At 33.2% G+C, this 72,089-nt stretch overlaps 1 protein-coding gene across 2 annotated transcripts; it reads right to left on the bottom strand.

Moving 5' to 3' along the window:
- Positions 1–12,377: 12,377 nt before the first annotated feature.
- On the bottom strand, positions 12,378–69,475 carry LOC115879637 (innexin inx7). 2 transcript variants are annotated; one of them, XM_030896534.1, is made up of 7 exons: positions 69,380–69,475; positions 27,826–28,081; positions 26,892–27,075; positions 26,724–26,829; positions 23,401–23,629; positions 13,248–13,411; positions 12,378–13,083 (listed from the first exon to the last, which is right to left on the bottom strand). In XM_030896534.1, exons 1-7 carry the CDS (start codon positions 69,388–69,390, stop codon positions 12,786–12,788), a joined length of 1,248 nt encoding a protein of 415 aa, XP_030752394.1. In that variant the 5' UTR covers positions 69,391–69,475; the 3' UTR covers positions 12,378–12,785. The 2 variants fall into 2 exon arrangements, with proteins under 2 accessions (XP_030752394.1, XP_030752401.1); XM_030896541.1 differs by lacking the exon at positions 69,380–69,475 and adding an exon at positions 35,693–35,953 and having other exon boundaries at positions 12,614–13,083.
- Between the last annotated feature and the right edge of the window lie 2,614 nt (positions 69,476–72,089).

Genomic DNA, 72,089 nt, shown 5'->3' with positions numbered 1-72,089 from the left:
GATTCGATATTTGAAATGGCCATCAGAAAACATCAGATAAATATTGTGAATATCCAAACAGTATAACATCAAAAGTGATCAAACTCTTTTACCAACTTCGAATTAATGGTTACTGAGTTGATTTGGTTAGGTTGTCCCTCTTTGGAAAAAGAAGACGTTTTATAGCAAACAATAATACATAATAATGGCAATTCAAATATGAAAATTTCCATAATATGGCAACTACTTATAAAACGTAACGATATTAGTGTCTTCAATGGCCAATTTCACGCTTGCTACACCCAACTTCGTCTCTAGCTCTAGTATACATATATTAAGTATATATTATATTAAGATTGATAATGGTGAGTGATACATCTGACCGAAACGTTGTATAGAATTTCAGAAATTCAATTAAACTCAATTCAAGGAGATATTTTATTTCAGCTCTTTGAACTGTGTGAATCTTAGCATCTATGTATGTATATTAATATATTAACAAATAATAGAAGATGATACTTCGATGTCGATATTTATTATATTTTTCAAAAAATTTTCTGTATATTTAAATTAAATGTTTAGTAGAGTTTGGTCTCTTAATAAACTGCAAAGATCTTCTATCGACAGGCAGACAGTATCTGTTTTTTTTTTCCTTTGTTCGTCTTGGAATTCGAGGTTGTGACATCTTTACTAAACGCCGTTCGTGGTTCGTGGAATGTCATTTGCGTAATAGCTCAATACCTTTTTGTACGTTTCGAAAATAAATCTTTAACATGTGCATACGAGAGTGATGAATTGCAAATGTTTTGTTTAATTTGTTATTCCTAGAATGTTGAGAGATCAAAGTTGAACAACAAATATCATTTTTCCAAAAGAAGTTTTCTAAAAATATAAACAGATGGGTTAATATACCGGGTGTTTTTCAAAAGTAGCTCACTAGTTTTATTTTTTCCGATAAAAAAGAACGGAATTAAATCGTGATTCATTGACGTATTCAATTTGTTTCGGGCACTTCCTGTTTCGTCGGAAATGACAACAACTTTTGATTTTTAAATGGTACCCTTGGTATTTTTTTCATTTTTTACATATCATACATCCACTTTTGATATTTTCAATTTAAAAAAATAACATTTTAATTACAATCTAGAGAGACACGTGGCTGTGTTAAAACCATTGGTCTTCTCAATCAAAGAGGTTTGAAAAAATAGATTTGATAGTTACATTTACGGAGTGGCACTCTATATTCAGTATGTTCCCGGATTGTCTGTACAAGAGGAAAACATTTTTTATTACTGACATTTCTCATAAGAAATTTTGCTTGTTCTAAAATGGTTAATCCCGTTTATACTTTTCTACATTTCCATACCGTTTTAGAGAAAATTGGAGAAAAATGAAAATATGGTTGAATTTTTTCCTCTAAAAATTAAAAGGCAGTTCTATATGGTAATATAATTTCGATTTAATTCTTTGATAGATGGTTATTATTAATTTTGATAAACGTCATATTTTTTGCTGTTTACATTGTTGTTTATATTGTTAACACATTTTCCGATAACTATTATTACTCTTTCCCTAGCATTGAACTAAATAAATTTTGTACTTCTTTAACATTTTAAAACAGCAAAAAGTATGACGTTAATTAAAATTGTGTCAATAACAATCTGTCAAAGAATGAAAACGAAATTATAGGAACGTGTTTTCATATTTAAGACTTTCTTTTTTTCTAGGAAAAAATTCAACTATATTTTCATGTTTTTATTCTAATTTTCTCTAAAACGGTATGGAAATTTTAAAAATTATAAACGGGATAACCATTTTAGAACAAGCAAAAATTTTTATGAAGAATACATTTTTATGACGGTACCATCTAAAAAACAAAAGTTGTAATAATTCTCAGTGAAACAGGAAGTGAACAAAAGTAATTGAATAGGTACGTCCATCAATCCCGATTTAAGTCATAAAATCTAGTTTTTTTTATTTAAAAAAATTACAGAGTTGAGCCGCTTTTGAAAAGAACCCGGTATATTATATCATATTGAAAATATCACATTATCATCTTCCTTTTATTTCCATTTCCCTCAACCATTTCCTCCTCTCCTTTTCTATTATTCCTCTAGTAGCTATAATTTTTCTGCAGCTTCTAAAAGTTCTGGTAGGGGTACCAGGTACCAGTTTCTAAATTAAGTACTTAGTTTTCGTTTTCATCACTTTCTGACAACATTTTGCCTTTTTTGTTACAGAAATTCGAAGGAACGGACCGGACGGTAGATTCAAAATTGGCCAATATTATTTATGATTTACCTACTGGTTTTAGGGGTTAAAAAATCAAAACAAAAATTTTGTTGCTTTTTTTGTGCTTTTTTGAACTAATTTTGAAAAATTGACTTGCTTTTTAAGTAAGAAATTGTGCTTAAATATGTAAAAAGTTGATCTCTTAACATTTACCTATTTTTTATAAAGATTAAATATCAAAAGTCGTGTAACTATTACGAAAAAAATCATTTAAAATCTATAAATGTGATGTAATCTGCCTTAAATACAATCATTGGACAGCTGATGTTTTAATCCGCCACGGCCGTTGATTATACCGCGGAGAAAAATAGGTGTTTAAAGAAGCCGTCTTCCTGGACTACTGTATGCCCCAGGCTCGCAGCGGCCCCTCTCGCACTCGTTAATATTTATTTGGCCTTGTTTAAGCCTCTTAGCTCTTAATTACTAGGTTAAAATTGGTCCCAGCTCCAAGCTCAGAGTAATAAAAAACAACTTATATTGATTTTTCCTATAGTTTTTTGTTCGTGCTTGTATCTCAACCAAAAAATCTCTTAAACTAACCAGATTAAATCACACACTTACAACAGCAATACAAAAGATATACAAAAATTCTTGTTCCTCAATAAAAACTGGAAATAAAATATTAAAACAATTTAAAGTATCAAAAGGTTTAAGACAAGGGTCTTGCCTGTCAACTTTATTCAAAATATACGTCAACCCAATTTTAAAACAGTGGAAATGCAGGTGTGGAGGCATGGGCATACCAATAATTGAAAATTCTTGCTTATACACTTTGCAATTCGCTGATGACCAGGTTATTTGTGCAGGAGACAAAGATGACTTGGAATATATGACACGTAAACCTAAAGAGAAATACCAAGTTTGGGGACCGGAGATGAATATCACAAAAACTAAATATCTCTGCGTTGCACAGTGGGGTATTTGACACCAATAGTTGATCGAAATTTTTTTGTTCCTAGACCTTATATAAATTATTGCTATTTTCAATTAAAGAGGAAATAATATGAACAAAATAAAGGATAATCCGTCGATTCTAAAAAAAGAAAGAAAAATCACTGTTCCAGTGTTTCCACGGTCAATGCCACTAATGCCAGTAGTAATATCGCAACTAATACTACTAATGCTACAACTGATCCGCGACCAATGCCCATACCACTAAAGCCGCTACTAATGCCAAATTGTGCTATACTGCTAATGGCACTAATGTGATCGCTTTGTAAACAACAATGCCATCGAGGTTTACACCTCGCATTAGTATATCACTGATTTGCAAATTAGAGGAAACCAAGAAAGTTTTTCTCATTTTATCAGCAAAGCCGCAAAAAGTCGCAGTATTTTATTTTACTGTATGAAAGTCCAATTTTACTAAGTAAAACGTATATAGACAATATGCTGAATTCTTCGAAATGCGCAACTAAATCTGTAAGTATAAAAATGTCACAAATTTTCTGAACGCCTAACTTTTAGTTGCAGAAAAAATCGTTAGTATAGAGAATATCAAAATAAATAATATGTTTTTGTAGAATACATACCTGCAGCTTGCTGAGCCATTTTCAATCAAAACAATAATATAAACGTAAAAGGAGCACAAGAACAACAACAATTTATAATCTTAAACATAAAATTTAGCCATTTACCTCTTATCTGTGAGAAGTAACAACTTTGACGAATGAATGCAACTAAATAGACCCATAGCAACGCCATTCATGGCAGACATGATTTAACTTTTCATTTATCTTTTTTGGGAAATCTTAAACACATTTGCTTTTTCGAATTTCGATCACCTTTTTCATGCTAATACACTACCGTGCGTTGGATCGGATCAAACAGCAATAAAACTGGATAATAAATATACACAAACATGTAACGAATCATACCTAGGCGTTATTTTCGATAAATCCGGGAAACGAAATAAACTCAAGAATAGTCAAGACCAGAAATGCAATAAAATATCTGAATAATATACTCTGAAATAACGAGATAGGTAAAGACAGAAAAACGTGATAATCATGAGCAATCTGTTATTTGGGGCGGAAACATGGAGGTTTACGGAGATCAACAAAAGAAAATAACTGGCGGTAGAAATGGACGCGATAAGGAGATCAGCAGGAACATCAAGGCTGGATAGAGTACAAAAGGAGAAGATCAGTTAGGTTAGGTTAGTCACCAGCCGTGTTTGACGCTGTTTTTTCGATTGTGTGGGATTTAATGTTATGGTTTTATATTATTGCCCCGTCATTTGCAATTTTAATTCAAAATTATGTTTTTTATATTTGGTCGTTGTTGTTTGATGTGAATTTTGTTACTTACGTTTTTTTCTTCGCTTGCATTCATATAAGTTTGTGTTGAGTGACAGATTACTTAATAAAATTTGATATTATTTTCATTAAAAAACCCATTTTTTTATTGATTTTGCTTTGCTAAACCAACCAAACCATGCCTTCCTTGCTGATTGACAAACTGCACCATATCATTCAATAAAAATCAGTTCGAAATTCCCAGTTCCGAAAAACAGCTCGGTTCCCCGCTTTCGGTTCCCGAAACCCTATGTACTTGGAATTCACAATCCTCAGGTAATAATAGGCGATTGAACCATAGTGCTAGCCTGGCTAGCCACATTACTTTCCTTGTATACCGAACGGTTCTAACATGGTAACCTGTGTCTTGGTACTCCCAAGGTTTTTTTTTTAAGTTAAACCTTTGAATAAGAAGACTAAGGAGCATAATGCTATCCATGTATTCATGCATGGTGGGCGGAAAAGCCACCATAAAAGCTCTCTAGGGTGGGGATCCTTGACAGTTCTGTTTGACGATTCATTTGACACATTTGAATTTGATTTGAAATTTTGTGGATTTGTCAGTCTTTACGGAGCTTATTTTATGTTATTTATTATTTATTCTACTACTGATAGTTGTATAAAGGTAGTAAATCTAGATGGAAATTGTGGCAGAACTTAAATTAACAGTGACACTATCGCGATTTATCGAAAAAGACTCTAAAATAGTTGATTGTGTAGCGGGCGGTAGATCTCGGCAAAAATTGAGTGAAATAATGGAACAACTTTTCGCTAGTAAGTTGACTATATAATATACATACGTGTAGTAAACCGATCATTTATGAAATTCACTTAAATTAACTAAATTATATATTTTTCTTGCATTTTAGCTTTTATTTATTACTTGTCAAAGATTAGATGTCAAAGAATTTAGATACGTTAATTTGACTTACCTGCTTCAGTAGCGTATCGGATGTTTGTGTTAATAAATACTTATTATAACTTATCTATTTTTATTAGAATTATATATTTTTATAACAATTTTAATAACTACCAACATTTATTCACAATGTAAAATAAAACAACAAATTATTGAGTCTACCCCACGTCTACCCTACATCATAGTTTTACATTTTTTAAATAAAATTAGAACGACACTGATAAACCGGAATTTAAGTCGGCCATATTTGAGGCCCATCGCGGTGTACCTAAGATTTTTGATATGCTCCTTCCTTAGTCTTCTTATTCAAAGAGTTAAACGCTATATACGGGAGCTATTATTATTATTATTATAAAATGATAAAGATGACGGCGTTCACATTTGTGCTCTTGCACGAAACCATCAATAGGTTTCCAATTTATATTTTTATCACTCTGAGTGACGTAAAGAAAGCAGCGTAATTAATTCTGTCATTGAATAATTGTTAATTCACAAAGTTTCAAAAATGCGCTTTATTATGTTGAACTGAATAATCAAACGATTTAATTTTGTATTGATAAGACCTTGTTTGTTACTGATAAAGACATTTCTTTGTTTTTTGGAACAAAGGAAAACAATGGAAAATAGAAAAAACAATAACTGTATGTACATGTCCTGAAAATGGTACGTTTCGTGCGACGGAATTAAATAAAAACAAAGCAAACACACACCGTAACATTACCGCATGAAATTTAATTTTATTATTGCTTGTAGCTTTATTTTGTACAGCAAATAAAAACAAAGCAAACACACGTGCCCCGAAATTTCTTTGTAAAGTAATTACAAACATTAACTCATGAAATTTAATTTTATTATTGCTGGTAGCTTTATTTTGTACAGTTACATATTTATATTATTAGTCTGAGATTTAAATTATCTTATATAAATGATAGATACATTGTCAAAGGTCAATTCTTGTCCTTTCTCAATACTTCTGTCTTCTACTTCTTTCTCAATACTTATTATTATATTTATCTCAATACTCTCATACTTATCACATAAATATCCAAATGGGGTTTTTGGGTGTTAAAGTACGTGATAAAATGACAATGTCAGGAAATAAATAACTAAATGTAGCAACTTGACATTTTCTACAGCAGAGTTACCACCTGAATCCCCAGCGGTAAATTTAAATTCCAGTTAGTTAGCCCGACGCCGAATATGGTTGGCAACAATGAATTTAAATATCGCGCCCTCGATTACGTAACTAAAAGTTTAATTGGTATCGAATATATCAGCGTTTCTTAACCTTCAGCTCGCGGACCCTAAAAAATCTCCCTAATTATATATATAGGACTCCCTAATTAAATAAAAACACAGAAATTTTAGGACAAATTATATTAGTACAAAAAAATAAATTTTTATAAAAATTAAAAATACTTTATTAACTAATGTGAAGGTTGGTGCTGCTTTCTTCCAACTAAATTAGTAATATTCGGGTTAATGTTTCTACTTAGTTATAACCTCAAATCGGATTCCAATTGTAATCTTTTTCTGTATTTATTTTTGATGTGTACAAGAGTAGAGAATGCCTTTTCACAGAGGTATGTGGATGAGATGATGAGAAAAGCAGTAAATGTTTCAGTGCTTCTTCTTTCTTTTTTTCCGGACTTCCAGGTGTCCGCGGACCACAGGTTAGGAAACGCTGGAATACATCAATAATGCCTATTAAGCTTATAAAGAATGCCCAGTAGACCAACTACAGCTTTGATAGTCTTCCTGTCTTTGCTTATCTAATGTATAAATGTGTAATTATCTATATGATTTGCCGTAAATTTTTGCGAATGTTCTACTATGAACTTTCTCGCCTGCCCTGGTGAATTTCTACACCATTGTAGAGATTTGTTGTCCAATCACTGTTTTGTGGTCATTCTTGTAACTGCTTTTGCAGCGCCACACATGTTATGGTCCTACGAATGACATTTATGAGCCTTGTTTGGCATTTTCGTCTGGCGAAATCTAAATGTAACATATAAAGTCATACTGGATGCAATTATTCTTACTTCTAATCACAATTTGTAGATTGTATATGAGGGGAAAGTTAATCACGGCGGCCTTAATCAATCTAATGTGTCCCATTTTCTTAAGTTATAACCCATCATACAGTCTCAGGGCTTTGACAAAAGCCAGTATCTGAGACGGCTCCACATAGGCCAGCTCTCCATCTGCTGTAACAAAGTTTATGTTTCGAACGGTTGTCGTCTCGGCGTACTCAGCGATGGGGTGTTTCCCCATTTTTCCCGCAGAATCTGCATTCACCGTTGATTCTCAGCTTCAATCTACTAAGGTGTTCGGTGTTCGTTGAAGAGACAGTGTCCTATTAGAAAGCCCGTGACAATCCGAAGATTGCTCTTACTCAAGTCATGGAAAATCTTTGATTTTTCTCGGACGTCAGTTTTGAGAATTTTTTTTTCGAGTGGCTGAGACCATTGGAGGATTCCCATTCCAGGTTACAGATGGAGTCATCCAGGTTCTTGAGTTCTACTTTAAGTTTCCACTTGGGAAGCAGAACGGTTCTGATTCAGTTGGAGTGTTCATTTCTTTTCTGGTTAGATAGTTTGCTTTTTTATTGCCTTCTATCCATTGGTAAGGTGACACCCAAAGTAGGACAACTTCATTGGCTTTGCCTAAATAATTAATCACCAATAGTCTATATCTATGATTCTCAATTTCGTATGTAAATTTTAAAATCTATGTATTTATACTCTGTATTACATAGTGTACGCGTATTTATAGCCAATCCACTCGAAACCCAAACAGAACCCGACCGTTTTTCCGCTAAATATCGTTCTCAGATCCATGCATCCTTCTCATCGCTGCCGCTGCAGACATGACGATGTTCGGCGACCAGTAAGTACCATACCACGTAATAGGCCTGCTCTCACGTACCCGGTGGTACCTATGTTTGCTCGGTCACGACAATCGGCCGCGCCGTGGGAAGGCGGAGAGGGTCTTCTTCGCGGCCCCCCTCGGCCCCACCCGACCAGCCGCATTCCAGCGCCTTCCTCACCTTGGTGCGTCGCTGCGCGCCGCCTGTTGCTAGGAGCTTCCGTGCAACGGAGAAGAGACGAAGAAATGGATGGTTGCATGCAGGAGAGGAAGAAGAGATGGAATGAAGGAGAAGAAAGGCGAGGAATGGGGACCAATGTCGTGAATCCCAAATTAAAACATTTAGTGACTGTTCAAGCTATCTGAATATTTTTTTTAATTCCGGTGGTGCATCGTCGTTGGAAACAGGACGTCGCTTCCCACACAAAGTGTCGTAACTGACATTTTGAAAATTTTGCAGTAGAGTGAAAGAAAAACCGTCTTTTATTGTGATCTAAAAATTAACTTTTGTTGGATATGCCATTTAAAGTGCGTCTGCTGGATCTGTGTCTATGAAAGGAATGCGGACAAAAAACATTTAAATAAACAGCAATATATTTTATACGTCGACTTGACAAGTACGTCACCGCAAATCGCTCCGCCCACTCATTTTATTGGCTACTTGCAAATTTGTCGAATTTTTATCGATGGGACGCGTCTTCTGATTTTTTACGAAAAACATCGAGAGAATATCGTTTCCCCGCTCACGGATACCCCTTAGCTACAGAACGGACAGACGTACTGTATGTTGTCTGCTTCAGCATAAGAATATTAGCTGTTACAGTTACGACACTATGAGGACTGTTTTTCACACAAAAGGACGTTTTTTTCACTCTACTGCGACATTTTCAGAATGTCAGTTACGGCACTTTGTCTGGAAAGCGTCGAAGAAATCCCATGCAAATTTTGAACTGTCCAAATATTGACTTCCATGGTAATTTTACAGCAAAGTCGCATATAGGTTTTTTAAAGGTCTGCATATGTTGAATAATTAATCATGCGAAATTTAAAGAACCTTGGACAAGCCGATTTTAACTAATTTAAGAAAATGCATCTATTTTTAAATTAAAACTGAACAGGTAAAAATGCAAAACTAGGCACAGAGACAGATTGTATATGTTAAGAGTACAGACATTGATTTCGTACAAATAAAAAGTAAATGGTACGGACAACATAGAATAAATCAATAAATCGTAAAAATATATACAGATGAATTAGTAATTGGTTGCTTTAAACCAAAATGTAGCTTTTTAGATATTAGATATATATCCCGATCTTTCCAGAAAATCAAAAAGTTTTGGTTGCTCACTAGTAGAAAAAATAACTGACATGTCTGACGAAAGATTGCAGGCCTCTGTTAGGCCCATTGTCAAATGTTATTTGTTATGCTGTTTAGAGTTTTACACAACTACATTCTACGTTATAGTACTTATAATTAGTGTCTCCGAAAAGAACTTGGTAATTTAAAACTTGTTCGAATTAGGCAAAAGTCTAAAGGTGCGTATTCACTTGCAACAAAACACTCCGAACGAACCAAACGCGCCGCGCGCGCTGTAACAAGTTTGTGTAGTCAGTACGCTGCGCTGCGCCGAACCGAACCGAACGCACCAAACATTTTCCGAAGCTTGTCGGTAAACGGGATTTGCTCAAAAGAATTTATTCGTTGCCTGGTGTTCAGTGGATACGGCAGTTTTGAACGTTCGTTGTGTTTGTTTTGTTTTTAAACTGTACCTAGCTATGGAGTGGAACAGAGAAAAGTGTTTAAAGTTAGTTGATGAGTTTGAAAGGCAGTCTATTTTATTAAATTAATAATTAATTAAATTTTTCATATGCATATAATCTAGGTCACTAAGTAAGGCCATATTTTGACGGCGCGAAAAGAGGCGTATTGCCCATATTTTTCGCACTTTCCTTTTTTTCTCTTTTTTGTTACCCGCTAATGCCTCTATAATTAAAAAAAGCACCAGCGGCTATGGTAATATCAGATGCATCCCTGTCGACAAACACACTAACACTGATTACTGGTGGGAATGCAGCGAACACCGCAAACGGCGGAACGCTCCGCGCAAAATGTTTTGTTGCAGGTCGTTCAGAGCGCGCCCGGAAAACGTTTTGTTGCAGATTGTTTGGAGTGCGCGGCGCGTCTGGTTCGTTCGGAGTGTTTTGTTGCAAGCGAATACCCACCTTAACATATCACACACAAAATCGTTATGGTTGAATCGTTATCACGTTTGCGACTTCGTTCAACATGGGAGCCAATATTTGAACAATACAAAATTTGCATGCGATTTCCTACGTTTTCAACGACGATGGTATAGGACAGTCGAAGAAATTTCTCAGACCATACGACTGAGAAAAATCAAAGATTTTTCCTGATTTAAGGAAGAATAATCTTCGGATTGTCACGGGGTTTTGAACAGGACACTATCTCCCCAATGAACACCTCAGTAAGTTGAAGCTAAAAAACAACTGCGAATGCAGATTCTGTGGCGAAAATGGGAAAAACCCAGAACACCTCATCACTGAGTGTGCCAAGACGACAAACATTCGTGCCATAACCTTTGGTACAACTGATATCAGAAATCGATAATGGAGAAATAACCTCTCTAAAACCGTCTCAGATACTTACGGCTTTAGTCAAAGTTCTGAGAGTGCATGATGAGTTATAACTCAAGAAAGGGGGACGCAGTCGATCTGTAAGGTCGCGATGATTAACTTCTATCCTCTTATACAATCTACAATAACCAAAGGTTATTTAACTACAATAAGAGAAAATATAAAAAAATAAAAAATAAGAAAACATAAAAAATAAAAGAAAAAATATTTTTAAGGGGGTTTAAACAAAAGTTAAAACTTCATTTTACGTTTTACTGAAAGGTATTAAATCGGGCCTAAATTAGTTCTTCTGTATTTGTTGGTATCTCAGTACCAGACGTTCATTATCTGTTTCTTCTTCGGCTGGTGGTTTATTGCGTAAGTTACTACAACCGCAGATTCCGCAGAACGGGTAGGATAGGATAAAGGGAGATTTACGAGCAAGTTTGCTAGTCGGCAACCCACTCGCACAAGACTTTTTCACAGTTGGGTTCCTTATTAAGCAGTAAAGATACGAAAGGAGTGAATTACGGTGGAACCCATGCAAGGGGTTCCAAAGAAACTCAATACAAAAAATATTTTTTACGTAAAATTTTAAAAAAATTGTATGGATGTTTCATATACTGAGTAAGGAAGTTTTTACAAGGTGTTCCAATAATCATAACTTAATTGAACAAAACTTACCCTTTTTTTTTGTTTTGAGTCCCCCCATTCTTCCGATTAGATAATAAAAAAATTGGCGCCGGGAGGCACGTATAGCCGCCCATACTAAAATATGTTAATAAAAAGTTGGCAGGCAGTTCTTTTAAACAATATTTCATATTTTTTTATCTCAAAAACTGCGACTTTGACTGATTTTGATGTTATTACAAATTTTGTTTCAAATATTATTCCTAATCTTAAATTGAACTGTAATTTTAGAGTTACGATTTTTTCAAATTTTTAACCCCCTCCTATACCCCCTTACCAACCCCCCACCCCCACCAAAAACTAATGGCCAGATTCTCGGGTGCCACAGTATTTTTGTGCCAAATTTGGTTAAAATCGGTTCAGTGGTTTTTGATTTATCGTGTTAAAGACAGACGGACAGACAGACACCATGAAAATATTTTGTATTTAGGTCATTTATGACCCAAATTACTCATTTTGAGTGAAATTAAAAAAAAAAATTTGCCGATCTTAATAGCCTAAAATAAACAAGTAACATGTCAAAATAAACAAGCAACATGTCAAAATAAACAAGCAACATGTCAAAAATGTTTATTTTTGTTTGCAATAAAATGTAAACTTTGTAGTCAAAGATATTTCAGTTTAAATATCTTTGTTTGTAGTAGTCTGTAATCATCTCAGAACTTACGTTGGGAAAAACAATAATACATAAAATTTGGTAAAATAATTGCAGCTCCATTTTTTAATAAAATGTTGTTGAACTTGACAAATTTTACTATTTCTTTGAAAATTCTACAATATCATTCAGTATGAATTCATGTAAAAAATATATTATTCCATTATGTAGTGATTTCAGACACAATCCATCGAAATAGTATCAGTTAAAAATTAATGTTTAATAAAATATCATAATAATGCAATATTATGATTTATCATCATAATACAATATGATCGAAAAAAAAAACGGTATCAGCGATGGCTATGAAATGAAGATCGCTGTCATTTTTTATATGTAAAATTAAATGGGAATGTCATCCATCGTCATTTCCAAGCAAACTGGACACTGTTTTTTTTTCGATCAATCGGTATAACAAACTATATCACAACAAAGCTTAAAAATCTAATAATCAGTCTACTTTATACTCGTTGGGTACAGCCTTTGGTTCATCACTTGACTTGTTCAAAAGGGAATTATTTAACTCTTCATCTGTCCTTTCTAAATCTTCAGCCAGCCCGATGATCATCTCTCTGAACACTAAACCGTCCAGGTTTTTGGACAGGTACCTCAGGAACAACCAATCAGTGTAGCTGCAATATCTGGATACTGTAAGGACGTCCCAGGGATTAACTCTTCCAGGTCCTGTAGTAGCGTAAACCAATCTGTTGAACGACCTGCTTTTGGCGTGTAGCAAGACTGTTATAAACCTGTTGACACAAAGAATATGGTTTTATTAAATCTTAATTTATTACCTTTGAATAGGGATTTTCACATAACTCGTGTCTTAAATGTAGACAATTGACAATTATATGGACGAGGAAGAAGCAGAAGAACTCTCTGATTATTATTACTGTTTATATCTTCGATTTACCTCCATATTAGTCCTGCAGCACTGCAAATCAACAAGAATATATACCAGAACCAAAGAAAAGTGTAGATTTTGTCGTTGACCACGTTGAGTGCCATCACACACATAGCATCATGCCATTGGATCGATCCTGAAGGACCATATTTATGGAAAGTGCACTTAGTCACCTAGAAATGCAATAATCATTTAACCAATCACAATAATAAAAAGTGTTGATATATTCATAGTTGCTTACTTATAACGTGTTTTTTTTAACATAATAGCTGAAAAAATAATCCAAATGTAGTATATAGCCAGCATAGCATAATAAATAGCCAAATAGTAGTTTAGGTATATAGGGTCTTTCACAAAACATGTGCCATCTCTGGTGGACAGATTCCTCAAGAAAAAATAAGACTTATTTTTTATATCAACGATTCTGCTTTGTTTCGTAGGTACAGATTGTTAAGGTGCGTACTCACTAGAGCATTTTGCTCCGAACGAACCAAACGAGCCGAGCGCGCAGAGCCGAATTCGGCAAGTAAATACCTGTTCGCGAGCAAAATTTCACCGAACCGAGCGCGCCAAACATTTTCGCCGGCTTGTTGGTACATGCATTTTGCTCAAAGGGGATGCGTTGTTCAGTGGGTACGGAGGTTCGTTGCGTTCATGGTGTTCGTCCTATTCGGAGCATTCGCGGCTAAGCATTTTCATTGTTTTGATTTTTCTTTGCTCAAACGAAATGGAGTGGAATAGAGATAAATGCCTTCAGAATAGACATTTATGAACAATATCCAGTGCTTTGGAGAGAATTCAAAGGATGGATTATACTATAATAAAGTTAAGAAGTTTGATGCGTGGAGGTAGATAGATGAGATCATGAGATGTGCTTCTGGAGAAGCAAAGAAAAAATTTAAAGTCTTCGAAGAAAGAAGGCGAAAGGAAAAAAATCTATAGGAACGGGAAAAGGTACATTTACACAATGATGAATACTATCCATATCTCTCAGTAGCCTTCCATTTTGACGGCGCAAAAACAAATTTCTTGCCCATAATTTTCTTGATGTCTTCTTCTTTTCCCTATTGGTAATGTTTTGTATAACGAAAAAAGCACCAGTAGCGATAATAGCATCTTCCGGGTCCATTAACATACTCGATGCAGAACGGTGACCTAGATATTCAAAGCGCGAATAAAAATTAAATACAACTGAACGGTGGGAACACAGCGAACGCAACAAGCACTCTGAACATCGCGATATTTTCCTTATTGAGTTCGTTCGTGCGCGCTCGGCTCGCTTGGTTCGTTCGGATCAAAATGATCTAGTGAGTACGCATCTTTAAATTCTTATTTTTTTTCAATTTATTATAATTTTGAGTTATTTTATATAAATAATAAATAATTCCTTCCTTGACAATATGAAAAAAAAATCCTATAACTGTTTTTCATAAATCTTACTTGAGGAAATATTAACTTAAATATAAATAGTATACAGGGTGTTCCTTAATGATATGTTAATATTAATTAAGGGGGCAATTCTTGAACCTATTCTAAGAAAAAAAAACTTTATATGAATGTATGTTCTAAACATCTTAATTTCTGAGATACAGAGGGTGGTAAAATTTTCTAAAAAAATGTATTTTCATAATAACTCTAATTTTATTACAGATATCTTTATGAAACTTGATACACACAGTCTTCTATGCATCAAAATATTTTTTTGATGTACAAAGAATTTTATTTATTTCAACCAGTGCCCTCCATACGGGTTTTACATTGAATATATTTTTGGAGAAAAAAGTGGTACACCACTGACTTCTCTTAAAATAAAAATTATTTTCAAAACCTCTGTTCATTCCTAAACATTTTTTATCTTTTGATATTTTTCATCCGAAGTATAGTTTTCGCTTAAAAAATTAAAGTCAGGTTACTTCAGGGCCAAATCACTGAAAATCAGATGCGGTGACTGTTGAATTGATGCGGTGACTATTGAAATAATGTCTGCATAGGCGGGAAGGAAATTAAGAAACAAAACAATTTTTTTTGTATATCAAAATAAGCATTTTGATGCATTTAAGACGTGTATCAAATATAACACTATTACATAAATATTTTGAAAAAAAAATTAGAAAATTTTACCACCCTGTATCTGAAAAGATAAGATGTTTAGGGCATATATTCATATAAAGTTTATGAAATATGAACGAACTGTATAGAACAGATGAATTTAAAAATGGAATGCTAATGTTTAAGGGGGTAAGAGATGGACCATATTATAGATACTATTTTAAAATGAGAATCTTATAGCAAATCCACGGTTTGGAAACAAATATGACGCATCAAACAATATTTAGAAACAGCGTTTAAAAAAACAGAACTTTAGTATAAAAGTTAATTTCGATAGCCCTGTATTTGAATAAAAATCATTTTAAATTGTGTAGTACTAGGTACTGTCCGAATATATCATAAAAATATTATATTAAAATTTTTAAAAAGAAAACCTGATAGGGAGATCCTAGGAAACACTGGATTACCCTGTATAAGAAAGTTTATTGCAAAGAAAATAAGTAAAAATTCTCTTAAACAAAGCAAAAAATGATATTCAATACACCGTGTAGATATGTTAATAACATATAATATTAAACAGAGCGCCACACGTGGCCACACCATGTACAGGGTGTCCCATTTTTTAATTATGAGTACCTATAGATTCAAAGATGCGGTTTTCACTTCACTGTACTTTTTTATGAAACTATAATAGAGAGTTTAGAGTTTTTTTTCTTTTTTTTTAATACAGGGCGAATTTCAAAATGTTGCTGTTTCCGACCCCCTTCTTACCTCAGTTATCTTATAACTTATCGAAAAGGTGAAAACTGAGATAGAATTTTTCACGTAGTAGGATAAATAAGGTAAGAAATGCATTATTTAACTTTTTAAAATAGGCGGCCGGTTGAAATTAGGTAATCAAAACAATCAAACATGTAATTTATTCGTTAAAATTTGGTTATTGGCTATTCCGCGCCCGTTTGTCTAGAATTAGTGTAAATGTGCTTCAAAAATATCAATAACTCTGATACTCTGATTGATATAGGGGTGTTAGCTAAAAGCTGCAAAAGTTCATTTTCGATGCAATTTATTAAAAAAACAGGACGGAAAGCAAAATTCTCTTGTAAAACTAAATAAAATGAAATAATATACTCTTTTAAGCTAGGTTGATTTATGTTAAAAAGCTAAATAGTGCATTTTTACCTTATTTATATATATTATATATATATTTTTAGAAAGGTCACAATAAGATAAATTAGAATAAAAAATAATTAACATGGTGTCCCAATTGAAACAAAGATAAGTTTGAGTCATATTTCGAAAATGTCAGCTCTTAGCGAAAAACTAGTTACTCCACTGGATTCTACGTGAAAAACTCTACGGAACTCAATTTTCACCTTATCCATAAGTTATAGGATAATCGAGATACGAGGGGAGTCGAAAAATACAAAATTATCAAATTCGCCCTGTATTTCAAGAACTAAGAGGGTTAGGACAAATCTGTGTGTAGCATCTTTAGTTTTATAAAAAAAATTTAACGCAGGGGTTTAAAAATCGCTGTGAATTTTTGTATCTCTGCCCGTAAACGGGAAACCACATAAAACAAACGAAAATGAGACACCCTGTACTGTGCAACTTATTTGTAATCTATTGTTACTTAAGGTCACAGCTTCAAGGATCACATTTCAAAAATATTTACGTTTCCTAATCATCATCTTGTTTCTGATAAAAATATTCCTCGAGTTAGCAGAAACAAGATTCACGACTATGCATATCAATTCGTCGAAATACTCCAATCACCTGGAGATAAGCTTACTACTTAATCACAACCATCAGTATGCGATCAGCTGTTAATTTTATCCAGTATTTATTTGAACAAATATAGAAATGAGATTTTTTTTACGTAGAACGAACGATGTACAAGGTGCAAGTGTGATTGTTTATGACCTTTCTAGAAATTACTTAACATTGCACGTTTTCAACACAATATTTGTTTTTAGTGAAATAATGACATAATACAATAAATTTACTTAGAATTTATCAAAAAATGATTTTTATTTTAAAGAAGATACCAAAACAATCGATATGCTACATCATCATAATGATTATTATCATAATATGCAGTTTTATTCAATTATTCAAGATCTAATTATCGACAGATTTCATGTACCTACAATGTCCGATACTTATCTTCATCTATTTAGGAGATAAAAAGTAACCTTATCGAACGGGAGCTTTGAACACCCACAGAAGAAAAATTCCACTCCTCCAACTCTCAGTGGATAACGCACAACTTTGAGAAACTCACGACTTCGCTGTATAGTGTTGATCAATAAAATGTATTGGAAGAGAGAAGCGTTTGCTCAGCTGGTAGAAGACCATACCATAACGTGGTATAGTGATGCTTCCAAAACCAAAGAAGGAGCTGGGATAAGAGTATTTGGGACGAAAACTAAATACTCCGTACCAATAAGCACCTACCTTCAGGCAGAAATCTACGCTATCGAAAGATACGTACAACTTATCTTTGATGGGAACTATCGGAAACAAGAAATAGCCATCTTATCCGATAGTCAATCAGCATAAAAAGCGATCAACACAGTAACCATCAGTTCAAAGTTGGTCAAAGAATGCCTAGAGAAGCTGAAAAAATTGAACAAAGATAATGAAGTTTTTAGTCTGAGTGCTAAGTCACCAAAGGATAGAAGGCAATGAAAAAGCTAACGATCTAGCTAACTGGACCAGAACCATTCCGCTTCCCAAGTAAAAACCAACTTAAAGCAGACCTCAAGAACCTGGAAGATTCCATTCGTAACCTGGAATGGAAATGTTATAATGGTCTAAGAAGATACTCGAAGAAATTTCTCAGAACTTGCGACCGAGAAAAATCAAATATTTTCGTTGATTTGAGTAAGAACAACTGCAACCTAACCATTCGTGTCATGAAGTTTGGTACGACTGATATCGGAGATGGAGAATTAACCTCTGTAAAACCGCCTCAGATACTGGCTTTTGTCAAAGCCCTGAAAAGCCCTGAGAGTGTATGGTGAGTTGTATAACTCAAGAAAGGGAGATACAATAGATTTGTAAGGTCGTGGTGATTAAAGGTCTGTTCCCAGAAGAATCCCTGACTAGTCAGCGCGTTTCTTATTGGTTAAAATGCGTAGAAACCTGATTGTTAGTCAGGTTTCTACGCATTTCAACCAATAAGAAACGCGCTGACTAGTCATGGATTCTTCTGGGAACAGACCTTAAACCGCCCCCCCTCACATACATTATACATTCTACAACCTTATCGAATTATGGTCTCACTACAGGACAGTAGGTAAAGTATGTAAGTCAGGGAGGATTTCGTGGACATCGAAAAAATTACACAAAATATAATTTACTGTGAATTATAACGCCAGATACCAACTGTACCTGTCATGTATCCTTTCGTTGGACAGACTACAAATTTCCAGTTGTTTGATTCAACAACATGGTGCATTTACAAAAAAATTGCTATTTTATTTTTTAGATTTTCTTCTAGTCGCGAAATACCCAGAAGTCTTATTTATTTGAAGAAATGAACCCCGCCACACAAAAGCACAGGAGTTCTTCTGTGACAAAAGTATAGATATTATTTATAGAGACTACTATTTCAGGGTTGCCACCCGTGCCGATTTTGTCGGGACAGTGCCGATTGGTGCCGATTTTGATCCAAAATTCCCGCGTTCAGCGTTAAAAATAAAGCGTTTAATGGAAATTAGGGCCCTTGTAGGGCCTTCTTTTTATGCTTGCACATACTAAGTATGTTATATTTTAAAGTGTTTTGGTGTATTGTGGTGAATCAGTGTTTTATTTTGCCAAAAAATGTTCATTTAAAAATAATGAAATAAACTAATAAAGTACAACAGNTCCGCGCCCGTTTGTCTAGAATTAGTGTAAATGTGCTTCAAAAATATCAATAACTCTGATACTCTGATTGATATAGGGGTGTTAGCTAAAAGCTGCAAAAGTTCATTTTCGATGCAATTTATTAAAAAAACAGGACGGAAAGCAAAATTCTCTTGTAAAACTAAATAAAATGAAATAATAATACTCTTTTAAGCTAGGTTGATTTATGTTAAAAAGCTAAATAGTGCATTTTTACCTTATTTATATATATTATATATATATTTTTAGAAAGGTCACAATAAGATAAATTAGAATAAAAAATAATTAACATGGTGTCCCATTTGAAAAAAAGATAAGTTTGAGTCATATTTCGAAAATGTCAGCTCTTAGCGAAAAACTAGTTACGCTACTGGATTCTACGTGAAAAACTCTACGGAACTCAATTTTCACCTTATCCATAAGTTATAGGATAATCGAGATACGAGGAGAGTCGAAAAATACAAAATTATCAAATTCGCCCTGTATTTCAAGAACTAAGAGGGCTAGGACAAATCTGTGTGTAGCATCTTTAGTTTTATAAAAAAATTTAACGCAGGGGTTTAAAAATCGCTGTGAATTTTTGTATCTCTGCCCGTAAACGGGAAACCACATAAAACAAACGAAAATGAGACACCCTGTACTGTGCAACTTATTTGTAATCTATTGTTACTTAAGGTCACAGCTTCAAGGATCACATTTCAAAAATATTTACGTTTCCTAATCATCATCTTGTTTCTGATAAAAATATTCCTCGAGTTAGCAGAAACAAGATTCACGACTATGCATATCAATTCGTCGAAATACTCCAATCACCTGGAGATAAGCTTACTACTTATAATCACAACCATCAGTATGCGATCAGCTGTTAATTTTATCCAGTATTTATTTGAACAAATATAGAAATGAGATTTTTTTTACGTAGAACGAACGATGTACAAGGTGCAAGTGTGATTGTTTATGACCTTTCTAGAAATTACTTAACATTGCACGTTTTCAACACAATATTTGTTTTTAGGGAAATAATGACATAATACAATAAATTTACTTAGAATTTATCAAAAAATGATTTTTATTTTAAAGAAGATACCAAAACAATCGATATGCTACATCATCATAATGATTATTATCATTATATGCAGTTTTATTCAATTATTCAAGGTCTAATTATCGACAGATTTCATGTACCTACAATGTCCGATACTTATCTTCATCTATTTAGGAGATAAAAAGTAACCTTATCGAACGGGAGCTTTGAACACCCACAGAAGAAAAATTCCACTCCTCCAACTCTCAGTGGATGACGCACAACTTTGAGAAACTCACGACTTCGCTGTATAGTGTTGATCAATAAAATGTATTGGAAGAGAGAAGCGTTTGCTCAGCAGGTAGAAGACTATACCATAACGTGGTATAGTGATGCTTCCAAAACCAAAGAAGGAGCAGGGATAAGAGTATTTGGGACGAAAACTAAATACTCCGTACCAATAGGCACCTACCTTCAGGCAGAAATCTACGCTATCGAAAGATACGTACAACTTATCTTTGATGGGAACTATCGGAAACAAGAAATAGCCATCTTATCCGATAGTCAAGCAGCATAAAAAGCGATCAACACAGTAACCATCAGTTCAAAGTTGGTCAAAGAATGCCTAGAGAAGCTGAAAAAATTGAACAAAGATAATGAAGTTTTTAGTCTGAGTGCTAATTCACCAAAGGATAGAAGGCAATGAAAAAGCTAACGATCTAGCTAATTGGATCAGAACCATTCCGCTTCCCAAGTAAAAACCAACTTAAAGCAGACCTCAAGAACCTGGAAGACTCCATTCGTAACCTGGAATGGAAATGTTATAATGGTCTAAGAAGATACTCGAAGAAATTTCTCAAAACTTGCGACCGAGAAAAATCAAATATTTTCGTTGATTTGAGTAAGAACAACTGCAACCTAACCATTCGTGTCATGAAGTTTCGTACGACTGATATCGGAGATGGAGAATTAACCTCTGTAAAACCGCCTCAGATACTGGCTTTTGTCAAAGCCCTGAAAAGCCCTGAGAGTGTATGGTGAGTTGTATAACTCAAGAAAGGGAGATACAATAGATTTGTAAGGTCGTGGTGATTAAAGGTCTGTTCCCAGAAGAATCCCTGACTAGTCAGCACGTTTCTTATTGGTTAAAATGCGTAGAAACCTGATTGTTAGTCAGGTTTCTACGCATTTCAACCAATAAGAAACGCGCTGACTAGTCATGGATACTTCTGGGAACAGACCTTAAACCGCCCCCCCTCACATACATTATACATTCTACAACCTTATCGAATTATGGTCTCACTACAGGACAGTAGGTAAAGTATGTAAGTCAGGGAGGATTTCGTGGACATCGAAAAAATTACACAAAATATAATTTACTGTGAATTATAACGCCAGATACCAACTGTACCTGTCATGTATCCTTTCGTTGGACAGACTACAAATTTCCAGTTGTTTGATTCAACAACATGGTGCATTTACAAAAAAAATGCTATTTTATTTTTTAGATTTTCTTCTAGTCGCGAAATACACAGAAGTCTTATTTATTTGAAGAAATGAACACCGCCACAAAAGCACAGGAGTTCTTCTGTGACAAAAGTATAGATATTATTTATAGAGACTACTATTTCAGGGTTGCCAGCCGTGCCGATTTTGTCGGGACAGTGCCGATTGGTGCCGATTTTGATCCAAAAATCCCGCGTCCGTCCCCACGCAAAGCCCTAATGTCCCGATTTTTATTTGTTTAATAACCACAATTTTATTAAACAATAAAATTGTACATTTTATTATTAAAAATACATGTTATTAATTAATACATGTTATACAATAATTAAAATACATGTTTATTAATTTCTTGAATTTCTTGATATTTTTGGAATTAAAAAAAGTATATATTGATACTCTGTTTAATGGATATTTGATAATAAAAACTTGCGTAAAGGAAATTTGCCAAAAAGGATATAAAAATTATACATAAAAAATAAAGTATTTTTAAAACTAGAGTAAATTATATATGTCTTCATTGTTTAAGGTTGTTATTTATATATTTTCACATTTTCACGTATGATGTTGAAGTGGACAGACGCTAGAAATAGATGTTCAGTTAAGCTCATCATTTAATTTTAATATATCGCATATATAAGAATTTTTGGATTTTATTAAAAATGATAAGGCGCTTATTATTACAGTAACAAAACAAATAAAAAATATTCACTACAGTTGGTTTTCACTAACCATCAGTTTTCTTCATCTGCTGATGATGCTAAGCTGGTTAACGAAACGCGCGTTCAGCGTTAAAAATAAAGCGTTTAATGGAAATTAGGGCCCTTGTAGGGCCTTCTTTTTATGCTTGCACATACTAAGTATGTTATATTTTAAAGTGTTTTGGTGTATTGTGGTGAATCAGTGTTTTATTTTGCCAAAAAATGTTCATTTAAAAATAATGAAATAAACTAATAAAGCCAATTATACAGATTATACAGCTGAAACTTTTGATTTTGTTTAGGTTTTGTTCTAGTTGTTTTAGATTTAATTGATTGTTTACTAATTTTGTTTTCAACTTTTAATTTTTCATTTTTATATAATTATTTATAAATTTCGAATAGTTTTTTAAGTTAACGCAAAAAGGCATAAAATATTGTTACAAAATCCGATGGGCACATAAAATTTTACATTTAAGAAAAAAGGTTGCACCATGCTATCCCGATTTTTTAAATACAAAAGGTGGCAACCTTGTATTATTTATATCGTCTCCAAGATACACAATACATAATTTTAATTATTTAAATATTGTTTTTATCATATTATGACGCTGCAAGTATGTAATTTAACAAACTACTAAAGTTAACCGCCGTAATTTGAATAGCGAGCCATTAAGTAAAATCTAATTCTCAACAATAACCCATAAAAATAAATAACATTTGAATACTAATTAGCATTTCTGCGGTTTTTATCACCACAAAATATTCACTTAACGATTTTTCTTAACTAAATATGGTAATTAAAACAACACAACATGTATAATCGATGGTTATGTAATGAATTCAGGTTTTTAAACTTTATAACAGGACTTTGGTATATTACCTGTTATTTGAATATATTAACTTTTTAATATTAATAAAAAATATACATTTTTTATGTTATAAAATCAATATATACAAGTATATCATTGTAAAACTATAAAAATATACATACCTTCGGAAAAACTTCGTCTAATGGATCGACACTGGATTCCAAACCTACCCTGATGACGTCAGCACCAAGACTGAGGAAATCTCCATTCAGGAACTTGTTCGTGATATAGATTTGTAAAAGGACATTTCCGAAGTTCAAAAACTCGCACAGGATGAGATTCATAGACCAATGACCGCTGATATACACTCTTTCTAGGAAAGCCTTCTTTATAATGTTGATTTTTTCATCTCTGAAAAATTAACAACAGCAGATGTTGATTACCTCCTGGAATCCCCCCCGGCTTAGTTATATCTCAATGAGGTATAACTAAGCGCCTGATGAAGAAATAATCAGACAATTAGGCAATAAGACAGTAATTACTTCATTAAAATACTTGAAAACGCTTAATACTCAGTACTTATTATAAATTCTACAAAATACTTATAATAAAAAATTCGAGTGTACTCATATAACCGCGCCTTCGACAGAATAAAAAATTTTTCAGACGCTGCAGATACATTATTCACAGATCAGTATTCATAATTCCCCATCATATTCAAATTCAAGCACATCATATTGTATTTTATGTGGACTACCTAAAATTGACAAAACAACATATACCTCTACGACCGCTACAGACAGCTCTAGAAATATTCCTACAATATGAACTCAAGTATGTACTTAATCCCATCAGCCTACAATTCTAGGGCAAGACATCATCATTCATAAATAATTTTAAACTATTGCTGGAGATAATCAGCGACACAGAGCTATTATTGGGTTTGTAGTGGAATCCTTTCCAAAGACAGGAAAGCTGTCAAAAGTGTAGAGGGTCTACTAAGAGGTTAACCATTTACAGTTCCTTTAAAAATGGAAAAAATAACAACACATTAGCCTGTAAATATGTGATTCCTTGTGCTAGAAAATAATAAGCCATTGGCGAAGTTTTTTGAAAAGGCAATTTGAAAAGCATACAACTGGTGAATACAATCTAGAGATCAAGAAGTAGAACCTAATAAGTTTTTGCTCAGTTTTGATGTGTAAAGCGAATATGAACGTACCTATACAACGGAATCATTAAGCATTAAGAAAGGACAAAGGACAGCTTTAGAGACTAGAAATGAATCAATGATTCACTTATTTGAGGTTTTTCTCATAGCTATAACGTCCAAATCATTGATGAGTTTCTTCACACAAAAGAGGTTGAACCAATGGATTCATCGTATATAGTCGCTTATGTCTACATGTGATTTAATTCCCAGGCACGTCAAACCTCCACCAATACATTAACGCTATAATTACAATTATTTAACGACGTATTTTTATTTTGAACTAAAATTTTAGAGTTTATCGATGGCCCAGGTGCAATACCCAGTATCTGCAAGTTTTGGACAATTTTTTTTAGAAAAACGAGACACAATTTTAGCACCATCCGGTCTATAACAAACCTGCCCACACCATAATTTCAACCAAAGAACATTGGTAAAAGAGGGCATAATTATGATGGTTCCTAATATAATAGACAGGGTAATTTGGCAAACAACATCTGCATTTTGAAAGAACCCTTTATCGCAAGAAATAATGAATAAAAGAAATGAGCTCTTATAAAATTACTGGATAAAAAAATGGATATCTGAGAGATTAATGCATTCCTTAAGAAAAATGACAGACAGAGATCTTAATCCGAGCAAGAGGACCATAACGAAACTACGTTGCTGTGTGCCAATCCTTCACTATAAAGGAATCAATGATAAAAACTAGAAGGAAATTAAAAAATAAGTTAAACCAAGAAAAAAAAGGGTATTTAACTCTGGGTATTTAAGTAAGATGTGTACTTATGGGGAAGAAACTCAATCATTTCAAATCTAGAATGCCACTTTATCTAAAGAAGAAAACATTCGACTAATGTGAACTACCAGTGATGACTATGCATGCGAAACCTGGACATTTCAAACGGACATTATAAGGAAACTGCAGGTCGCACAACGCTCAGTGGAACGGAATATGCTGGGAATAACCAAGAGAAACTGTAAAAGAATAGAGTGAATATGACAAAAGACCCAGGTAATAGATATCAACTTCAGAATCAAATTCCTCAAGTGGCAATAGGCAGGACACCAGGCAAGAAGGACGGAAAACAGATGGACCACAAAAATTACAGCATAGTACCCACGAGGAATTAAGAAACCTAGAAGAAGACCGAACCTGAGATGGGACCATGATATTAGGAAATTAGCAGCGATAACTTGAGTCCGCATAGCCAACAAAAGACAACAATGGGCCCAACTATTTTTAGAATTAGAATTTAGAATGAGTGGGAGGGGGGTTAATCACTTCGACCTTACAGATCCATTGTGTCCCCCTTTCTTGAATCATAACTCATCATACAGTCCCAGGGCTTTGACAAAAGCCAGTATCTGGGACGGTTTTATAGAGGGTAGTTCTCCATCTCCAATATCAGTCGTACCAAAATTCATGGCACGAATGGTTGTCGTCTCGGCGCACTCAGTGATGAGGTGTACTGGTGTTTCCCCATCTTCCCCACAGAATCTACATTCGCCGTTTCTTCTTAGTTTCAATCTACTGAGGTGTTCATTGAGGAGACAGTGTCCTGTTAAAACCCCGTGACAATCCGAAGATTGTTCTTACTCAGACCCAGGAAGATCTGTGATTTTTCTTGATCATAAGCCCTCAGAAACTTCTTCGAGTGTCTTAGACCATTGCAAGATTTCCATTCCAGGTTGTGGATGGAATCTTCCAAGTTCTTGAGTTCCGCCTTTAGTTGGTTACCACTTGGAAAGCAGAACGGTTCTGGTCCAGTTAGTGGAGTGTTCGCTCCTTTCCTAGCTAGATTATTTGCTTTTTCATTGCCTTCTATCCCTTGGTGAGCAGGCACCCAGTGTAGGAGGACTTTGTTTTCTTTGCCTAATTTATTCAGCTTCTCTATGCATTCTTTGACCAATTTCGAATTGATTGATACTGAGTTGATCGCCTTTAACGCTGCTTGACTATCAGATAAGATGGCTATTTCTTGTTTCCGATAGTTCCTATCTAAGATAAGTTGTACGCATCTCTCGATAGCGTAGATTTCTGCCTGTAGGATACTAGGGTAAGTGCCCATTGGTTCGGAGTAATTAGCTCTCGGCCCAAACACTCCGATCCCTGTTCCCGTATTGGTTTTGGAAGCATCAGTATAATACGGGAACAGGGATCGCAGTGTTTGGTTGGGCCCAACTATAAAGAGGGTATCTAAATATGTGTGGAAGGCCATAATTAGAAATGGTTGAATAAGCTGAGAATAATGATGATGATGATTTTAGTAAGAATGTATATATTATACTTACTTTTCTTGTTTGGATGGTATTGTTTGGTTTTGAACTTTCACATTTTTCTCCTGCAAAGAGAATGCTGCCAACTGTAAACCATCAACCAGATACTTAATCCTGCCACCTAGAGAAACACTACTCCATAATTTACACAAAGAACTGTTTAAAATCCTTATAAACTATTACCTTCTAGTTTTTTCCACAGCATGTGGGTCAGATAAAACATTAGAGCTTGGCCAAAGAGTACAAAAGGCACCCATTGGTAGTAAGCATGATGTTTGACCTCGTCTGTGGAGTTAATACCATAAGATCCGACACCGGGATGGGGTAAATTTCCCATATCCAACAATTTGGCATTGAGGTCTTTAATCTGAAAAATAATTTAATAACAATTAATTCTTATGATATCTTCCAACTTCCAACTTCCAACTTTTTTTATTTTAATATGGGAGTGTTGTAGTTTGGTTATATATTTTTTTGGCAGCTTTAATTATTGTACATTGATGCTTGTTATCTCCAGGACCTCCCACAGTTTAACAAAAGCAAGTTATCTATCAAAATATATGGGACCACCAGCTTAAAGATAATTGAAACAAAAAGGGGTCCAAATATTTTGAAGCATCTACAACCAGTTAAAACTTGTTTTAGCACGTGGATTGGGGCAGATTTATTTTATTGTAACAATTACTGAATAATTGAACTTATTATTAACAAGCTGGTCCCTTTTATTCCATTTGGGCTATTATACTCTAGACTAAATTACATATAGTGTATTATTTATAAAAGCAAATTATCCTAGTATCTCTATAAACTAATCAGAATTGTGATTATTTCTGTGATCTGATTTCTGTATACTAGTTCTTTTAAAAATGGTTATTTGAGATATTATACAATTTTGAAATAAATGATCTACTTGGAATAATTAAGCTCATGTATAGTACATTCCTCAGTCTGACGCACCAATGAGTAAACATTCTGAGTAACCAGAGTAAACATTCTGAAGCAGACCTTTTTTAATATCATTTATTTCAGCACTAAGAGATAATGTTCTGACATTCCTATTTTGGTTGCTCCAGAATGCTTTCACTGAGAACTTGAAGTCTCTGAGATAGTTGCTTACCAAAGTAAAAGTACTGGTGAAAAAACAGTAAGTGTTCATCACATTTTCTGGCACTCCAGCATCGGCTATACAATGGATATGTTCCCCGATGTACTGCTTGGAACACACCAGAATAGTGGATGCTATCAGGATCAGAAAGGTTACCCTGTAATGCAGCTTGAAGACCCAATTATCGATGTAGTACCTTCTGGAGGTGATCTTTTTTATGAATGGAGTAACTCCTTCAAAAGTTTTCAGCATGTTGCCTGACGGAGGACTGAAAAACAATTGATCAAATAAAGTGTCTAAGTCTAAATTATTTTGTCTTAGGTAACCTACATAGATAAAAGAAACAAGTTTAGATTGGAAAGTGCCCATAAGGACAAAGTAAATACTATTTGGCGCTATTCTTGCAACGGTCGCGACCCAAAGCTTTTGAAAATTTCGGAGCGGTTCAGCTTTTTCCGGAATTATATCGCCAAATATTATTTATTCAAATTTATTATTATTTTCTTTTAATTTTATAAATAAAATACAGTGTGTTGCATACAAGAAACTTTATTTTATATAAGAACATGTATGAAATACCAGAGAGAAACTAATAACTAAAGTGAGAGGGCTTGTGGAATAGGGCATTTCGTAGACAAGTTTATTTTGTCACCGCGCATCCCAGACGCGCATAGCGTTTGGCGGTCACAAAAGGAAGTTTTCAACTTTGCAAGTTAAACATTTGACAGGATTAATTAGATTGTCAGTAGCTTTTTCTATTTCTTAGCTCTAGAAGGAGATAACTAAAATCTGTTGATAATCGGGGCAAATCGGAGTAATAAATTGTTTTTGACTGAATGTGCCTGTTCTTTTAGCTTGTCAGAAGAGAAGATTATTGTCATTATTGATTATTTCAGATTCCACAATTATTCAGCATTTTGTAATTTTTGTTTTGTGGTTGAGACCCAGACAAAACGTTTCCTTTAAAGGTAAGTTTTATCTCGGTAATTATTTTAACATACCTAATAGTAATAGTGAGTGGACATAATAATCGTACATCGCTAATTTAATTTTTTTAATTTAAAACATCACGTTCTTTTCTGATACCTAGGTATTATAAATTATTTTATTTATTTATATAATTATTTATATAAATTATTTTCTTCAACTGCTAGGTTCTTGTTATAGAATAAAGACCATCAAAAACATTGAATACCTACGGAATACCTACGTGCTTCCCTGTTCACTCCCAACCAAGTTAGATAAAAAAGAGACTGAAGATTGCAGCCTCGAGTTGGAGTATGATGGCAAGGAGTCTGGAGTTAAATAAATTATTATGTTCCTACACAGTATTTTATTTATAGGTTTTAATGCTTTAAAGTCTAATAATACATTTTCGTTGTCAAGAAAATAATCTAAAAAAACTACGAAGATTTCTTAGTATAAACTTGAAAGATTAAGATTCGGTTCAAATATACAAATTTTAAATTTTTGGCGCCTGTATATAGGTATGAATGCAACCTACTATATCGATAATACGCTCATAGTTCGGGTTAGACGCCAAAGGCCGCGCCACTAACACAGTCTTCAAAAATTAACGTTGATCGGTCTCTCTCACCTTAGTTATTAGTGTTCTCTCTGTGAAATACCTATGGAAACCGACGTTATGTCACGATCCACGTTGGTTTTTGCAGTTCACAGCACAGCTTTTTAGTTTTTAATGCCACTTTTCCACAATTATCATGGGTTGGATTAAATAAAACTTGAATTAAACTCACAAGATTAAAAGCAATAATTACTTTGAAAATGGACGCTATAAACACTTTTCGGAATTTCTTCAATGGGAGCAGTTTAGATTTTGAAAAATTTTTGAAGATTCTGACTTTGTCAAGAGAAAATTATTTCTATTTTTGTTTGCGGTTGTTCTTAGCAACCACTATAGCAGCGCCAGATCGCGTATACAACGATCGCGACCCAAAATAATTTCGCGACCTAAAATTTTTACGGGCTTTCCAATCTAAACTTGTTTCATTTATCTATGGGTAACTGCTTTTGTCGCCTTTAGGGCGTTCGTAAATTACATGAGACGTTTTTGAGGATTTTTTGAACACCTACTCCCCTCGCCCGCTAGTGAGATGTCATGAGAGTTACTTCGATCCCCCCCCCCTTCTCTAATCTCACGTGAGATCTTTCAAAAATTGTATTTTGAGTATAAATGCGTTGGATTTATTTAAAAGCATAATTTGCTTTAAGGTGCGTTTACACATTGTCAAGCAAATTCATCAAGTTACTTGAATTCAATTCGCATGAATACAGTATGCGACCGTCTGAACTCGACAAATCATGTCAATTGATCAAGTGAGTTGATTCAAGTTTCAGATGACAATTGTTTAACTTTTGACGTTCAAGTGGTGTTTATAAAATGACGGCCAGTAGGTAGTCAGAACAAAATGCTGTGTAGCTTATTAATATTTACGAAAATATGAGGGTGTACAGGGTGGGTCAAATTCGACGCTTTTAAATGGAAACACCCTTTTCTATAGGAGATAGACAAAAACTAACATCGGTATCTGGAGCTCAATTTTTGTCAAAAACATGATGGTGAAAACCGTATATCGATATCTGTTACCGTTTCGGAGTTACGGGGTGTTTTTCAAAAATATGCATTTTTAACAAATCGCTGTAACTCTTTTGCTATGGAAAATTTTGTATTTTTATGAAAACATTTCCAAAGCACCTTTTTACGTAGAATTTAATGGTTTAAGTATAATTTTTTTAAAATTAATAATTTAAGGATTATCAACAGAAAATTTGATTTTTTATATGGGACACCCTATATATTTTTAATTTATTGAAAATAATTTAAAATTACCTTTCCAAAAATATAACACACTTTATATTTTGCTCGATTGCTCTTCGAGATATAGAGTGTATAAAAATTCGCTCGCTTTAAATAAATAGGCTTTGAACGGCACCGGCTAGGTAAAAATTCTAGCTATGAGCATCAATTAAAACGAAAATAATATTTGCTACGAGAGATGCAGAATTTTATAACAATTTAAAATATATTTAACCAACATCAACACATTTAAACTACATATATCTAATAACAATAAAAATAAATAGCAAACCAAGACATGAGATTTTGCTACAGGTGTTCCACATATCGACCGTCTTCTGTTATGGACAGACGGGGCAGTTTTTGAACATTTCTCGCGGAATTCATTAACTCAGTAGGGGTGAAAGATATCCTCTTATTACTGCTAAGTATTTCTAATTCTTGTCTAGATTATACGGAAGAATAAAGAACCTTTATTCTTCCGCAAATATATCCATAGGATTAGATCCATGGGCACTAAGTCAGGCGGCCTCGACGGCCAACGGCTGGGATCTTGGTCAGCTATTCAATTATACTTGAAATTGGCTGCAAAAATTTGCTGATAACTTCAGCGTTCAGACGCGCTGCGTCTTCTTGCTGGAAAAATATGTTTTCGAGTTCCATTAAGGGCATATCATCAATAAAGGGTCGAAAGCCTTCTAGTTAAAAGTGGCGAACTTTTAAAAATTCTGTATTTCGAAGAGGATTATAACAAAATATCAAGTGTGCTGTATTTTTGGAAAGGTAATTTTAAATTCTTTTCAGTTAACTAAAAATATAGAGGGTGTCCCAAATAAAAAATCAATTTTTCTGTTGATAACTCTTTAATTATAAATTTTAAAAAAATTATACTTAAACCATTAAATTCTACGTCAAAAGGTGCTTTGGAAATGTTTTCTTTTGAAAATGCATATTTTTGAAAAACACCCCTCCGAATCTGTAACTCCGAAACGGTAACAGATATCGATATGCGGTTTTCACCATCATGTTTTTGATGAAAATTGAGCTCCAGACACCGATATTAGTTTTCGTCTATCTCCAATAGAAAAGGGTGTTTCCATTTAAAAGCGTCGAATTTGACCCACCCTGTACACTGTCCGGCAATAGTTTGTCGGGCATTTGTAGTTCCTAGAATAAAAAACTTGGAAATTTAATTTAAGTATAAACCTAAAGTATGTACGAGGATGTATCTCAGGGAAAATATTTTAACTTCTATATGGTGGCTCAAAAAAGTGTGAATGGATCGGGATGATTTTTTTAAATGGAACACCCTGTATATTATCGTATTTTTACCTCCCGTTCAGACCACTTTATATAATTCTAAGATATGAGTAAATGTTTTTCGATAGTTTCAGAGATATTAATAAATAAGTAAGAAATATATATATTTCAGCCTTTCTTAAAAAAAATATTAAAAATACAAGATCTATCCTAAAATCAAAACGATATTAGGTCGACTTTAAATGATCTAAACTTATTTTGCTATAAATATCGCCATATTAAATCATACAGTCATACAGGATGTTTAAAATTCAACGCCAAAATTTCTAAAATGTAAAATAATTTTTCTTTTTTTTTAATGAAGCCCTGCATATTATTTCTTTATTAGATGGAGAATTAAAAAATGAACATTTTTTGTATTTAAAGTATTTCAAAATTTTAATTTATTTTTTAATGGTTTTGCAGATACACACACTATTATTTCATATGGCTCTTTCAATGGTAAAATACGAGAGAAAAATTTTTGGGCGGCTTTGATCAAAATTTACTGTGGAAAATGCCATATGAAATATAAAACCGCAAATATCTGCGAAACCATTAAACATTTTGAAATACTCTAAATACAAAAAAAGGTTCATTTCTTCATTCTCCATCTATCGAAAAAATAATATACAGGGTGTTCCATTTAAAAAAAAAGAAAAAAATTATTTTATATTTTAGAAAGTTTTTACTATTACCATATTTACCGCAAGGAAAGTACAGACAAACTAAACTAAATACCTAATATAGTTTTGATTTCAGGACAGTTCTTGTAATTTTAATATTTGTTTTAAGAAAGGCTGAAAACTATATTTTTTTATATACATATATTAATATAAAAGAGAAAGAAATAGTGAGGAAAATGTATAAAAAAGAAGAAAAAAGATTAAACGGCTCCGCCCTCAACAACTCGTAACCGTATACACCAGTGTACACCAGTACAGACACGCACACCCACACACTCACACAACCACACCTACACTAGTGCACACTGATGTAACTGCCTTCAGGCTTCATCAGTACGGTAAGGATTCAGGAAGCGAAGAGACCGATCCCAAATCACAAAAATTCAGGAAGCAAACGATGCAACGAGGCACCGTGTGCAACCCAGGAGATGGAAAAAAAACTTGATGAAGAAACGAAAATAAATGATGGAAAAAAAGGAGCAAACGGGAGCCTAAAGCCCCAATTTGCAGCCAAGAACCAGAGTCGCCCAGGATTGTGGGCTTCGTCCAGAACAGCCGCGGAGGTAGCCAACAGCAACCCGCCGCAATACCCGTATCCGTGTTACCAATATGAAGGAGAAAGAAATAGTGAGGGAAATGTATAAAAAAGAAGAAAAAAGATTAAACGGCTCAGCCCTCAACAACTCATAACCGTATACACCAGTGTACACCAGTGCAGACACGCACACCCTGGATTTTTGTGATTTGGGATCGGTCTCCTCGCTTCCTGAATCCTTACCGTACTGATGAAGCCTGAAGGCAGTTACATCAGTGTGCACTAGTGTAGGCAGGTGGATGACACTTCTTATGGGAGAACTGGCAATGGTTGAAAACGTGATTACAAGCGATTTTCTAGGAATCTTCCTTACCGATAAATTATTGACAAGAGTGACAGATAAAACCTTGACGTTCTTTCAGTATTCCAGTTCATCTCTTTTTCTTTCTAAAGTGTGCGTCGAAAGGAGACAAAAACAATTTTTGGTGGCCCATAATTTGTTATTCGAACACCACTTTTCTCCTTGTCGGGTCGTTGACGTTGACTTGTTGACTTGTCGCCATTTTATTTCTTTTGTTTACAGGCTGCATTTTGCTTTGCAAATTTAATACATAAATTATTTAGGCAAATATTAGTTTTTAATAAAACTCCTCGGACTAACGTGTAGGTAAGTGTTGATAATTTTTTTTTTCATCTTAACATGCTCATTGTCGTTCTCCTGATTTTAGGTGACAGAAAAGGATCATCAAATCAAATTGAATTTTATATTTTCCTTCCTATTTATCCTTCCTAAATATCAACGAGATGAGCCATCGGAAGAAAGGGACCATAGTATAAAACAGAAAGGTGATCTTTTTCTTTCCACTTCGGATATTGAAATTATTATATACTGTAGTCGTGTTCGGCCATTATGAGATATCTGAGAAATATAAACAAAGAACAACAGATATAAAGCATCCCAGAGGAAAAAGAGAGGCAATACCTGTATGTACTCTCTCTGATATTTGTGAAAGTTACAGCAATAGTATTATTGTAAATGTCATCTTTGATCAACCTTTTCTAATTTCGAGCAAAATATGACACTTTCAACAATACCCTGACAGATATGATGATACAGGTTTTTCCTCTCTTTTTCCCCTGGAATACTTTTAATTTATTATTCTTTGTTTATCTAGATTTCTCAGAGCATATGAACGAACTCAGCTTGTATGTTTGAAATAATCGTCCAGTTGGTTTAAAAATGATGATGATCGAAGACATTTCCATATAATTTTACTTTCAAAATTATGATAAAACTTTTCTATTTCTAAGCCATCTATGACGCCATTTTTCAGTTTTGTTATAATTAATTTTGTCTCTTGATCTACTTGTGGTTATTCTTTTAATTTTATTAATTTACTGTGGTGAAATTAATTTCTGTTGTATATTTGATATTGATATTAAACATATTTTTTAAAAAAATGGTGTATTTTTTGTGTTTTTGTGTATGTCATCTTAAAAATAAATGAAGAAATAAATTTTTTTATTTTTAAAACTTCCCGCCATGCGTGACAATTTAGTCCGTAGTTCCTACAAGCGAAATTGGGGGCGCTAGTAGCAGTAGACTTGTCAACAGTGTCAAATTTAAACGTCAATTTCACTTTCCAATATTTAGCAAGGCGCTCGCACTTCTTCTTGTGTATGTGTTTTGTGAGTGTAGGTGTGGTTGTGTGGGTGTGCGTGTCTGCACTGGTGTATGCGGTTACGAGTTGTTGAGGGCTGAGCCGTTTAATCTTTTTCTTCTTTTTATTATATATATATATATATATATATATATATATATATATATATATATATATATATATATATATATATATATATATATATATATATATATATATATATATATATATATATATTATTATTTATTAATATCTCTGAAACTATCTAAATATATTTACTCATATCTTAGGATTATGTAAAGTGCTCTGAAAGGAAACCAAAAACGCTATAATATACAGGGTGTAACATTTAAAAAAATCATCCCGATCCACTCACACTTTTTTGAGCCATCCTATAAAAGTTAAAATATTTTTCTGAAATATATCCTAGAACATACTTTAGATTTGCACTTAAACAAAATTCCCAAGTTTTTTATTCTAGGAGCTACAGAAGCCGTTATGACAACGTTAGTGTTAAAATACATTTAATTCTACAAAATTATCTATGAAATTACCTATATTTAAATTTGAAAATAATTATACTATCGCCCACATATTTTATTTTATATTAAAAAAGATTTGAGTGGTAATTTCAAGTGAGCAAGAAAACTGATATGGTGATTTTTAAGACAGTAGGTCACTCTGTATGTCCTACATCTTTTTAGGGCATTAACAAAGTGTAAATAAAATAAAATCACTATCTTTATAGTATTTTTTCCGAAATCTAGAAAAATAACATAAAACTATATCAGATCAATTTACAGCCATCAATAAACCTATTTAAAATTTATCTGTTAAGATCAAAATTTATTAACGTATAAAATCGAATCTCTTTACTTACGTTTATTTCAGACTAATATATACCTCAACAATCACATAAAAAACACTGGAAATACCCCTGATATATGTCTAAAAATTCGCGACTTTTGCCTTACTAACATACGTGAAAAATATGTCTTAAAATACGTGGATATGTGGCCTTAATATTAATAACCTGCGTTTGACCCGTGTTCATTAATTGAACCACTTAAATTAATTTAGTTCATTTGTCTAGAAATGACAGTTGCGCACATACTTATTACATTGTGATGTTATCTGTACTATATCGCCATGCCTACAGCCAAGATAAGATATTTGTATATTAAAGGATCTCATGTATGTTAAACCTTACAACAACTTCTAATTGATTCGGAAAATTATCGATATGCTAACATAGTTTACGGAATTTTACTTGTTTTACAGAAATTTCCAACATAAATGCATACAGCAATATACAGGGTGGCCCAGAGGCGGATATAGAGGGGGGTATGGGGCCCAGGCCCCCCCTAAAATCTATAAATTGGGTTAAATATTAGGCTTTTGTGTTAAAAATGGCGCCTTATTAAGTATATTCTACATTACTTTTTATTTGTGCCCCCCTAAAATAAATTTCTGTATCCGCCCCTGGGGTGGCCCAGTTTTCCAAAAGAAATAATAATAATAATAAATAACGCTTTACTGTGCAAGAAGTCAAAATAGCTTCATCGACAAAGCATTTACAAAACAAACCAAAGCACAAAAAATATGCAAATAATAAACAATATACAATACAAATCATACAATTCACAAAAAAATAAAGTGATTAAAATTACAAATAGAACATACATTGTTCGAACATTGCAGGACATTGCAGAACACAAAAAAAGGCGTATCAATAAAAGTTTACAATAGGAAAATTGTAAATGGATATAATTTTAAGAGTTATAAAATATTAAATACTCGACTTTTGACCAATGTGTGAGATGATCAAAATTTTAAAATTCAAAATTGTTCATGATTAAACATCAACAAAAAAGTCGTTTACCGCATATAGGGCTCTCCCCAGTAAGTATGATTTCAGAGCTTTGCGAAATGCGGGAAAGAATGAAAGCGACTTGATATTCAATTCAAATGCAGATGATTGTACTTTTTTTTGGCATGGTTCAGTATTGAGCCTTTAACTAGTTCCGAGCTCGGGGTTGGCAGATAAAGATCGTGCTCCGCATTCCTAAATGGATAGTTGTGAGATGGCCCTTCGGGAATAGCAGATATGTGCTTGCGGATTAAGCAAACGGATTCAAAAATGAATAAAGAAGGAAGAGTCAGTATTTTGAAATTTTTAAAGAAATTCTGGCAGTGAGTTGTACTGTTCAGTCCCAATAAATATCGAACTGCTCTCTTTTGAAGATTGAAAATACGATCAAAGAACAACGATCTCTCATTCCTCCGCATTCCGAAGTAGATAGTTGTGAGATGGCCCTTCGGGAATAGCAGATATGTGCTTGCGGATTAAGCAAACAGATTTCTGGCAGTGAGCTCTATTTTGAAGTTTGAAAATACGATTAAAGATCAAAGATCTATGTCAAGTTTCCTAATTGAGATTTTCACTCATATCTTTTGTACAAAATATGCGTGAAGTTAAAAAATCAATCGAAATCGAAAGCCTCTTCAAAATTGCATTGATCAGCAACTCTAGGTACAACTGGAGCAAGGAACAACACATTGAAAGCTGTGCTAGAAGTAATTCTGGACTTGCAATCAATCGACTGGCTCGTGAAAGATCTGGCCGCTAAGCGTGCCCTAAGATTAAAAGAATCCAATCAGTGGAACCAGATCAACTACGGTCACTCGAGGATATTGCCAGTGATAGGGAAAATCATGGAAAACACGCATCCACATAGACCAGAAAACGGACTATACGCTCACCAAACATGATTTTGCAAAAAAGATAATGAGTCGCATCCCGATAAAAGAATAGAAGCTATCTAATAAAAAACACTCAAGAGAGCCTACACAGATGATTCCGTGACTTCAGGAGGTACAGGTATCACAGCATCTTCACAGAGGAACTGCTGTCAGATGGCAGTAATGTTCTACAAGCAAAGTTTTACGCTATAAAGGAAGCGGCCAGTTGTATACGAGAGAAAATATCTGATAGACCAATAAGAGATATCGTGATGTACCCTGACAGCTTGGGCTCTTTAAGAAGAATCATCATGCAATCAGTGAGATCGAAAACTGTGATGTACTGCCGTGGTGGGCAACCAGGAAGACTCACCACTTGTGACCATTAACACACTGAAAGAAGCTCTAGGAACTACCATCAAGACCAATCAGCAAGAGTCGTAGATAGCAAAAAGACAAAACAACTACTAGAACACGAATTTAGTACGCATAATTATAGGTGTCGTCACTGGAAACTGCCCTGGTGAAATGAAAGATTTCCAACGACTACTGCAGAGGATGCGGAGAGGAAGAAGAAACTATAAAGCACCTGCTGTGACAATGTCCGACACTGGAAAACCAATGCTTTAAAACTTTCGGGCACGGTTTTTTTGGAGGAACTAAAGGAAGCAGCAGAAGCTAACATCAGCAACGTCAGGAAATTTGCAAAGAGCTGGAAATACTTTAACGCAAAGAAAGAATGAGAAAAAGGCTTGGTATACAATACTACAGGAGGTATCGCAATGGGCCCAAGGCCTCCGAGTGAGGGATCAAACAAGATCCCAAACGCCAGGAACCTAACCTAAAAAATCGATTAAAGCCGAGCTCAAACCACTCATGTACTTGTCAAATATTTAATATTGGCATATAGGTACTTGATATGTTGTGTATATGGTTTACTTGTACAATTATTTGTCACTCGTCGCGTTCAGCCGTGCTCAGACTACTCGTGTACTTGGCAAACATTTGTATTGCCATGTTGTGTGAGTGGTTCCAATTATTCGTCACTCGTTGCGTTGCCATTTACTGTCGGACTTAGAGGTAAACAGAACGAAGATTGAACGAATCGTTTATTTGGACGAATATTAAAACTTAATCGTGAGGTTCGATTCACAATGGTGCGTGAAAAATGATAAAGGATCACATATCTATCCAGTGTACTTTACAATAACTGAAAAAGAAAAAAGTACTGTTACTTGCCAAGCATTTTAAATAATACTCGTGCTCGCGTATACTTATTGGACACGTCATATGAGCGCCAAGCTTGCCATAGCTATTTACAAAGTTGGTATACTTGCCAAGTACGCAAATATTGGTGTTCTTGCCAAGTACGCAAATATTGGTGTACTTGCCCAGTACACAAGTAGTCTGAGCCCGGCTTAATATCGATTATAGATTGTATGATTATAGCGCATAGTGAGTATGGGGCTTTATCAAAGACAATGTTCTTTCTATATCTGTGGGCTTTATAGATAGTACAAATTTAAAGAAAGTAAAAAACCTTTCAGTTTATCTTTGTGTAAATCTCGTTCTATAAATCTCATCAAATAGATATTGTTCTTATCTATATTTATATCCTGTTTCTCAAGAGTGCCGCAAATCTTACATTTCCGAAAATTGTTTCTTTCTTCCTACAAAAATATTCTTTGTGTTCATTAATTCAAACATTACTTACCTAAATAGATTTCAATCAAATCAGTACGTATGTTGCCGTTGCAACCTATTTCAAAAACCAATATTTGCTTTTTCTATACAAATGTTTTCTTCTTTGTTTTCAGTTGTTATTGTTCTCTATTGAAACATAGAATTGAGCAACAAGTTTGATAACATACTTTTGATTCGTAACGTTTTTTATTGTACGTGATATCCCGCATACACCGTTATTTTAATAGGAATAATGTAATATAAGAAAAAAAAAGAAAAACATTTTTTTTTTCAATTATGACAAAAAATATGGCATGGCTGAAAGCTCTGAAAATCAACAAACTATTCTTTATCTATCAGTTCTTTTGGGATGACTTTTCCAGTGACCAAATTTGAATTTTTATTTACCGTTTTTCTTATATTAGCTTGCAACATCAAATTTCAATCACTCTGTACAGTGTTCTGTTTTAGTTACAATTAAGCTGTATCTAGCTTATTAGTAAAAATGGCATACGATCAAAAAACAAACCGGCATCAGAGAAGGCTGGGAAACGACAATCGATGATACTTTTGGCGAGGTCAAGCCCTTCACGTCGTTCACTTGGCCCGTACTATTCTTTACTTTTTAATGGAGTTTACTGCCAGTTGGCCTTAAGAAGATATCTTGCGGTAGAAGTGATTTTTAAATGGTGTAGTTTAAAATTCGTGAAAAGAAAATTTTGGATATAGATTTGTGTGCCAGGTAACATTATACCGGGTGTTACATCGTCGGACGGGACATAAGAAATCCCATGTAAATTGTAATGGGGTCAATTATTGGCTTCCCTAATTATTTTAGAGAATAATAATTCTATTTAGGTTTATTGAAGAGCACTAAAACCCACATTCAAAAGAATAACTTTAGACATTTTTGATTAGCTCGTTTACGAGTTATCGCCGATTTCTTTTTAAATATTTCTCCTTTCTTATGGCCCTGTATTTACTTATGAGCAACAGTCAAGGTAAAAGACAACTGTCAAATAAAGTTGTCATTTCAGAAATGTACCTATTTAGTGCTTTATTATTATTGAAAACTCATTCCAACATGGGAAATCTTAAAGATGTATTTATAAATACAAATTAATATGAATTAAAGTAAAATAAAGTAATCAATTACAAGGTTAATTATAGTATTATTACAATATTCAATAACTTATTAATTTAGGTAATATTAAATTGTTAGAACTTTAGGATTTAAGAAGATGTTCAAATATTCCTCCATCAACTGCTAGACAATAACCCATAAAATTATCTTCTTACATTCGCTAGTTGGTAAACTGAAATTCTATTGCATTCGGCAGAAATAGAATTTTTTAACTCGTCTAGATTTGGGTATTTTTTATCCTTGTATATCCTGTTTTTTAAATGGCCCCAGAGAAAGAAATGATTTGGCGAAATATCAGGAGACCTTGCTGGCCAATTTACTGTATGATTTAAGCCAATAACGTTTCCGTTAAAACTATTGTCTAAATATTCCCGAACAGCCAGATGTGCCGGGCAGCCATCCATTTGGTACCAAACTTCCTGATTTTCCCTAGCGGCATCATGTAAAGCTGAAAATGATTTTCGAGTAGTTCCAAATAATATTCTGCATTTAAATTTCGCGTAAGAAATAATCGCCAGATAATATTGTGTCCGACTATCCCTGCCCAAACATTTACTTTCTTTGGTTTTCTTTGTTCCAATATCGATAATTTTGAACATTGGGTTATATTTAAGGTAAACGTGCATTCGTCAGTGAAACATATGTTTTTTTAAAAATTTCCTATCCGAGTTTGCTCTTTCCATCATATCAAAACAAAACGCCTGCCGCCGTATTTCGTCCCCATCTCGTAGCTCTTGGTGCTTTTCATATTTGAAGGAATAGTATTTATGTCGTTTCAAAATTCGAAACGCTGTAGTGTGAACTATTCCTATTTCATCCTCAAGTTTCCTTGTGCTGATCTTTCCATCGTTCTCTTCCACGCACAATAAAACTTCCAAGTCGGTATCATTTCTTGCATCTTCTCTATGTTCCTGCCTTGCTTCACATCTGCAGTTATTTATTAGGGTGCCTTTGGTCTCAAATCTCTGGATATTCCTTGCGATTGTAGATTTTCCAAATATCGGTCTATTCAGATACAGAGCAGCAAACATGTCCGACACCTTCTGATAACTATTTCCTTGATAATACCATTTAATCATCAATACTTTTTCTTCGGTAGTGTAATTCATGGCTAATATTTTCGATGTATGTATGAGTTTTTAATACTAATAATAATAAAGCACTAAATAGATAAATTTCTGAAATGACAACTTCATTTGACAGTTATCTTTTACCTTGACTGGTGCTCATAAGTAAATACAGGGATATAAGAAAGGAGAAATATTTAAAAAGAAATCGGGCGATAACTCGTAAACGGGCTAATCAAAAATATCTAAATTTATTCTTTTGAATGTGGGTTTTAGTGCTCTTCAATAAACCTAAATAGAATTATTCTCTAAAATAATTAGGGAAGCCAATAATTGACCCCATTAAAATTTACATGGGATTTGCTATGTCCCGCTCGACGATGCAACAACCGGTATATCCTTTCTTAATCTTTCTATAATTAGTGTCAATTTTTAGTAAATGACGACTAGAGATTGACATCCCCAAAATTATCAACGACTGTCATTTCCCAGCCGTCTTTGACACCGTTTTTTTATCATAAGGTATAAAATACACCGCACAGTTTTGACTTCTTCTTTATACAAGCGATTCAGCAAATTCCGCACAAAAAAGAAGCACAATTTCAGTGACACAATCAATCATCATGCGGTTAAACTGTGCGTTTTTCACAACTATTTTTTGTGAAACCAATGATATCTGAAATAAAATTATCATGACGTCATTATTTTCCATGATACATGTGATTTTGAATATGTTGCAATTCCAGAACCTCAGTTGTCTGACATCTCTTCAAAAAGGTATGCTTGAGAGGCACCCGGTCTCAAAAGTGGCTTACCTTTTTTATTTCTTTCGGGTAAAAAAACTAGATTTCGTATGTTAGTATATGACATAAATTAGGATTGATTGATGTATTCAATTGTTTTCGGTTACTTTCGGTTTTATCGGGAATGACCACAACTTCTGATTTTAAATGGCAACCTTGTTAATTTTTTTACTTTATTCGATACAAATAACACTCTGAATCTCGCTCTGAATAGAATGACATATCATATGTCAACTTTTGACATTTTCGCATATGGTCTATTTGAAATTGTAACATATGCGGTTTATAACGACAATTTGACACGAAATACCAAGTGTGTGGTACCAAATTATTCGTAAAAAAATGCTTTTTTCAAATATGCTAATGAGCCATCCTGGTTCCATTTGAAAAAAATTGAGATATGATTAATAATACGATTTGGGCATATTTTAACCGGCCAGGACAAGACACTAAAAACATTAGACGATCAAACCTATTTTTCCAAGGCACCCTGATTAAAAAATAATGTTTTTAACACAGCCATGGCACTCTAAACTGAAATTTAAAATACACGTTTTAAGCGTGAATGTCAAAAGTTGACATATGATATGTCATTTTATTCAGAGTGTCATTTTCTATCTAATAAAGTAAAATATGCCGAGGGTGCCACTTAAAAATCAAAAGTTGTAGTCATTTCCGGTGAAACAGGAAGTGGCCAAAAACAAATTGAATACGTCAATCAATCTTAATTTATGTTATATGCTAGTAAACCAAATCTCGTTTTTTATCTGAAAAAATAAAAAAGATATCTATAGGGGTAAGCCACTTTTGAAACGCACTCGGTAAACGGATTCTTATAGAAATTTTCATGCGAAATTCCCCAGTCGAATTTGACGCCGTTTTTTTTTCGATCATACCGATAAACCAATAAAAAATGTTTACCAAGTACACGAGTCGTCTGAGGCTTAATAAAGAATCTATTGAATGAAACCAAATAATCGCCCAAATTCTGTGCTACAAAATAAGTTAGTGTAAATGCCCTTTTATCACAGAAATAGGATTAACAAAGTATATATTTCGAAAAGGACTTATCTATTTACTTAACCGAATAAATAAAAATATTATAATATTATAAGTCAATAAATAAATTTAAGAAACCAGGTATACCCGTTTTATAGATTATTCTTCAAATAGTCTATGGAATTTGTGATATATTTTGTTGCTTTAAATAAAAAAAAAATACATATATGTACATATAGATACCTATATTTGATATCAATTAAACTTTGGGTTACGTAATCGGGAGCGCGATTTTTAAATTCATTGTTGCCAATCATGGACATATTCGGCGCCGGGCTGACTAAGTGGAATTTAAATTTAGCGCTGGGTATTCAGGTGGTAGCTCTGCTATAAAAAATCGGTAAAAAAACTTTTAAGTTAAACGGTTTTATCTTATGTGCACTGAAAACTAGAAAATAATAATAACAATTAGGTATTTTGAACTTCTAGTTCAGAAATATTTTAGTACTAGGCAGAATAGCTTTTAGGCATATTAGACTAAAATAAAAACGTGGGGCCCATTAACTATTGCTGTAATACTTTCTTCTATACTAGGTAGGGTTCTATACTATACTCTAAGTGTGGATTGCATCGACTTACTATAATCGTAACTGGAGATTTTGACAATCAATAACCAGCCGTGGCGGCTTCACCAGCGAACGCCGATCTCATGATCTACCAAAGTATAAAGATATGCTTTGCCATAGGTAGGATTTCAGAGGGTCCCCACGTTTTTATTTAAGTCTAATATGCCTAAAAGCTATTCTGCCTAGTACTAAAATATTTCTGAACTAGAAGTTCAAAATACCTAATTGTTATTATTATTTTCTAGTTTTCAGTGCACATAAGATAAAACCGTTTAACGTTAAGTTTTTTTACCGATTTTTTATTTTCTAGTTTTTAGTATTTAACGGAAATGCCTACCGAATATTCCTCATTCTATTTAATACATTTAGTGCATCATTATTACATCGTTTTTTACCTGATAATTTATTACAATCTGACGCTCAGGTGTTTCTGACGCTAACAACTCTCTCTGTCTGTCGCGTTCTGATGCTAGGCTAGACTCATGACGCTCAGGTGTTTCTGACGCTAACAACTCTCTTTGTCTCTCTCGTTGTGATGCCAGCCTAGACTCATGACGCTTAGGTGTTTCTGCCGCTAACAACTCTCTCTGTCTGTCACGTTGTGATGCTAGCCTGAACTCATGACGCTCAGGTGTTTCTGACTCTACCAGCTGCCTTTGTCTCTCACGTTGTGCTATTAACCTGGCATCATGTTGCTCAGGTGTTTCTGTTGCTAACCGTTCTCTTCGTTTCTGTAGTCGACTATAGGTTTCATTTTCACTTTCTTTTGCACGTTTCGTTCTATACTTTTCTTTCGCCTTTTCGAGCCTTCTTTTTCGTTGTGTAGCAGTTTCGTTTTTATTTTTGTTTGTTTTTTTTTCTGTTCCAATTCTAAAATTCTAACGGTCGACCCCCCCAGAGGTCCAGTAGAGGGGCAAGGCTATAATATACAACAAGAGGCCCCAATCTTGAGGGGAAAACGCTTGCGACATTACATTTTTAGCCACCCTAATGCCATACAGTCCTCACCACGTTTTAACCTATTACCTTAACTTGGGTGGTAAAGCTACCGCTAACTACGTAGGTACATCTAATCACCTATTTTTTTTTATCTGTCCTTCTAACGTCACACAATCTTGGACACAACTGTTCTGGACACGACTACTCATGCCCTCACCTAATACGCCATTTTGTAACGGTCCATCTTGGATTTTAAATTTTGTCATAATCACAGTATTCTACTAGTATAGCCCTTTCATTTGATACCCATATTGAGGGGGTTGTGGAAAAATATGAAATCCGCCATTTTGTACCGGCGGCCATCTTAGATTTACAATGTTATTGATATTATTATATTGTATTGTCATCGGAACTAAAGGTGTGTACCAAATTTCAGATCAATCTGACAACAGGAAGGTACTTAAATTTCAATTTCTAATCTTGACCCAAATAAATAAACAAATAAATAAATACCGTACGGGTCGAGCTAAATAAAACCGTTTAAAAATGTTAAGTTGCCATATTTATTTATTTATTTTCTGACGTAGTCATTCGTTTTTACCCTTTAGTTTTGTATTGCGAGTTTTTGGAATAAATAAATAGTTTTGTGATATTTTAGGCTTAAAAATGTTTACTAGCAGACCTTGCAGTCGAACATTGTTCTTTTTGGAACCTCTTTTAGTGCGAAGTGGACAAGACAGCTTAATAGCCGTAATCATCGCAACTTTATTAGAATATTTTGAACGGGAAAGCGGTAGTAATGGCCGTTGAGGCCCCTTAAGTGCTGTTAAGAAGGTGAGTTTTGTTGATGTAAATAATAACTGTTTATATATTTATAATAAATTTATTTTTGTTTCCTAAAATATTTTGATTAAAAGAAAATACGTAAAAGTAGGCAACGCTGTGCTGGTCAAGCTTAATCACGTGACTAAAAGTTTATTTGATATGAACTATACAAATTTAATTTCTGTAAAGAAATACCTTTTTTGCTCAAAAATTAACTAAGAGAGTTCTTTAATAAATAGAACATATTTTAATTTAATAAAATATTATTTAAATTAGTTATAATGTTCGTTATACTTTCAAGACTTTCGAAAATATCAGTTTTTTTTTCAGAGATTTATAAGACTCCTATTTTTACATCAAATCCAACTTGTTGCATAATATGTAAAAACTTGTATTTAAATTTCTGCAATAACAATTATTATTGTACGACATATATGTCAAAATGAGTTTTTTGTTTCTGGATATGCTGAAGAAATTCCGCAAAGTATACTTTTTTCAATAATTCAATAATCAGAAATGTTCCTATTTGTTGCGAGCTTTTTTGGCACACCCTGTATAAATAATAGGTATATTTTGCCCTACTTTAACCAATCGGTATAACAGGAATTGAACTTTATAAAGAACAAAAATATGATAAAACCCAATGTCTCAAAAGTCTCCGAATTAATGTTTCAAAATAACTTATCATTTTTCCTGAAAATGTCACGATGAGTAGAGTAAAATTATAAATAATACAAAATTCTAAATGAGTTTGTATTTTCTTTGTTAATTCAAGTTATAGTTATTTTGTATTGGGTAAGTGCATGAATAGAGTGTTTTTTGAATAGGGTCATGACAGTGTCATATATTTATTATTTATTATTTTTATCGATTCACTATAATGTTTCCTTAGAAACCCTAATTTTTTAGAAGAAACGCTATCAACAGTTTTTGTATTTAAATTTATAATTTTATTTTTATAATATTCGAATAAAAAATAGGTATATTCGAGGGTATATTATATACAGAGTAGGGTTTCCAAAAAACACGCGTCCATTAAAAACACGCAAAAGAAGCGGCAGGTCTCCAGTTTCTATCAAGCTGTCGATTAGTAACGAAAAAGCTCTTGGAATTCCCGGTCCGTTCAACAATCAATCCTTTGAGAAAGAGATAGGCGCGGTTAGCGTTGAAAAGACGAAGATGAAAGATATGCTCGGATCGATCATTAAACGGGCTGGATATTCGACGACAAACGCAAAAAACTATTTTTTACGCGTATAAAACTATGTGTTATCAGTAAAAAAAATATTTCTTTAATTTATTACTTTTTCAACATTTCAAACTACACTTTTTCAAACATGTCCTTCAAATCCTCCAATTTAATAGAATCTTCCTAAACAGCAGATGTTCTCTATAAAAATATTTTTAGATAATACCCTAAAATGCATACTATTTCATTTATTTTTATTGTATTATTAAATATTGAACCCGCCTATGACGGAGTCTCATCTTAGAAATCGCTAAAGATGCACAGAAAAACACACTGATTTGTTTTCATTTGCGTCTTTTGCGAGACACGCCGAACGCTACAAGTTTTTGGTTGGGCCATTCCTAATGCCGGGACCCCATTAGCCAACACGCCACGCCACGCGACGCCATGCTACCCCACGTCATGAAGATCTGTGCGTATGTTTTTCCACCTAATTACATGTATTGCGTACACACTAGGCAACACGCCACCCGACGTCAGACCGTCCCACGCCATATCACACGTGTGTCGTCTGTCCCAGATCTCATATGTACACTCTTTCCCACGTCACAACACGTGGGCCCACGTGTTGCGATGTTGGATAGCGTGGCGTGTGGTCTTAATAAAAGACGCTTCACGCAAAAAACGCAAAAGTCGCTTTCTGTGTAGCCGTGGACTAATTTAAAGAAGGTGCAGAAAGAGCAGAAGCAAGAAAAATAAGAGAACAAGATGAGTAAGAGAAACACCGAGGGAAATGGAAGTAAATGTAGATAGTGAAACCAATTTTTTGTGTAAAAAAAGAATGTAGTGAAAAAGTGAGTAGCTAATGCCGATATTATATATTATATGTGTCAAAACATCACACATGACGAAATGAGAATTCGTAGAATTATATTTTTGACAATTATACAAGAAATTATTATTAATATGTCAATATCGTCATTTTCAGATTAGTGACAATCAAACCATGAATAAATCCTAATGTTGACTTTCTTTCTCATAAACCGTAATAATTATTTACGCACACAAGAATGTATGTAAACCGTTAATAACCATGTTTATTGTTGTAATTTGTCTTTCGTATTTAGAACTGTCATGAGTTATAACTTATATAAACATCATTATTATACAAATCATGTGTTAATAATGCCATAAAAATGATATTCACATTGTAAACGTATATGTTTCTGAAAAAGATACGTAAATAACATCCGCATTTGGAGATTTCTATTTACTATGAGTAGTTAGTTACTTAAAAATGAAATTAGGTAGAACACTTTAAATTTAAATTTAGTTTTTGGTTTTACTCAGAACAAGGCGTATAGTATTTTCCAATTACCTAACGTATTTTAATAAAAATATTAATAGGACGGTCAATTATTTTGTTGCAAAATTTCTGTTACCAATCTATAGAAAATCTTATTCCAAAAAGAAGCTATCAAGTTAAAGAGCCTTATTGAAAACAGCAATTAAACTATAAGAAAATAGTGTATTGTTTTATTAGGAGTAAAAATTATACTTTTTTTGGCGACGCTGTATCTTTGACTATAGCGAGTCCGACATTACAGGCGAGGCACAAAAAGTCATTTTTACCCCGAATAGAACATGCTATTCTTTCTTCAAACGCCACAAATAAGTTTTTATACAATTTCACACGTTGCAAATAATATAAAAATATTTGAAAGTAATACCTTGTAATTAATTATATATCGAGAAACTATGGTTACGCTCGTTGAATTTGACGCTTGTCACACAAATATCAATTTAATAATATATTTTCGTTGTGTTTTCGTACTTTTATGCTTAGGCGTAAAAGTGCTTTAAACGGCCTACACACGTAACGATTTATCGTACTGCATCTGCGCGCAGTTATGATATAATTTTTATTTATTTTTGGTTTAATCAATATTATGGATTTAAAAAATAAGACGTTCTGGGAAGACTTTATTGATTTATATAGAGAAAATAGATGCCTATGGGATGAGAAATCAAAGGATTATGAAAAGAAATTCGTAAATTGAAGAAAAAATATTTCTTTCTCCAGCAACCACTTTTTACACCATTTTCGCTTTTTGATTTCTTTTTTTTTCATCATCTTCATTTATCAACAATACCGCAGCTACAAGCACGGCAGCTTTCTTCTTTGAAATTCTTGACATAACGGTAGCCCTTCTCGACGAAAAGTGAATAATCTGAACTGTGGCAGTACAATGTGTTGCATCGTGTGTACAAAAAATGGCTGTACTGCAAGCCGTACGATTTTCTTTACGATCTGCAGTTCAACGCGCAGTACGATAAATCGTTACGTGTGTAGGCCGTTTTACTTTTATGCCTAGGCGTTAAAATGATTTTTTATATTGTCAATAACGTCGCAAAAATTAATACTTTTCTAACGTTTGCAAAAAAGATTATTTTTTAGAATGCTGTCATTTGAACAATTCAACCGATGGTATCTATAGGGGTTTTGCATTGAATATTGTTGAAGGAACAATAGTACGCCACCGACTTCTCTTAGAATAAAAATAATTTTCAAAATCTTTACTCATTTCTAAATAATTTTCATTTCCTGATTTTTTTTCGTTGGACGCATAGTTTTGGTTTGGTTTGAAAAAAAATGAAGTAAAGTCATTTTACTCCAGCGTCATATCGCCAAAAATCTGATGCAGTGACTGTTTTGGTCTGGAAATCTTTTCTGCATCGGCTGGATGGAAATTCAGAGACGCAACACAATTTTCCTTCACCAAAAAAATAATTTCTAAGCATGGAAGACATGTATGAAATTTCATAAAAATATCTATAAATTTTGAATATTTTAGCACCCTGTATCTCAAAAGTTAAGATGTATAATAAAATGTAAATATAATAAATATATAATATAACACAACGATATAATAAATAAAAAAGTTTGTTTATATTTTGCCTCTATATGTTGGGTCAAAATAATAAGTCTAATATATCTATAATCTTTTTTATACATGTATAATGTATACTATAGATAAAACTGTTAGTCGTAATTGTATAAATCATAAAATAGAAACAATGATAGTTCGTATAATAGTTTTCTTCAAATATTTATCGTTCTAATTAGAAAACCAGAAGCCACTACTGTAATATAGTAAAGGATTAAAACAATGATTTACAAAGGTTTTAGATAAATCTCAAACGAGCTACTGGTTTGTGACGAGACAACAAAACAAGGGAATTTTAAATTAAATAAGTTAATTCATAATTAAATAGCATTGTTCTTGATGTAGGTATTAAATTTTCTTAATATAAAGGTACTGATTAAATAAGTATGATTTTTTTTGTCATGTGTCATTCATACAACAGTAACTAATACCAACTTTTTATTTTAAATGCACTGCCCTGTATATTAAAGATTTATTAATTAATTAAAAATTAAAGTTTTTCTACTACTTCCAATATTGGACGCTCTGAAAACCCTGTAAAATTTTCTGATGAATGCATAAATTGAATAATATACAAGGCATGTTTCATTTAAAATAAGATATTAAGTATTGGCCACTGTTACAAGATACATCCTGTATAAAAAAATGTTGTTGAAAATAATTCGGAACTTACTTAATATACCGGCATATACGAGGATTTTCTTTTATATTTTGCATATAGAATCATAATAGACCTGCCAACATATATCAAATGTCAATATTAACTGTCATCTTTAGTTAAATTAACGCTAAAGTTTTGGACTGCTTCTTTTAAAGCTGTAGGTAGCTAAACTGAATTTTTGAAGTTGGCGAGTCAATCGAAAAATGGAATTATGCCGGGAAATCCGTTGTTCGACGATACGATGATACGATATTTATTTTATTGGTTGAAGTTAAAGACTTCGATTGGTTAGAAAATTATTACGTAGTTTATAAATTTATTGCATTTTCATTCCTCCGTTCATCGGATATACGATTTGCTTGTGATTGGTCTCATTTTATATTTTCATTTCCATAACGATTTTGCTGTTTTACTTATAGTCTAAGAGCCTAGCAATGTTTTCGAAAGAAAATTTTAAGAAAGCTGGTTCTTTAATATATCTTTTGCTATGCTCTCCTAAACAGAGTGCGGACCGTCTGGCTGCCGGTAGACGTTGCTTTCACTACTGCGCATCATATCTGTATTCAACATCTGTTCGCTACTGCGCATCACAAATTCGCCCTGTATTTCAGGAACTAAGGAGGCTAGCATATTTATTTTCAGAAAAAATAGCAAAGTAATGTGAAAATGGCATCATTATATCTCTATTCATAAACGAGAAATCCCATACAACACACAAAAATGGGATACCCTTTAGGTATGTGATGCGCAGTAGTCTACCGACAGCCAGACGGCCAGCTCTAGCAGCGCCAGACTGGACGCGTGTCCGTGCGTTTTTTATACGTGCGAGCTCTGGCGGAATTTACTCGCACGACTATTTTATTATAGTGGTTACATTAGATGCGCGTTTATGGTGTCCTGTGTGTCGAGTTTGACAAAACAAGCGCCACTACTTTGATGCTGTGTGAGAATATAATGTTAAAATAACTATACCCATGAAAAAAAGAAAATGTTGGGTAAATCATTTATATGCAAGAAGAGAAGAAAATAAATATGTAAAACATTTGGTGAATTAAGACAGCGACCGGCCAAATTTTTTGGATATTTTAGAATTTCTCCATCAACATTAATATATCCCAAATAAAATTAAACCTGGTATTCAAAAATATTCAAATTTTTCGGGAATATATTGGGATCAGAGAAAATAAAATCGAACGCTCGGACGTGCACGTATTAAAAAAGCAAACCAGTTTGTTTTCATCCGACCAACGGAAATGTACCGCCTTCGTAGATACCATTTGTTTGTTTTTTGCTGCGTGCACGTCCGTTCACGTATGACCAAAAAAAAATTAAACGCACGGACACGCATCCAATGTAACCACGGGCTTAGTCTTAACGACGATCCAAGAACAACCCAGGAAAACGTCGATGCTGTACGTAAACTGATCCAAGAAGATCGAAATGTCACATATCGTGAAATTCAAGCATCATTGAGCATTTCAAAGACCTCAATTCAACAAAATTGAACTTACATAAGTTTTTTTTTAAGTTTCTCAATAAAATTGAACTTACATAAAGAATTATCTGTCAAAAAAAATAGCAATTAGAGTCAATTAGTATCAAAAAAGTATTTAGGAGCTAACATCAATAGTCAGTGCGACCCGAAAAGAGAAATATTTTCAAGAATTGAGCAAGCGAGAAAAATCTTCGTGAGAATGAAATCATTTTTTACAAGACGAGACCTCAGTGCGCAACTCAGAACTCGAATGGCCAGATGCTACGTCTTCTCTGTGTTACTCTATGGATGTGAGACCTGGACACTGGATTCACAGACCGAAAAGAGAATAGAAGCCTTCGAAATGTATGTATACAGACGGATGCTGCAACTTCATGGGTACAAAGGATCACCAACGATGAAGTACTCCAGCGCATGCAGAAACAAAAAGAGATACTGAACACCATCAAGGAAAGTAAAATGCAATACCTGGGTCATGTGATGAGAGGTGGTAGATACGAAATACTGCGCCTCATAATAGAGGGCAAAGTGCAAGGGAAAAGATCAGTAGGGAGACGCCAGAACTCATGGCTAAAAGATTTGAGGAGATGGTTTGAACGCTCGTCTGTGGAAATCTTCCGGGCTGCAGTTTCCAGAGCCACAATTGCCATTTGGATCGCCAACCTTCGGCAGGAAAGGGCATGATAAGGAGAAATATCAATAAACGGTACACCGGTTTAACGCAGAAAACTCAAAAAATATATACAGTAGTGTCAGTGGTGGTTAATTCTGGATTTACTCTTATGAACCTGAAAATAAACGTCAAACGGTGGGTGTTCCGAGAACCAAAACCGACGAAAGTTATCCGCTCTCGAAGTGCTTCCAAAAATATGGTGGCAAGATTTGTCAAAAGCGGGTCATGTAGTAACAATACCTCTGCAAGGTCAAAGAACTGTTACTGCTGATTGGTAAGTATCTATTTGTTTGCCGGAAGTAATTGCTGAGTTTCGAAAAACTAACCTACAACACGACGAATGTCATTGTCTTGGTGGAGGACAATGCAAGTTTCGACACAGCTCGAAAAGCAATTGAATTTTCAAAGCAAGAAATCATCAAATTGTTGAACACTCCTCCATAGAATCCCGACCTAAGTCCTAAAGATTTTTTTCTTTTCCAAAAATTAAAAATGAACTGCGCGGTCAAAGGTTCCAGTTCTGAGCAGATGCCCAGTCAGCGCCTTCAAGAATACAATATTGAAGGTATCAGCAAGCGAGTGGAATAACTCCTTTCAGAATTATTGATCCAAAGGATGCAAAAATCCATTTCTCTTGTTGAAAAATACTTAGAAAAACAATAATGACTTAAAGTTATCTACTGTGTTTTTTTCTACCTCTATTATTACCTCTATACCGTTGTTTCGAGATAATATGCAAAAACTGTTTTAGCAAATAGGGCAACGGCCTAGTTACATTGAAACACCGGTTCCCATTAGAACACCGAAGTTAAGCGACTTAAGGCGATACTGGTGGATGGACGGGTGACCGGTTCGAAACTCTGTATCGTGCTGTTGTCCAAGGGAAAAGTGTAAAATCTATTGATACACACTGCTCATTCACGCCGGTTCGAGGACGGATGAGATCGGATATCTCGTGAGTAAGAGTTGATTTAGACACTTCCTAAGTCGGTAGGCCATTGACCATGATATGGCCGAGGACCGCGGTTCGGATTCCGCGTAAACCAAGTAGGCCCCGTCCAGATTAGCCCTGACAGCAAAAAGAAGACGTTAACTGAAATCTTTACTTTGTTTTAGCAAATGCTTGAAGCGATATTTTATAAAAAAAAACGTGTCCATTGAGTGGAGTCATTGTTTTGTATCCCGTTTTTCTAAAATTAAAAGTTAATATTTAATTTTTGAAGAGAAAAAACATAAAAATAATTCGGATAAGGCGGGTTTTATTGCAGTATGATACATATTGCGGTTTTTAGTAAGCAAGATATTTGCATCATAGCTTGATTTATTAGATATGCAATTATTATAATTAATAAGTCAATAATTCCTTAAAATCTATAATTCGTTAAAATATTATAATTCCTTAAAATTAAGTAAAGGATCTAAAATCAATAAAACGTCAGCAGTAATATTATGCTTGTGTAAAAAGCTTATGAAAAAATGGGGGATTTGTCACAATAATGAGAATAAAAAACAAATATAAGTGGATAAGACGGATTTTGCTGCAGCAACGTAATTTGTAGTGAATTTTATATAGGAATAGTGACTTTTACTGCAGTTTGGGACTATGTTTATGTAGATTTTAGGATCCCACTATTAATATATGTCATTAGGCAATTTTTTTTTCAAAATGGATAAGGCGGGTTTTGCAACTTGACGCCTCAATTTTTTTTAAATGATAGTTCTATTTACTACCAGCAGACGATTAATAAATAATACATGTATTTAACTATTTATTCAAATCTATCTCTAAACCTGCATTAAATGATAAAAGAACATAATTCTGAAAACCATAAAATTAGTTACGTCCTAGTTTTTTCAAAGAAAAATTCAACAATCCGTAAAATTTCAACACGACATTTTTTCTGATTTCACTGTTGATTTGGTAACAATCCCACTTGACCCGATTTTTCAAAACTATTATTATTTTAATATAATCTCTATAAAACTATTAAATAACGTGAAAAGTAAAGTCGCTATTTATTTTTTTCTCGTCTGCATTTATTGAAGCAGCTATTTAACTGTTAAAATATTTGTTTAAGGTGACTTTATCTTTAATTGTTCCTAATGCACGTATTTTCGAAATGCTTATCTCAACGAGATGCTTTTAAAATATTTAACAACAGTAATGAATTGTTATTGTTAGTTGACGTAACACACTTACAGGGGCTAATTGAAAAATCAGTGATTTGAAAGATTGCTATTTTTTCACTCCTACTAAAACATCTTGATACAAATCATTTAATCGTTCTCTAGGCAATGATTTTACTAAATCAGCAATTTCTTTTAACGGTAAAATATCACTCAAAAATCATTAGGTGGTTTTCATACAAATTTATACTGTTTTGAAAAAAACCCTATTAGGCCAGTAACCGAGGATAAAGATAGGGTATTACCTCCGAATTCTTGACACCCGAACCGAATGACGTAAAATTTTAACAGTAAATAGAGATATATGTAAGAAACAAAACTTACATAGTGCCACCCCTTCTCGGGGGTGAAAAATAAATGACCCATTTTAATTGCAATAATCAACAAAGGGATGAGTTCTAAGTAAAAAATGTTCTATAACATTTTTTCAGAAAATTAATATTTTCCGAGTTATTTAGGATTGAAAATGTTGATTTTTCATCTAAAAACTGCATATATGTTTCTGCCATTTTTTATAAATAACTCGAAAACCTTGCGTTTTATCGCAAAACTTATATAAAGCAAAAATGAAACTTTTGGAATAACGAATCGACTCATTTGTTGATTACCGTAGATGTAATAATAGCCGAGTTATCACTCTCGAAAACGACTCATTTTAGCCAACTCATTTTTCGAAATGTTGAATGAATGACCGTTTTAAAGTGCTTGAAAAGACTTTTAAATGTTTTGTTTGGTTTGGTTGTCGCGGAGTTATGATAAAAATAAAATGGTCACCTTATTTTTTCGAAAAAAAATAACAACAAAATCTATGACTAAAAGCATAAAAATAAAAACTATCAATTTGTAGGAAATTACACAAGCTACAAATTAACCTCTATAGTTGAACAGTCTTCAACTCTTCATTTTTACGAGATTTTTGGGTTTTAAGGGCTCAAAGAAGTAAAATTATATGAGGAATGTCATCGATGTTCATTTCACAGCCATCGCTGACGCCGTTTTTTTTCAATCATACGGAATTTCTATAAGAATCCGTTTTTGCCTTTTTGATAAATAAATCCTAAAATATCATATTTTTTAAGAAATACACTTAAGAAAATATCTCATCCTACTTATCTTTTTGATTTATTTTTAAAACTTATTCAATCTCCTGCAATTTTATTTAGAAAAAAATATTTGTAGACCATTTTAAATATGCCCAGATATAATAACAATATGACACTAATGTATCAGATTCATAAGTACCGAAAAATCCATAATTACATGTGAAATCAAAAAATCCTTCGATTCTGCACAAAAACAATATAAAAATGTCAAAAGATTATTATAATCCGTCTGTATAGCTGACAAAGAGGATTAAAATATCAATGAGATACAAATCTGGATATTTGCCTACTTATACTCTGATTGATGTTTGTCACTTAAATATAATTCACATTTTTTTATATTTTAGATCTCATCTCAATAATTCTACAAAGAAAATTTTTAATTTTATTTAGAGTAAAAAAATATTTTTTCCCATAGTCACAGACAATCAAGATTTGGATTTACAAATAAAAAAAAAAAGAAATTGTCATATCCACATATTGTGTGTAATTTTTTTTAGACTTTAAATACTTGAAGGCATTTAAATACTTGTAGAGAATGTACAGGGTGGCTCGAATTCGACGCTCATCATTGAGATTTCGGAAACCGTAAGAGATACAGGATCGGTTAAATGGAGGCAAAGTTGCGCAATTTCATGCTCAATAAAATGCCGTATTGCATTTTCATTTTTTATTTTTTTGCATAAAATATTCTGGTGGTGGAATTTTCTGTACGAAACGTCGGCAAATATCAAAGTACTTTATATATATATAGTGTTTTAAGAGTGATGAAAGGATTTAATTAAATTGAAAAAAAAATCAGGTCTGTATTTAAAAAAATTACGTTGATGATGGTCGCCAGAAGCCGAAACGTCAGAGTCAATATTTAATCACACAGAGTTATAGAGCAGAAAAAGTGGCCATGAAAAGGTGTTTTTCATTTTAAGTTATCTTAACAAATAAAGCCAGTAAACAATAGAAAACAAAATTGAAAATTCCGTTTTTTTTCGAATATATTCGGAAGTATTCGGAATTTTTCAAAATACAATACGGCATTTTATTGAGCATCAAATTGCGCAACTTTGCCTCCATTTAACCGATCCTGTATCTCTTACGGTTTCCAAAATCCCAATGATGAGCGACGAATTCGAGCCACCCTGTACAGAAACATCATTTTAAGTGACTCATTCAATTTGCAATTTCCCTATTTCCTATTTGAGAATAGCAAAAGAATTTTTGAAAACCTTTTAATACGTCAAATTTGATACATTCGATGCCATCTTGAATTTTTCAAATGAAAACTTCCTTAAATTTTAGGTTTAAATTAAGGTAGCACATGGAAAAAATAAATATTAATGAACGCCACAATTGTAGAAAACATTGCCGCATTTTGCGTCTAAAATGATACTAGGCATCACGTTGTAGCTTTTATCTCTATCAATTTGTAGATCTCCAAAATAGTTAAATATGCTTGATTTGGTACAAAAAATAGCGAACAAGTGTGGTGGTAATTCTCACAATTTGTGTGTGTCAAGGAATATTTAAATTGTACCTACTAGTTGAATTGTAGCACTAGTTTTGACACAATTTGCTGTTACTAGGCACTGTTGTAAACTGAGTTGGGGAAGAATAATAACTTAGCTAATACAACAATTGTATAGAATGTTCAGCCATCGTTCAAAGTTACGTCACATATTGTCGAACTCTCTCAATCACTTGCCAACTGGATAAAAGAGACTGGTGACGTCATTACTGCATTTCGTAAATTACTACCATAGATAAAAGACTTAATTGCTGATGCTTTAGAAATAGGAATTTAGGGAATAAGAACAGTCCACAGGATTGGCATTAAAGGAAACTGATAAAGAGTTCAAGAAATGAACAAATGCCGGAACACGCTCAATCAGTAATATAGGAACGTACTTAAAATGTTCTAAACAATATGAACTCATCTCAGACACATAAAAATCAAGTAACACTCATATTAAACAGTCTTTATGTCATACCTAATATATGTTTACAAAAATCTAAGTGCAATGTTGTGGTTTTTCTTTTTTCAGTGCATAATTTTGAATTACTTGAATTCAATTGACGGACATTTGGACAGGCAGTGTTGAATTACAGACTGTCTGGTGAACTTTACCTAAAAGATATTGCTTAAACGTTACGCAAGGGCAAAAAACAGAAGCAAAGGCAAAAGATATGAGTGAAGAACAAGACTGGAGGAAAAGAAAGATGAAAATAAAGCTAGATACTGTGACACTTATATATTACTATATTTTTCATATAGAGGTAGAAAAAACAGTACATAACATTTAAACACTATTTTCGGAGTATTCTCCACGAAGAGAAATGCATTTTTGCACCTGGTGGAACGAGTTATGAAAACAGTTATTCCACTCGCTTTTTGGTACCTTGCGCTTTTGTAAAATTGCGTTTTTGAATGCGCTGACTGCATCTTCTTGGGAATGAAACCTTTGACCACGCGTTCATTCTTAATTTTTGGAAAAAAGTAAAAAAAGTCGTTAGGGCTTAGGTCGCAACTGTATGGAGGATGGTTCAATAATTCGATGTTTTCTTGTTTTAAATACTCAACTGATTTTTGAGCTATGTGGGAACCTGCATTGTCTTGGTGGAGGATTATTTGTCGTTCAGGGTTGGCTTTTCGAAACTCAGTAATTACTTCCGGCAAACAAATAGATATTTACCAATCAGTAGCAACAAACAATTGTTTGATCTTGAAGAGGAATTTTTATATAAACATGACCTATTTTTGAGACAAATGTTGGCCACCAATTTTTTGGAAACACTTCGAGAACGGATAACTTATTCCGTTGATTTTGGTTCATCTCGAAACACCCGAAGAGCCGATTGGCGTTTATTTTCAAGTTCTAATAGTAAATCCAAAAGTCATCATCACTAACAATACTGTACATATTTTTGGAATTTCCTGCGTTAAATCAGTGTAAAGTTTTGTGACACCAATTGACTCTAATTGCTTTCTGTTCTTCCGTCAACAGATCGAATTTCGAATTGAGGTCTTTCAAATGCCCAATGATGCTTCAATTTCACGATATGTAACATATCGATCTTCTTGGATCAGTTTACGTACAGCTTCGATGTTTCCCTGGGCGACTGCTGTTGTTGGTGAACCTATTCTTGGATCGTCGCTAAGACTAATCCGTCCACGTTAAAATTCTCCATACCAACAAGAAATTGTCGACTGATGTATGTGGTGCTTTATTGCCGCAAACTCGGCAAGGCATTCTTGTTGAAACAACTGTCTTTAAAAATTGTAAAAAATTATTGCGGCAAGACCTTCTCGGCTTAGTTCCATTTTTCGACTTTACTTCAAAAATTCAATTTTTGGTACAGCGTTAAACGAAGCGGTCTAAAACTTGGGCATTAACTAAATATGACAGCGTTGATTGAAAAAATAAGAAGATGCGCAACCTTATGGGCGATTTCGTGGCACCAAACCTGTCCGAGATGTAGCTGGCGTTACCGTCAGCCTATGCGAGAATTCCGAGATTTTGTTTAGTTCTGTGCCGCTACGCGCTGATCGTTTATAGCGCAGCGGATAAAGAATACGTTTCCGTAGTTCTGCTTTCAGTCGATAGAGTGAGTGGTTGCGGGAACTACTGATTAATCAGTTGATTTACGGATTTTGGTTACAGTACGATAATAATACGGATTTTTATCATTAAACAATTTAATATAATATTATATGATTAAACTAAGAAGGGCGTCAGAAATAAAGATCATTGTTATTTTATATGTAAAATATTAGGGTAAATGTCAATAATCGTCATTTCCAAGCGAACTAAACGACTTTTTTCGATCATACGACATATTCAGTACCTATAAAAGAATTTTAATTTTTGTTGTTTATTCTATGTTTAACACGAATAAATTTTCAATACATAAACACTAATTTTTCATCCAAATATATTTTCGTCAAGCGTATTACAGATATTACACATTTTAATATGGCAACACTGTCGCTATCAGTTCCACACCATGTTCGATACGCCTTCGCTGGCCGAATTAGAGAAAATAAGTGTTTTATGCGTTGACCGCATTGACTGCAGAACGATTGGTATATTTACTCTCTACATTACAGCACTTGAGACGTAAGGGGAAATCAAATCAGCCTTGTCACGAATTCGCCCATAAGGTTGCGTATCTTCCCAATTCTTTCAATCAAAGATGACAGTTAATTTTGACATTTGATATACAGGGTTGTTCACCACATACGACACGGAGTATTGTAGCTAAACGATTAGATTTTTACAAATTGTAAGTTCTGGGTTCCTTGAAGGACTATTAGAGCTACAATTTAAAAATATTTTTACAAGATACAGAGTGTCCCAAATAAGTTAAAAATATTATAGTTGTATTTTTTTAAATGGAACACCCTGCATATTATTCTATTTTTGGATTCTACGATTGAAATAAAGGTAAATTTGATTAAGGTTTATTACACTTAAACCTTACCGTTTTTGAAATATTTTCAATTTTATGAAATTGCAGTAAAAATTTTAATGCTTCATTTCTCCAAGAGTATCAAAATTTTTAATACTATTTTAAACTATTTACTGAAGATTATTTATTGATCAGATATTGTGTTACAATAATAAAAAATTTACTACCTTATACAGAGTGTCCAAAAATTTATATTAAATAATTACTAGTTTTCAACGGCAATAACTTGTTTAATTTAAATGGAACACCCTATATATTTTAAGTGAATCAGATGCACAATATAATCTATCTAAAGTCTATCAAATTGTATTATGCCATTTTTTACCCATGTCTTCAAGTTTTCGTAGAAAATGCATTTTCTTAGAATTTAGACCTCATTTATCACTATACCCATGAAATATTGACATTTTAGATTATTTTTAAAGAAGTAACAAATTTTCAAAGAGTACAGATACTAATATTGTCGATATAGTTTGCTTATTTCATTAAAAAATAAAAAAAACTTTAAATATTTTTTTGTTAAAAAGGACCAATTAATATGATCCCAGTATTCAAACTACATTAAATTGACGTTGATTAATAATAATTGCTCCAAATACTAAAAAACTGAATTTTGTGTGTGTATTAGACAGTGTGGTAAAAAGTAACACTTTATAAATTTTATTTTATTTTTTGACGAATGCTTATTTATAAAAACAGAGACGTTCATTTTCATAACTTATTATTATATTGATTTCTGAGCCAAATTCACATTTTTATTTAGAATACTTTATTAATTAAAACAATTTAAAAGTATGTAATTAACTAATTTTTGGTCGGAAATAATGGTGGTATATTTAATTGGTATACTCTTTCACAAAGATTTAAATAGTCTTTTTTTGTATACCAATGGGCTTGCAATACATTTTGTATATTTATGTTGCTTTAAAAAAATCTGAAATGTCAATATTCCATGGGTATAGTGATAAATGAGGTCTAAATTATAAGAAAATGCATTTTCTACGAAAACTTGAAGAGATGGGTAAAAAATGGTGTAATACAATTTGATAGACAATTATATTGTGCATCTGATTCACGTAAAATATATAGGGTGTTCCATTTAAATTAAACAAGTTATTGCCGTTTAAAGCTAGTAATTATTTAATATAAATTTTGGACACTCTGTATAAGGTAGTAAAATTTTTTATTATTGCAACACAATATCTGATCAATAAATAATCTTCAGTAAATATTTAGTATTAAAAACTTTGATACCTTTGGAGAAATGAAGCCTTAAAATTTTTACTGCAATTTCATAAAATTGAAAATTCAAAAAATTCGGTAAGGTTTAAGTGTGATAAACCTTATCAAATTTACCTTTATTTCAATCGTAGAATCCAAAAATAGAATAATATATAGGGTGTTCCATTTAAAAAAATACAACTATAATATTTTTTACTTATTTGGGACACTCTGTATCTTGTAAAAATATTTTTAAATTGTAGCTCTAATAGTCCTTCAACGAACCCAAAACTTACAATTTGTAAAAATCTAATCGTTTAGCAACAATACAAAAATATGAAAGACAACCCCCCTTTTCAGTATGTAGTTATAAATATTAAATTTTAACAAACTATGTGTTTTGCGAAATTATAATATTGTCTGGGACAAAATGTGTACTGTTGAAAATAGGTATTACGTTATAGTAATATAATAAACAGCTTATCAAGGTGCACAGCAAGCAGAAATTTCGAATCAAGACTTGTATGCATTTATGTGTATAATAAAATAAACTACGATATTGTCTTTTTTTATTAAACCGTGCCTTCCTAGAAACCACAATTATTTACATACCCAAACAACAAGTGATAATAGAATTAAAAAATAAAATTTATGGGTAAGATCAACTGCATAGACCTTGTATAATTCGTGCGGTACACTTTTATTTTTTTTTCTTTTTATTATATCATCAATCTATTATTATATATCTATCTCTTTTATTATCTTTGTGTTAAATTTGTGAGATATCGGTTTATTCCTTAAGTTTATTCCAAATAATAGAAATCTAGGCTATAACCCAATTCTGAGCAGGTACCCAAGATAAGTCAATCAAAATTATCTGCATAACTTGTGATTTAATTTATCTAGTTCTTTATTATAAAGAAAAAAAGCTTTTTAGATATCATATTATCGAATGTAGCAAAAAGTGGTAAAACAAATGGTACAAAAATATTTATAAAGTTATGGAAAATAAGTAATAGCATACAATTCATACCAAATAAACTTTTAGTCACGTGATTAAGCTTAACCGGCACACCGTTGCCCACTTTTATACATTTTCTTTTAATCAAAATATTTTAGAAAACAAAAATAAATTAATTATAAATATATAACAGTTATTATTTACATCAACAAAACTGAGCTTCTTAACAGCACTTAAAGGAGGGACATAACATAAAGGGCCATTACTACCGCTTTCCCGTTCAAAATATTCTAATAAAGTTACGATGAGTTTTTTACGGCTATTAAGCTGTCTTGTACTTGTCGCACTAAAAGAGGTTCTAAAAAAACAATATTCGATCTGCTAGTAAACATTTTCAAGCTTAAAGTATCACAACACTATTTATTTAAACCAAAAACTCGTAATACCTCATATAGCACGTCCAAATGAAATTACCTTTCTACAAGGGAGACACATGAGAAACAACATATGTTAAAGTGAACCTAAGTGCATCTAGTTCTAACATATACATATGAGATACACGCAGGTTTATATTTTATATTGATAGAATTGTGTGATACAGTGTTTACTAGTTGTATACCGTATGCACTCAAGATTCTAAAGAGTTTTTTGTAACGTAACAAATAATTATTAAAATGATGAAATCTGACGTCGGTATATGAGACATACAATGTATAAGTCATATGTATGTGTGATACTTCGTATCATAGTTGTGCCTATAGTACACACCTTGTAAAAATGTGACGTATACACATAATATAAATATCTATATAGACACTTTGTAATAGTGTACTGTTGTGTCTACATTCTAGCATAAAATGAAGGTGTGCGCATGCGCGGATAGCCTCAGCGTAGATACACCGACCAATTGTATCTTAAGCCGGGTCCACATATGTAGCATCTTCGTGAATCATATCTCCGTCGCGTTGCACCAACATGTTTCATGATCGCTAGTTTGGACGCCGAATTAACGCGATCATATGGTACACCTTTGTGATACCGTATCTGATACATGCCAATCCGAATTTTGGCGCGTATCTTAACACTACGTATCGGATACACGTATCACGATCTGTCATTTGGACGTGTTTTGATACAGTATAACGATACAATTGACTTGATACGCCTTGACCCGTCTTGAGGCGGTTTTTCTCCGATCATCAAAGGGGCATTGAGGGTTCGCTGAGAAAATTGATGAACATGATACGACGATACAAGGTGATTTGTTGTACCGTCCATATACAATGATACGCACGCTTGTACGCTGGTACGTATGAATTTTATAAGTATGGACGCTTACTTTGGCACGATATGCATATTCAGTCGACACAGCCCAAATAAACGTCCATACTTACGATACAAGCTCTTGATACGTGATACATGATCCTGATACAATAGAGTGCTACATATGTGGACCCGGCTTTATGTGCCCTTTCTCCTTTCTCCTTTCTAGGAGTGGTATGTGTTAGCAGCCATTATTGTTTTATCATTCGGAAGCTCTATATAAATGTTCTGTTTGTGTGTAGTTTAAAAGAGATTTTAAGGTAAGTACAAGTTTTTAATTACCTTGTTACACCTTCCTAAGAGTATTATTAATATTATAGCTTCCCTTACTCGATACCCAATTTACCAAATTTTGACTCCAATGAATGAAAACTCCAAATATTCTCGTATAATGATAAAGAGGTTAGCTGAGTTAGCACTGCAATATATTTTTTTTTAATTTGGAAATAATAAAAATCTAAATGGACCAGAGAAAGAAAGATTTAAACACTTCAAAGAACTTCTTACACTGATATTCGGTAAGTTATTGATGGATCAATATACAGATATGTTTAATATTCAATAATCAGTTTCATATAAAATTTAAGGGTGAGATTGTTAATCTGGAAATAAAATACAACAAAGTCCAACAGAGTGCTCGATGAATGAGTATGCTAATAAACCAACTGCTTGGAGGGAAAAGAGGAGAAAAAAATGACTAAACAAGGTCCACCAAATCGTGGCGATATACCAGTGTTTACCATTTTAGTATGTTGTTATACTAGGTACTTATATTTTTAATACATTTTGATACAAATTCTATTCTTTTACAGTGTTTTCTTACTTCTGGTTTCTGCAGTGTAAATAATTATTATTATTGTGTTATTTGCGCTATTGCGTTCCGTGATATAAAGAAATATAAAAATTTTATTTTTTAATCACTTAATCCATTTTATGGAAGAAAAATGGTACATTTAATACAAAACAAAAATGGAACAATTTTAAGGCTACTTCTCTTGAACTTACGATCGAGATACTTTTGGAAAATACAAAGTTTTGCCTTCCTAATTTCGTTCTAAAAAGATATAATTGGTATCATTGAATAAATATTTCTTAAAAAGAACGAAAAGTTAGGCATCAAAACTTGTATTATTTCCTACATTCCTTCATAAGAAGTAGTTTTATCTAGCACAAGATGTATATACGAAGCAAAATACATACGTATACACGCGGTAGTCACAACTGCAATGTGTAAACAGAGTTTAAACGTAATACACAAGCACTGTGTATCCTACGGCACACTGTGTATCCCTTACCCTGTGTATAGGTAAATGCTATACTGTGGCTACATTGTGTGTGTGAGGCGGACGTTTAACCTTTGTGCATACGTGTTGAACTACAATGTGTAAACGTAGCATATTTACCTCGGGGGAATTGTGTCACCCTGTGTCTACATCTAATAATGTAAACACATCGTAAATGTGATTTGATGTGCTGTATGGGACAAAACTGATGTGTCAAAACGAATGACAATGTCTGCAGCAGATCTACCACCTGAATCCCCAGCGGGAAATTTAAACTCCAGCTAGTCAGCACGACGCCGAATATGTTCATGGTTGGCAACAATGGATTTAAAAATCGCGCCCTCGATTACGTAACTAAAAGTTTAATTGATATGGAATATACAGGGTGGTCCGAACTGTATTCCGGAAACTTCGGCAGCATATTCTACAGATCAAAATAAGTAAAAAGTTCGTATAAATGTATGTTCTAAAATGCTTAGTTTCGGAGATACAGGGTGTAGAAGTTTGATTTTTATTTCGATTTTTTCCAAACAATTTCTGAAGTAACGTCAATATTTGGATCAAAATTGGTATCTGGGAGTTTTGTGACACGAGAAATTTGATTTTGATGTCAAAATTACTCTTATTTGTAGGGGGCGCCACCTACATGTGTTTTAACTGTTTTGAAGAGTAATAACTTTTCGACCGTACCTGTATAAAACCACTGACTAAAAAAATATACATTTCCATGACTTTTTATGTAAAAAATGTGTATTGGTAAAAATCGCTACGAGCAACCGTTCTCAAGATATTTAGAATGAAAATAGTCAATACATGTCATTATTGACAATAAATAAGCACATCCAAATATTGACATTACTTCAGAAATTATTTGGAAAAATCGAAATAAAAATGAAACTTCTACACCCTGTATCTCCGGAACTAAGCATTTTAGGACCTACATTTATACGAACTTTTTGACTTATTTTTATCTGCAGAATATGCTGTCGAAGTTTCCGGAATACAATTCAGACCACCCTGTATATGTTTAAGTATTAGCATAGAGGCCGGTGACAACGATTTCTGACGTCACAATAGTTGTCACAATGTTTTCTAAATTTAAGTATAAATAATAATACGTATTTGTTAACAGTTATGCCTAATATAAAAATGAAAAATGTTATACATAAAACTTGTAAAAAATAATTATTATAACATAGTGCCATCATCCCTTTTAACAAAATCTTGCTATACCTATATATCGATATATCGATATAACTATATCGATAGTTATCTATACAGGGTTGTTCACCACATACGACACGGAGTATTGTAGCTAAACGATTAGATTTATACAAATTGTAAGTTCTGGATTTGTTGGACGACTATTAGAGCTACAATTTAAAAATATTTTATTTTTATAAGATACAGAGTGTCCCAAATAAGTAAAAAATATTATAGTTGTATTTTTTTAAATGGAACACCCTGTATATTATTCTATTTTTAGATTCTACGATTGAAATAAAGGTAAATTTGATTCAGGTTTATAACACTTAAACCTTACCGTTTTTGAAATATTTTCAATTTTATGAAATTGCAGTAAAAAAATTAAGGCTTCATTTCTCCAAGGGTATCGAAGTTTTTAATACCAAATTTTTACTGAAGTTTATTTATTGATCAGATATTGTTTTGCTATAATAACAATACTACTACCTTATACAGAGTGTCTAAAAATTTATATTAAATAATTACTAGCTTCAAACGGCAATAAGTTGTTTAATTTAGATGAAACACCCTGTATATTTTACGTTAATCAGATGCACAATTTAATTGTCTCTCAAATTGTATTATCCCATTTTTACCTATTTCTTCAAGTTTTCGTAGAAAATGCATTTTCTTATAATTTAGACATTATTTATCACTATACCCATGGTATATTGACATTTCAGATTATTTTTAAAGATGTAACAGATTTTCAAAAACTGCAGATACTAATATTGTCAATATAGTTCGCTTATTTCATTAAAAGATAAAAAATTGTTTAAATATTTTTTGTTAAAGAGGACCAATTAATATGATCCCAGTATTCAAACTGCATTAATTGACCGTTTACGTTGATTAACAATAATTGCTCCAAATACTAAAAAACTGAGTCAAATCCACATTTATTCAGAATAAATTATTAATCAAAAATCGAAACAATTAAGTATGTAATTAACTAATTTTTGGGCGGAAATAATGGTTGTATATTAATAATTAGTAATAATTGGTATACTCTTTTACAAGGATTTAAATAGTTTTCTTTTTGTAAACAAATGGGCTTGCAATATTATTATTTTTATCACCTGTACATTTTGTACATACGTTGCTTTAAAAAAATCTAATATGTCAATATTCCATGGGTATTCCATAGTGATAAATGAGGTCTAAATTATAAGAAAATGCATTTTCTACGAAAACTTGAAGATATAGGTAAAAAATGTTATAATACAATTTGATAGACAATTAAATTGTGCATCTAATTCGCGTAAAATATACAGGGTGCTCCATTTAAATTAAACAAGTTATTGCCGTTTAAAGCTAGTAATTATTTAATATAAATTTTTGGATACTCTGTATAAGGTAGTATAACAGCGGCGTGCGGTCCATGGAAGCGGGGGGTGCTTCCCCCGCTTCCATGGACCGCTTCCCTAAACTTTTTAAAGATAAAAAAAATAAATAGTTAAACGTTAATAATACTGTTATTTTATAAGTAAAGATTAATTTAATTTGTTAAAATTATTAATATTATAATATTGACGGAAAATCGCGGACAGTTTTGCTAGCTACGGCAGCGATCTTTCGGCCGCCTTCCGAGACTTTTAATTTATTGGGACGGGTTCGCTTGCGATTTTATAGGTAATATTATATTTTTTCGGATTTAACTTAGTGTTTACTGTTTCTTTTGTAATGAAGGGTCAAGAAGGTCAATCTGTGCTTCTGCTAGTGTGGACAATAATTTAGACTGTGTTTGTGTTGTATGTGTTATTAAAAAAGAGATTTTCTAGTCGGAACTTCCAAGAAAAAAGTGACATTATTAAGTCTGGTAGGCCAACGGTTCCTATCAATTTAGAGACCAGAGTGGAGAAGACGGTAAAAAAATTCACTAGACATTTCATGTTGGGTTTTACGACAAATATGAGTGGTTAACCGGCTGCAATAAATTATCCAAATTATTATGTTGGCCCTGTTTACTTTTTAATATAAGTGAGAAGACTAACTGGAACGTAGCCGGGATTACGGATTTAAATAATTTTCACAAAAGTGTAAAAGGGCATGTAAAGGAAAGTGCTTCGGAAAATTAATTTAAAATATCGTATTCTGACTATTATACCTTTACGTGTTTTTGTTTGTTTAACAATTTTCGATAGAATTTTAATCGAACAATGGAATTGGCCTCGGAATTTTCAAAGTAAGTTTTTTAAGAAAATGTAAAAGTAATGTCTCGAATTAGGGTTTTTTACCGATTCGCTTACCCGCCTATAATTGTCACCGCACGCCGCTGTAGTATAATTTTTATTATTGCAACACGATATCTGATCAATAAATAATCTTCAGTAAATATTTAGTAATAAAACCTTTAACACCCTTGGAGAAATGAAGCCTTACATTTTTTACCGCAATTTCACAAAATTGAAAATATATCAAAAACGGTAAAGTTTAAGTGTGATAAACCTTAATGAAATTTACCTTTATTTCAACCGTAGAATCTAAAAATAGAATAATATACAGGGTGTTATATTTAAAAAAATACAACTATAATATTTTTTACTTATTTGGGACACTCTGTATCTTGTAAAAATATTTTTAAATTGTAGTTCTAATAGTCCTTCAGCGAACCCAGAACTTACAATTTGTAAAAATCTAATCGTTTAGCTACAATACTCCGCGTCGTATGTGGTGAATAACCCTGTATATGGAAAAAAATCCCATCCTTAGTTGTAAGTTGTTCAGAATTCGATTTTACGTATATACATAAGTGCAATTTTTGTAAAACCCTGCAAGAACTGCCAAGAGATAACAATCAAAATTATTTTAAAGTTATTCTAAAAATGATTTACTGGTGTATTACAGCAAAATATATAGTTTTTTAAATTTTTCTTACGATTTACTTTTAGAAATAATTCTGCTTTATTCTTTTTCAGAATGTTATTAGTAATTGCTTTAAATATTTGATTATAAAACTTATATTAAATATATAATTCTATCTTACGTGGCAGCCATTTGAAAATGAAGGAGGGACAAATTCACGACACAAGTGATTTAATCAAAGACTGAAATTTTGCCACTTTACTAAGTTGCATTTGAAGTAAAATGATAAAATGTATTTTTGATATTTTTAATTACGATCGGATAGGATAAGTTTGATAGGATAAGTTTTTGTGTAAATAAAAATAGAAGTGCATTTAAATTTTAAAAAAATCGTTAAAATATATAGATAAAAGTCAATTATATTATCGCAGTTATAGTTATTAGTATTAACTATTAAATAAAATCTGAAAACTAAAAGCTCTTCAGGATTTACTGATTGTAATCTGGATTTTTATATAAATCTATAATCTATAGATTATAACTTAAAAGCGTTGGTAAAAGCAATAAATAAAATATATAACTATATATTTGTGCATCGTATTATGTAAGTATTTAATAAAATAAAATATTTAATCTCTTAAATTCAAAATTGAATATATTTACGGTTATATGAAATTTTCCAACTGATTTTGATTTGATTTTTTATAATTACTATCGGCGATTTTTAGCTTTGTTTACTGATATTACTGGCTTTAAAATTTTAAAAGTATTAAATGATAGACTGGGAACTAGCCCACATAATTGAAACATTATTATTGAGATACTTTTTCTTTCATCTGTTTAACGATTTCGATTTGCCTGACTATAAAATTGGAAAAAAATTGTACAAAGTTACCATGTTTTTCAAGTACTTTAATCAACAACGCCGGTTAGAGGCTGGAATTGATCTGATATATCGTGAGTACCTACTGAGGGCAGAGCCATACTCGTAAGTAAGTAAGCATCAATTCAAAGTTGTTCAAAGGATGCCTAGAGAGCCTGAACAAATTAGGCAAAGAAAATAAAATCTTCCTATTCTTGTTGCCACTCCACCAAGGGATAGAAGGCAATGAAGAAGCAAACGATCTAGCTAGAAAAAAAGCGAACACACCACTAAGTCGACCAGAACCGTTCTGCTTCTCAATTGGAAACCAACTAAAAGCCAAACTCAATAACCTGAAATTTTTCTACATAATGTCCTTGTGAAACCATACACTGCTACCAACGATACTGCCCCTTTCAATGTCTGCACCTAGACTTACGAACCATAGGAGCTTACTACAGAAAAAAATCAAAGATTTTCCTTGATTTAAATAAGAACAATCTTCGGATTGTCAAGGGGTTGGAAACACAAATGGAAACCAACTTAAAACGGAACTCAAGAACCTGGTAGACTCCATCCGTAACCTGGAATGGCAATCCTTCAAAGGTCTCGAAGGAATTTCGCAGAACTTAGGACCGAGAAAAATCAAAGATCGAAAGATTTTTCTTGGCTTAAGTAGAATGTCGAATGTTTAGGAGGGGAGTTAATCACCGCGACCTTACAGATATATTGTGTGTTCCCCTTTCCTGAGTTATAACGAGTTATAGGTATAACTAATCATACATTCTAAGGGCTCTAACAAAACGCTTTGACTTAAGTAAGAACAATCTTTGGATAGTCACGGGGTTTTAACAGAACACTGTCTCCTCAAGAAACACCTTAGTACTCTAAAGCTAAGAAACAACCACGAATGCAGATTTTGTGGTGAAAATGGGGAAACACCAGAATACCCATCACTGAATGCGACGAGACGACAACAATTCGTGCTATAAACTTTGGTACGACAGATAAAAAAGACACACCTAAAGCTCAATCAAATAGTTGGGATATACCAAAAAAAATACCGGATGATGTAATATGGTTTACTGAAGAAGAGGTGCGTTCTGCATGTGATTCTCCTGAACAAGTGTCTTATCAACAGACAGTTTCCAAATTCGTGGAAAATTGCCAAACTTGTTCTAGCAGAGAAACCCAATAAAGATGGAAGTCAAGACAAAAAATATCGTCCAATATGTTTAATTAATGCAAGCGCCAAACTGTTAGAATGTCTTCTGAGGGATAGACTGGAGAAAGAACTGGAGGATGGAAACAGACTACACCCAAACCAATACGGGTTCCGCAGAGGCAAATCTACGATAGACGCGTTGAACATTGTTACGAGTAACGTAGACCGTATTAAAACGAAATCGTATAAGAACAGGGGATACGCGGCACTGCTTACATTAGACATTAAAAACGCATTCAATTCTGCCCCATGGACAGGAATTGTTGAACAATTAGGGAGCATGAAGATCAGTAAATACCTCATCGTTATGATTAAGTCTTTCTTCTCAAAAAGATATGTAATTGCAGAAAACAGCAAAAAACACAAGATGACGTGCGGGGTACCGCAGGGGTCCATTCTAGGACCGACCTTGTGGAACATCTTCTATGACCAGATCCTGAGGTCGATATTGGACCAGGTAATCTATTGATTGCTTATGCGGATGATCTGGCTGTCATGATCACCGCTCCGACCATCACTATCTTCGAAGAAAAGATACAAACAGTTGCCCTAACTATAATCAATAAGTTGGATAGAATGGACATACATCTGGCACCAGAAAAATCAGAACTAGTCGTTCTGGTAGGACATCGCAAGACGACGAACTTAAATATCCAATTGGGAAATTGCCACATCAGACCTCAAAAGGCAATAAAATATATGGGAGTTTGGCTTGATTCGGGGATGTGCATGACTACGCATGTCCTTAAAATCAGGGACAGGACGGTTGATACCATCAAACAGCTGACCAGAATCACTCCCAAT

This window comes from Sitophilus oryzae, unplaced genomic scaffold (assembly GCF_002938485.1).
Source record: "Sitophilus oryzae breed Bouriz unplaced genomic scaffold, Soryzae_2.0 scaffold_1067_pilon_pilon, whole genome shotgun sequence".
Lineage (NCBI taxonomy): Eukaryota > Metazoa > Arthropoda > Insecta > Coleoptera > Curculionidae > Sitophilus > Sitophilus oryzae.
Note: the sequence above shows the minus strand (reverse complement) of the source record. Positions and strands in the feature narration are given on the sequence as shown.

Bases quoted from the DNA above. Each gene is read 5' to 3' on its own strand.
- LOC115879637 (XM_030896534.1), bottom strand. The intron at 26,830-26,891 runs GTAATAGTTTAT...GTGTTTCTCTAG, and splicing joins GCTGTGGAAAAAACTAGAAG to GTGGCAGGATTAAGTATCTG. The intron at 13,412-23,400 runs GTATGTATATTT...TTGCATTTCTAG, and splicing joins TAGACGAAGTTTTTCCGAAG to GTGACTAAGTGCACTTTCCA.